At 40.8% G+C, this 71,774-nt stretch overlaps 5 protein-coding genes and 1 pseudogene across 5 annotated transcripts in view; 3 read left to right on the forward strand and 3 right to left on the reverse strand.

Moving 5' to 3' along the window:
- The first annotated feature begins 6,774 nt into the window (after positions 1–6,774).
- Positions 6,775–10,172, forward strand: LOC117630309 (disease resistance protein RPV1-like). Its single transcript, XM_034363049.1, has 4 exons — positions 6,775–7,232; positions 7,351–8,452; positions 8,620–8,904; positions 9,006–10,172. The coding sequence occupies exons 1-4, from the start codon at positions 6,775–6,777 to the stop codon at positions 10,170–10,172; spliced, it is 3,012 nt and encodes a 1,003-aa protein (XP_034218940.1).
- Positions 10,173–11,281: 1,109 nt separating this feature from the next.
- LOC117630310 lies at positions 11,282–15,901 on the forward strand. The gene is made up of 2 exons (XM_034363051.1): positions 11,282–12,213; positions 12,301–15,901. The coding sequence occupies exons 1-2, from the start codon at positions 11,282–11,284 to the stop codon at positions 15,899–15,901; spliced, it is 4,533 nt and encodes a 1,510-aa protein (XP_034218942.1).
- A 34,881-nt stretch (positions 15,902–50,782) lies between these two features.
- On the reverse strand, positions 50,783–52,183 carry LOC117632290. The gene has a single exon (XM_034365728.1). It carries the CDS (start codon positions 52,127–52,129, stop codon positions 51,029–51,031), a length of 1,101 nt encoding a protein of 366 aa, XP_034221619.1. The 5' UTR covers positions 52,130–52,183; the 3' UTR covers positions 50,783–51,028.
- A 271-nt stretch (positions 52,184–52,454) lies between these two features.
- Positions 52,455–56,004, reverse strand: LOC117631425 (4-hydroxy-tetrahydrodipicolinate reductase 2, chloroplastic-like). The gene is made up of 8 exons (XM_034364569.1): positions 55,549–56,004; positions 55,152–55,389; positions 54,907–55,040; positions 54,739–54,813; positions 54,114–54,215; positions 53,175–53,284; positions 52,976–53,063; positions 52,455–52,779 (listed from the first exon to the last, which is right to left on the reverse strand). Exons 1-8 carry the CDS (start codon positions 55,879–55,881, stop codon positions 52,711–52,713), a joined length of 1,149 nt encoding a protein of 382 aa, XP_034220460.1. The 5' UTR covers positions 55,882–56,004; the 3' UTR covers positions 52,455–52,710.
- Positions 56,005–61,688: 5,684 nt separating this feature from the next.
- Positions 61,689–61,943, reverse strand: LOC117630311 (annotated as a pseudogene).
- A 7,464-nt stretch (positions 61,944–69,407) lies between these two features.
- LOC117632982 (F-box/WD-40 repeat-containing protein At5g21040) overlaps positions 69,408–71,774 on the forward strand; it is a 2,527-nt gene continuing 160 nt past the window's right edge. The window contains exons 1-2 of the mRNA XM_034366637.1: positions 69,408–69,618; positions 69,887–71,774. The exon at positions 69,887–71,774 is cut by the window's right edge and continues 160 nt beyond it. Coding sequence (XP_034222528.1) covers positions 70,019–71,722 — 1,704 coding nt within the window. The 5' untranslated portion in view covers positions 69,408–69,618; positions 69,887–70,018 and the 3' untranslated portion in view covers positions 71,723–71,774. The remainder of the gene's footprint in view (positions 69,619–69,886) is intronic.

A 71,774-nucleotide genomic window follows, 5' to 3' on the forward strand; every position in this document is an offset into this window, starting at 1 on the left:
AGGTACTTGAAAACTCTTTCCAAAGCATTCCAATGTTCCTTGCTTGGATTATGTGTATACCTACTTAACCTTCCAACAGCATAAGCAATGTCTGGTCTAGTCTTATTTGCAATATACAACAAAGAACCTATCATCTGGGAGTACTTCAGCTGAGAAAATGGTTCATCTTGATTTTTCTTTAAATGAACATTGGGATCATAAGGTGTTGGTGTGGGCTTACACTCAAAGTAATTGAACTTCTTCAACATCTTCTCAATAGTACTAGATTGACTTAGAGAGATTCCTTGTGTCGTCTTCTCAATTTTCATTCCTAAGATTACATTTGCTTCTCCCATATCTTTCATGTCAAAATTCCTAGATAAGTATGACTTCACATTATTCACAATCTCTAAATTCGTCCCAAAGATCAAAATGTCATCAACATATAGGCACAAGATTACGTGTTCTCCATTATTCTCTTTATAGTAAACGCATTTATCATGACCATTAAACTTAATCTAGAATCACCTTGTCAAATTTCTCATGCCATTGCTTAGGAGCTTGCTTTAAGCCATATAAAGATTTAACCAACTTGCACACCTTGTGTTCTTGGCCCTTAACTATGAATCCTTCGGGTTGCTCCATATAGATCTCTTCATCTAAGTCTCCATTTAGAAACGCTGTCTTCACATCCATTTGATGAATCACTAAATTATGCACAGATGCTAAAGCTATCAAGGTCCTTATGGTGGTAATCCTAGAAACAGGGGAGTAAGTATCAAAATAATCTATCCCTTTCTTTTGTGTAAAACCCTTAGCTACCAATCTCGCTTTGTACTTATCAATACTTCCATCAGGTTTTAACTTTTTCCTAAAAACCCACTTGCACCCTATCGCTTTATTTCCAGCAGGCAAATTCGTTAACATCCACGTGTTATTTTGAATTATAGATTGAAACTCATCATTTATAGCCTCTTTTCAGAATGGTGCATCCACAGACATAACGGCTTCCTTATAAGTTGTGGGATCTCCTTCTACTAGAAAGGTATAGAAATCATCTCCAAAGTTCTTCTCAACTCTCGCTCTTTTGCTTCTTCTAAGTTCTTGAGTTTCTAAATTTTCAATCATAGTTGAGCTAGAAGGCTTTTCACTTATTTGTACTTCCTTAGAAATTACGGAAAAATATCTTCAAAGAATGTAGCATCTCTTGCTTCCATAATTGTGTTGTTTGCAACCTCCTTTACTTCAGAGTTAATCACCAGGAATCTATTGGCACTACTATTTTTCGCATAACCGAGGAAAACTGCGTCTATAGTCTTAGGACCTATTTTCTTTCTCTTTGGATCGGGTATGAGTACCTTAGCTAAACACCCCCACACTTTTAGGATTCTAAGGTTAGGTGATCTTCTTTTCCATAACTCATAAGGAGTTTTCTCATCATCCTTCAATGTTATCCTATTAAGTATGAAACAGTTAACATTGCTTCCCCCCACAAATTTTCAGGTAGTCCACTACTAAGAAGCATAGAGTTTACCATATCCATCAGGGTTCTATTTTTCCTTTCAGCCACTCCATTAGATTGGGGTGAATATGGTGGAGTAACTTCATGTATAATTCCATGTTCTTCACAAAACACTCCAAGCTCATTTGAGGTATACTCTCCCCCTCTGTCAGATCTAAGTCTTTTAATCTTTTTCTCCAATTGGTTTTCTACCTCATTTTTATAAATCTTGAGTTTATTAAACACCTCATCTTTTGTCTTAATAAGATAAATATGACAATACCTAGAGAAGTCATCAATAAAAGTCACAAAGTACTTGTTTCCACCTCTAGTAGGAGACCTATTTGAATCACACACATCACTATGTATGAGCTCTAAGATTTGGGTGTTTCTCTCTACAGGTTTGAAAGAATTTCTAGTTTGTTTGGCTTGAACACACACTTCACATTTATGCTTAAGGTCTATGTTAGACTTAGGGATTAGCTCAAGATCCATTAACGTTTTGATTTTGCTCAATCTTACATGTCCTAACCTTCCATGCCATACATTACAAGATTCAACGTTAAAAACTTGAGGAGAAATTTTATTATCTTCAAAAACTACATTTATTTTGAACAATCCATCACAAACATATCCTTTTCCAATAAAGACATCGTTTCTAGTAATAACAATCCTATTCGACTCCATTACAATTTTGTATCCTTGTTTTACTAAGGACGATCCACTGATAAGGTTTCTTCTCACTGCAAGAACATGTCGCACATCCTTGAGAGTTAGAGTCTTCCCAGATGTCATCTTCAATTCCACTTCTCCTATTCCACGTACTTGTGCGACGGTGTCATTTCCTAGGGTTACACTTCCTCCACTTGAGTTCTGGTAATTTTTGAAATACCGTTTGTCAAAACACACATGTACGTTTGCCCCAGAATCTAACCACCAATCACTATTACTTAAATATGCGACATTAACTAGAGGCTTAAAACTATCCCTTAGATTGGGTTCATCTTGATCATCTTGATCCACCAACACATTCACTTGGGCTTTAGGACCACTTTGTCCTTTGTTCCACTTAGGCTTGGGCTTGTAGGGCTCGGTCTTCTTGTAATGACAGTCTTTGGCCCAATGATTTGTTCTTCCACAAACGAAGCATGGTTGATCCTTATTGCCATTGGAATTGTTATGGGGTCTATTATGCTGACGATTTTGGTTTCGGTTGAATTGATTATGATTGGGTTGGCTATTTCTGTTTGTTCTCTTGAAAAATTTCCTTCCAGATTGGAAACGATTCCTATTGTTTGAAGTTTCCACTAGGTTCACATTTGTCTTTTCTTCCTTAGGCTTGTTACTTGATTTATGTTTCTCTTCAATCCTAAGGGAGTTTAAAACTTGGGTTAAGGTTAAAACTCCTTGTTTGTGCCTAAGCGTTTTTGCAAAGTTTAACCAACTTGGGGGTAATTTATCTATGAGACAAGAGACTTTAAACTCTTCACTAAACTTAGTACCCTTAAGTTCTATTTTCCTTAAAAAATCTTGGTACTCATGAATTTAGTACCCTTAAGTTCTATTTTCCTTAAAAAATCTTGGTACTCATGAATTTGTTCACTTACAGTTTTATTCTCAACCATCATATAGTTATTAAAGTTTGAGATTGTAAAACGATCTATTCCCGCATCTTCTATCCCATATTCAGCTTCTAATTCATCCCACAAAGTTTTTGCATTTTTAGTATCTTGATAAACATCATACAGATCATTAGAGAGAGCACTAAGGATTCTATTATGGCAATGATATTCTAATTCTTCTTTGGTCATCTTCTCCTTAGTTTTAGAAGTGGTTTCAGTAGTTTTATCAGGTGTGGTTTTATCTTCTAGGGCAGAAACTAACCCTAAAACAGTTAACCAATATTTAAGTTGTCTTTGCCACCTCTTAAAATTTGTCCCATTAAATTTTCCTGGTTTAACATTATTGGTTTCTACACTATCCATCTCAATTCCAATAAACAATAATGAAGCAACAAAATCTGAAATTTAAATATAATAGAAATTAAGATTGAATATTAATCAAACAGTTGGTGGACAAACAATAACTTAAAGAAACAAACGGGCCAAATTTATGACAAAATATCTAACTTTAATTTTGTCTTAAAACAACGGTTACAAAATCTGATGCACTTAATTAATTTTTAAATTTGTTTGGGGTTGGTAACCAAAGCGTGTTTTGTTTTAAAACAACGGTTACAAAATCTGATGCACTTAATTAATTTTTAAATTTGTTTGGGGTTGGTAACCAAAGCGTGTGAGCAATCAAAACACAAGCAAACCTGAAACGAGTAACTAAAACTTTCCAACAGTGGTACTTAAGGTTTTGAATAATAACTTTAATAAGTTTTTTAAAAACATAGGTGCAGACCAATTAGCTAACTTTAGGTTAAAGGTTTAATATTGGTAAAAAGGTTTTCTAACTTACTTTAAAGCTATAGTTTTGAAAACTGTATAGACAAGCAATAATAGGAAAACACAGCTAATGAAGACAGAGAGTGTTTACGATTTGGAGAAACTTATAGCAACAACAAATACAGTAAGAATAATTTTAACATACAAAGGCTTTAGATTGTTACTAAAAATTGTGGTTTTTCCCTTTTTATAAAATTCTTATTCAAAACTTTTAGATATAAATAATATACAAAATAAATATTAAACAGTAAAGTAAAATAAAGAGCCAAGTAAACAAATAAATAAAACAAGTTAAGATTAAGAAAGCAAGCCTGGTATAGTGAAAGCACGTCAAAGACGCTGTCCTAAAGCCTTTGTAGCCTCCCTACGTGCAGGTAATGACGGTCTACAAGACTCAAAGATACGACCCCAATACGCAGGCTTAAGATCCGCTATGAGCACGTTCACAGTCGGATAGAAAACTCCAAGCCACAGAACCGTTGCCCAAAAATAATATAGAAAGTATGGAATATGTGAAAGTATGAGAATAGAGAAATCTGATTGTAGTGTATTTGAAATGTGAAGGAGGAGTGGCCTTTTATAGGCATCCAAAACTCGTAACCTCCAAACACATTTAACCATAAAAGTTGGTGGCAATGAATAGAAAATAAAAACTGAAAATTAAACAATTTGTAACTCCTATAATAAATAAAGAAACTAGCCAAAAATTAAAATAGAAAATGAAACGTTTTAAAATTTAAAAACCTTTCAAATAATAACAATTTTTTTGTTTTTTGTTTTTGTTTTTGGTCAGAATGCATCCTTTGAATTATTAATATATATATTTTTTTGAGTTTCTGATAAAAATAATAAAAACATCCTTTGAATTGTTGTTGTTATTGTTTATTTGTTGGGTGACAGGAGTTTTAGTACCTGTGCAAACAGGGTTAAAATCACATAAAATACTTGCAAGAATACAAGGCTATTATAGTATAGATGCTCATGCAAGGTCGTTTTCCTCAAGGACTAATTAGCAATTTAAGTAAAAATAAATTCCAAATGACTACTTAAAATAAAAGGTCAAGAAAGATGATTATGAATTTGGTTGATTCTAAACACAAATATTAAAACAAAAACAAATATGATTGAAGGAAAGAGTTTTGAATATCAATTTATAAAAGCACTAGGGTTTCACCATCACCTAGCAATCCTATGAACTTTTACCAATTACTTATGATTTGCACATGCCACTTTGAAGGTTAGGTTTTCCTAATGTATATTCTACTTGGAACCTCCAACACAGAACGTATATCCAACATGCAACCCGTCCGGACGTTCGGATCAAATCTGAACATGAAAGACTCATTAAGTTTTATGAAAACCCTTTGAAAAACCATGCAACCCTTAAGACGTGGTGTTCATCTTAAGTGAAATTACAATTATTAATCACAAGAAGCTAGCATCAATTTCAGGGAACCTTCCGACCAAAATTGCATCCAATTACTTTTCTAAAGATCCTAATGGTGATCAGGCATTAAGACAATTAGATAGTTTAAAACAGTGATTAACAATTCAAGTAGGCATGCACTCATCATAAGCAATTAAATAAAAATCACATATTCATGCTAAGGTTCAAGGCTTCACCCTAGCAAAAGAAATTTAGTTACGCATACTCATAATTGAAATCCAAGAAAATATCATTAAGAAGAAAAGAACGAAAACACCTGAAAGTTGTGAAAACCCAAAACCCTAGCAATTGCTCTCCACAATGCAAAGTTCAAAAGTGAAAATCAGTCCTTAATTCCTTGTGAGAAAGAGCTTAAATACCCCTTAAAACCTAGCTGCCAATGTACAGCTTTTCCATCCCCACAAGGAAACTAATTAAAATAAAATAAAACTAGGAAATAAAGTCCAAATTGGAATAGGAGAATCTGCCCAAAATCTGCCCAGCCACGTTTTTGCCCCAAATCTCCTCCAAATCTGGCCCAAGATAGCTTGTTTTAAAGATAAAAATGTTCTGAACACTTCTCTAGAAGGCCACGAACCCATCCGAGGTCATCTTGTGCTCCAAAAATGCAATAAAAGCCCAACACGTCACTATTCCAGCACCGCACACTGCTCCTTTATTTTATTGCCAGAAAATAACCGCTTGGAAGAAAACTCTGAAATTTTGATACAATCAAGCTAAGTGACTCAAGAACGTCCTCCAACTGGAATTACTCCAAAATTCCTCAATTTGATTATGTTTTTCTCCAGAGAGAGTCGAAGGTCCTATATTGGAAATATAATTCAAAGTATCAAAATTCAAACAAAATATTAACCAAAATATACTAAGAATGAGGTTAAATATATAATATAAAATATGTCCATCATTGGGTTTTTCTAATGAAAGTTCTGTTGACCCAAAAATAAAAATAAAATGGCGCCGGTCATGCTTGTTTGGTCGAACGTATGAGTGTTTCTTACCAGGAAGTTGTGGGGTAATTTCCTGCAGCGTTTAATATATATATATATATATATATATATATATCGTAATCAAGGCAATTAATCTCTCTGCAACTTGTTTCTTGATCTAGAGGTGATCCCACTGACTTATCCTTGGAGAATTCTCTATCAAAAACACCATAGCGGTACTGTCCCTCTAACTTAATTATTATTAATAATTATCATACATAGTCCTAATCTCTTATACCTCTATTGTATAAAAAGATCATTAAGTTGTATTTTCTCGTATCACGATGTCAACTAATTTGCATGTTCTTTTGAATATATATGTGCTGTGTGGATTTGCAGGCTGTGAATTGTATATAGATAGATCCAGGTGCACATTTGCATATTTTGCCTTGTGAGTTTGCACAGGTTATGGATGAAAAGTATGATGTGTTTCTTAGTTTCAGAGGTGAGGACACCCGCAATACTTTTACCAGCCATCTTCATGCTGCTTTACTTGGGAAGAAAGTTGAGACCTACATAGATTACAGAATCGAGAGAGGAGATAAAATTGCTCCTGCCCTTCTCGAAGCAATCGAGAAATCAAAGCTTTCGGTTATTATTTTCTCAAAAAACTATGCTTCTTCCACTTGGTGTCTGGATGAACTTGTGCATATACTAAAAGGCAAGGAAAGAGATGGGCAGTTTGTTATACCGATTTTTTATGACATCAATCCATCACATGTACGAAAACAGCAGGGTAGTTTTGCAGATGCACTTGCTCAACATGAAGAACGTTTCAAGGACAATATGGACAAGGTTCACAAGTGGAGGCTTGCTTTGAGGAAAGCAGCCAAAATATCAGGGTTTGATGATTCAAACAAAATTGGGTAATTAACTCTCTGTAACTTGTATTAATTCCTATTTGTGACCGTTTGATTCAGTAGATTATCACTTCATGAGTACTTACTAACCATTGGTTGTCCTTCATATAATCATATATTTCAGGCTGGAGTCTGATTTAGTTAAGACAGTGGTGAAAGATATTTTGACCAAATTGAATCGCAAAACATCAAGTGATTTAAAGGGCTTGGTTGGAATTGAAAGCCGCATTGAGGAAATCGAATCGTTATTATGCATTGATTCACAAGATGTTTGCAGTGTTGGTGTTTGGGGCATGGGTGGTATTGGCAAGACCACTCTTGCTGATGCTATATTTCACCAAATCTCTTCTAAATTTGAAGCTTCTTGTTTTCTTGCAAATGTTAGGGTGAAATCAGAAGAAAAAGATGGACTAATTCACTTGCGAAATACACTTGTTCAGAAGATATTAGATGATGAGAATCTAAATATCGACACTCCATCTATAGGATCAGATCTTGTTAGAAAGAGGCTAGGTCGGACAAAGGTCCTCATTGTTCTTGATGATGTGGACGACTCAAGCCAAATAGAACTTTTAGCTGGAGATCATGCTCGCTTTGGCCCTGGAAGTAGAATCATTATAACAACTAGAGATAGGAGCCTTCTTAAGAAAACTGTTGAAGATGATAAGATATACAAGGTTAAGGCATTAACACGTGATGAAGCTCTTCAGCTTTTTCATTTGAATGCTTTCAAAAATAACACTCCTAGAGTAGATTATACAGAGTTGGCCCAAAAGGTGGTAGGTTATGCTGGAGGCATTCCATTAGCTGTTCAAATTTTAGGTTCCTCATTCATTCAATGTGAGAGGAAAGAAGATTGGCGCGATGAATTGATCAATTTGAAAAAATTTCTAAGCAAAAAAATCCAGAAAGTGTTGAGGCTAAATTTTGATGGATTAGAAGAAAATGAGAAGGAGATATTTCTTGATATAGCATGTTTTGATAAAGTGCAGACATTGTATATTGTCAAAAGAATGTTAGATGCTAGTGGTTTCTCTCTAGCGGGGATTAGAGTTCTTAGTGATAAGTCTCTCATATCAGTTTCAGAAAACATGACCATAGAAATGCATGATTTGCTACAAGACATGGGCAAGGAAATTGTTCGCGAACAATGTATTGAAGAGCCCGGAAAACGCAGTAGGTTGTTCATGGCTGAAGATGTCTATCGCGTGTTGAAAAACAATACAGTAAGAGACATAGTCCTTCACTTTCTTAAAAATTAAAAAACATGAACTTTCTATGAAAAGATACCTAGGAGAAACTCTTATGTTATAAATAAGTTAGATGCCTCCAAATGTAACAAAGTTCTTGTTGTTTATTGTTTTGACATTTGTACTTTGCTCTTGATTGTCAGGGAACTGCAACGGTTCAAGCCATATTCATGAACATGTCTGAGATTGGACCGCTACACTCGAATCGTGCAGACTTCAGAAGGATGTATAATCTAAGATTGCTTAATGTTGATAATTCTAGCTTTGGGAATTACTGGGAATTAGATGTTTCTCTTCCAAATTCTCTTCGTTATCTTTGCTGGGTGGGATATCAATTGGAATCTTTGCCATCAGAATTTTCTCCAGAAAATCTTGTTGAGCTTCGAATGTCCTACAGTAATGTTAAACTACTTTGGAATGAAGACCGGGTAGGTCTATAGGTTTATTTTAGTTCTTGTAGAAAATGTGGTGTGGAAAGTTATTCAGGCTAAGTTTTTAATTCTTGTCATTTCTCTCTAATTTGTTACAGAATCCTGGGAATTTAAAAGTGCTTGATCTTAGTTACTCCAGAAATCTTACTGAAGTTCCAGATTTCTCTCAGAGTCATAAACTTGAGTATATAAATCTTGAGGGCTGCACAAGTTTGGTTCAAATTCCTTCTTATTGCCAATATCTTGACAAGCTGACTTATCTTAACCTGGGAGGCTGCTCGAATCTCGAATCGCTTCCAGAGATGCCAGGAAATATTGAATACTTAGATATGAGTAGCACTGCAATAAAGGAAATGCCTTCATCAGTGTGGTCTAATGAAAAAATTTCTTGCTTGGATATTCAATGGTGTAGAGACCTTAAGAATCTACCCAGCAACAGTTGTAAGCTGAAATTATGTAATTTGAGTTTCCAGGGCTGTTCATCTCTTGGCAAGTTTTCGGAGCTTCCCAGCAGTATAATGGAGTTAGAGTTGTCTGAGACAGCAATAAAAGTATTGCCCTCATCAATCGAGAATCTCTCTTGTCTCAAGAAAATTGTACTGCAAAATTGTGGAAGGTTTGTAAGTCTCCCAACGAGCTTTTGTAAGTTGAATTCTCTTGAGAGACTTGATTTCACTGGTTGCTTCAAATTTGAATACTTCCCAGAAATCTTGGAGCCTATGGAACATCTAAACTTTCTTAGTTTATCACAAACAGCGGTTAAAGAGCTACCCTCGTCGATTGACAATCTAATGGGGCTTCAAACATTACAGCTCTATGGGTGCAAAAACCTTAAGTTTGTCCCAAATAGTATCTACAACTTAGACTCTCTTAAAACTCTCATGTTTGGTGGCTGTTTGAAACTTAAAAGTTTGCCTTTTTTCTCAGTTGGTTTGTGCTCTTTGGAAGAACTAAACCTCAGTTACTGTGGTATATTAGAGATCTCTGATTCCCTCATTTGCAAAACCTCGTTACGGGATATAGATCTAAGTGGAACCATGATCAGGAGCTTACCTGCAAGCATACCAAAAGTAGAGGAAGATACTAAAATTGAGAGAGATCGTGATGAGTATGGAGCAAGTGGAAGTGATGATATTTTCGGCACCTTGTGTGTAAGGGAATGGAAGTGGAAGGATAGAAAGAATGACGTGGTGAACTACGTCCTGAGACAATTGAAAAGGAAAAAGGATAGGGCAAAAGAATTTTTTGGCGCCCTTAGAAGGTAGAAGTCTTTTTTCACTTGGATTTATTTGGTTGCTGGGAAAAAAGTATTGAGAGGAATAGAGAACCACAAACTTGAATGTCTTGACTTTATCTTACAAAAGGCTATTTTTTAATTTTTGTCAAGCTTGATCTTCAGTTTAGTTTTATGATAACTTTTGTAATTCAGATTGGTCTCTGTAGTTTTCGAATTTCCGACATTGGCTTGTCTTGCTTCTTTGTAATTCAGTTTGGCTTTGCAAGAAATTTTGTACTTGTTTCTTTTTGTGGTTGATAGGCACTGGTTTTCATTTTGGAATTGAAAGCCAAATTGAGCAAATTGAATCGTTATTGTGTATTAACCAACTAGACGTTTGCATTCTCCTTGATGATGCGAACGATTCATGCCAAAAACTTTCTATCAGCTGGAGATCATTATAAGACGCTATATATAAAGGCCTACCATCAAGACTTACAAGATTGAGGGATTAAATTATGATTTCTTAGTTGACATATTTGTTTACACCATAGTGAACCGAGCAGACCCAGCACCAAAGCGACTAGCACCAAGGCAGCCACGCCTTCTCCCCTGCCGAAGGAAGACACACTTTCGAGGTGCCAGACACCTGCCGAAGCTCCCAGCTGCCAAACCTAATCTCCAGGACACGTGTCGCCACCACGACGACTTGCACAAAGTCCCACATTGGAACTTTGTGCAAAGCTCCCACTTTCACTTCCCTATAAATAGGGAACAGTACCCAGGTAAAACCCAGAGACCATTCTACTACTTTTACTGTTACTCTGCCAGAATTACTACCCGTAACTGACTTAGGCATCGGAGAGCCTTCGGCCGGCACCACACCGGTGTCCGAAGCTTAACGATTGCTTCTACCACTTTGTCTTCTGCAGGTCTCCCACCAACCTATTTCACCAAGGGCCTCAGCCCTCTTCCCTGCTGAAGACTCATCACATCTAATCACTAAGTTGGACTCAATATTGGCCGGGCCATTTTGAGCATCAACAGTTTGGCGCCGTCTGTGGGAAGTCGACACTTGAATCCCCTCTTTCTCTATCAGCCCAGCTGGCTCCTTCACCCCTCAGGCCCCGTCGCCTCTTCTTCACCCCACATTCTGCTATGCCGACCGAGGATAGCCGCGATACCCAGCACCATACCCCCCGCGAGGGTACTTCCCGAAGGAAATCTCCGGGAGATGCCACTCTCCAGGCAGAAGTGGAGCGCCTCCGTGATAGTATGACTAAGATGTCGGAGAAGTACGAGCATCTTCATAGCCGGAATGTTGAGCTAGAGCATGACTTTCGTGCTCTAAAGCGGAACCAAGAGAGGACTCGCACCCAGGATGCCCAACAAGACCTGACCCAGAACGTTGGGCATACTCAGCCGAATCAGCCAGCACATTCCAGCCACAGCTCCCCGGCCCAATCTAGGCTCCGCAAGGGAAAAGACCACCTTCATCCGGAGCAACCCCCGTCCCGACCCCTTTGCGTTCCCCCACCGAAGGACCGGCCTCATGAGCCAGTCAGGATCTACCAAGATTGCCGGGATCGCATCTCGGACCGTCAGCCAAGGCCGATCCCTATCCCTGTCAACCTCGAGGACCCACGGGTGACACACCTGGGCCCATCGCCAGCCCCCGTCCGCGTGCCTAACGGAGAAGGAGTCGGGGACTCAGGTAGTTGGGAATTCTATAATTCAGAGACCTGGCCAACTCACCATGCCGAGACGATGGAAGATTGGGAACATTCCCCAGCCCCTGTCTATCCCACCCCCGGGCCTTTGGCACTTGAAACTCTTCCTCATGCCGACCCGGCTATGAGGCTTCTCTTCGAAAAGGTCCGGCGCCTGGAGAGCGAGCAACATCGCAGCCATCAACCCCTCTGGGCGAAACCACGACCAGGGCCCTTTACTGAGCGTATCCTCCACTACCACCAGGAGAAAGATATCCAGCCACTCCGCATCGCTTTCTACACTGGCACGGAGGATCCTCTCCCCCACATCCACTCCTTCCAGTCTGCCCTTGGGTGCAAAGGCCTTACTGATGAAGGCATGTGCCTCCTCTTCCCTTCCACCCTCAGCGGCGCGGCCCTGAATTGGTTCTATAGGCTCCATCCCCGCACCATCAACTCCTTTGATAGTCTCAAGCAGACGTTCCTGGACCATTTTATGATCCAGACTGATCGCCTATATTCTGCCGACGACTTGTATATGCTTCGGCAAGCTGAAGACGAACCCCTTCGGGAGTATGCAGCTCGGTTCAGCCATGAATACTCCCGCTGCCCAGACACTGACGATCGCGCTGCCTTCGGCGCTTTCAAGAGCGGCCTCCGCGAGTCCAACTTTCGCTACCTGGTTCATAGCAATAGTTGGAACACATATACAGAACTGATGAAGCAGGCGGCGATCCACGCTAAGGCTGAATACTTCAATTCCAAGCGTGGCCCAGCTAACCTGGCGCGAAACACTTTCGCTGATCCTCCACCTGCTTCGGCACCCCCCCCAGCCCCACTTCAGCATTCTACCCCTGCCCCGAATGCCCAAGACAACCAACAACATAAGCGGAAGGATAGCTACCAGCATTCCTTCGGCAATAACAAGCGTGGCAGACATGGCAACCACCACCACTCTAGCGGAGGCAACCCTCCTAAGACCAATGATCGGGCCCCTCTTCCCTTCACACCCAGGCCCAGGTTCGAGGTTTTTACGACCCTCAACACCACCTATGAGAACGTCCTGGTGCGTGAAGCCCCCATCATCCCCAAGCCACCCCCCCGGAGACCATCCAACAAGCCTATGCCAAGCACAGGGGTCTTCTGCCGCTTTCACCAATTCAGCGGCCACGACACCGAGTCTTGTGTTGCGTTGCGCAACATAATTGAAGGGCTCATCAGGGAAGGAAAGCTAGACAACTATGTCCACAACATACCAGCCCCGCCTAACCCTCACCAAAGACAAATCAACATGATCTCCACGATCAGCGGAGGCCCTACCCTGGCTGGCACCTCCAACAACTCCATCAAACACTATGTCCGCTCCACCTATGCGCACCAGGTCTTCAGCACCGAGCAGGGGCGCTTGCCGAAGACCCACAGGTCTGGCTGGGCTCCCATTACCTTCTGCGAGGAGGAGGAGCGTGGTGTTATCCTCCCCCATGACGACCCACTCATTATCCGGGCTGACATTTCCAACTTTGACGTTGGGCGTATCCTGGTGGACACTGGCAGCTCGGTCAGTGTGATGTTTGCCGAGGCCTTCAATGAACTCCAGGTCCCGCCTCACCTACTCGACCGAAGCATCACACCCCTAGTGAGCTTCTCGGGTGATGTGGTCCAGCCCATTGGCAGCATTCATCTCCCTATATCAATTGGGGCCGCACCCCAGCGGACGACGATCACTACCCCCTTCCTTATCGTCGATTGCCCCACAGCCTACAACGTCATCCTTGGCCGCCCGGCCTTGGCCCAAATGAAGGCTTTTATTTCAACACATATGCTGCTGTTGAAGTTTCCCACTCCTAATGGCCCAGGCACGGTGCGCGGCGACCAACTCGGGGCCCGAAGCTGCTACGCTTCAGCAGTCAAATCCACCAATCGCCAACATAAGAGTGAAGCCCTTGCGGTAACCCAGGCTCCCACCCCTCCCCAAGCTGGCACAGAACCACCTGAGGACCCAAGGGAGGAGTCCATCACACCACAGGCCGAACCTATGGAGGACCTGGAACTGGTTACCCTTCATGACGACATCCCGGATCGACAGGTCCGGATCGGTACCTCCATCTCGCCAGAGCTTCGTTCTGACCTGGTCGCCTTCCTCCGCCTCAACTCCGAAGTCTTTGCATGGTCCTACAATGACATGCCTGACATATCACCAGACATCATATCCCATAGGCTTAGCGTCAATCCTGCCGTCCGACCAGTTCGACAGAAGCGTCGAGCTTATGACCCCGAGCGCTATGAGGCCATGAAGGCGGAGGTGGATCGATTGAGTAGTATCCGATTCATCAGGGAGGTTGACTATCCCACATGGCTGGCCAATGTCGTAATGGTTCGTAAACCAAGAAAGGGCTGGCGCATGTGTGTCGATTACACCAACCTCAACCGGGCCTGCCCAAAGGACAGCTTCCTCCTACCCCGCATTGACCAGTTAGTCGACGCCACAGCGGGCCACGCCCTCCTTAGCTTCATGGATGCTTATTCAGGTTACAACCAGATCTTCATGCATCCCGAAGACCAGGCCCACACCTCTTTCATCACGGACCGAGGCCTCTCCTGCTATAAGGTGATGCCCTTTGGCCTCAAGAACGCCGGGGCTACATACCAGCGTCTGGTGAACCACCTTTTCGCCCCATTGATTGGCAATACCATGGAGGTTTATGTCGACGACATGCTAGTCAAGAGTCGCACAGCTGACCAGCACATCCCCAACCTCTCTGCCATGTTCACCATCCTGAAGCAGTACAAAATGAGGCTGAACCCCACCAAATGTGCATTCGGGGTGGCTTCAGGCAAATTTCTTGGCTTCATGATCAGCCAAAGGGGTATTGAGGCCAACCCAGAAAAGATCCAGGCCATCTTAGATATGACAATACCTAAGATGGTCAAGGATATCCAAAGCCTTACAGGGCGTGTTGCTGCCCTGACTAGATTTATCTCCAAGGCCACTGACCGCTGCGCCCCATTCTTCAAGGCCCTTAAGGGCACTAAGCGAAACATCACTTGGACTGCCGAGTGTGAAACGGCTTTCAGCGAGCTCAAGGAGTATATGGGCCGAGCTCCTTTATTGTCAACCCCTGAGCACGGAGACATCCTCGTGATTTATCTCTCCGTCTCAGCTTCGGCTGTTAGCTCTGTGCTCATTCGATCGAAGGACAACGCGGAGCACCCAGTGCATTATGTTAGTAAGGCATTGCAAGATGCAGAAGTTCGATACCCAGACATCGAAAAATTGGCGTTCGCCCTGGTCGTCTCAGCTAGACGCCTCCGACCATATTTCCAAGCTCACACCATCCATGTCTTAACCAACCAACCGCTAAGACAGGTGCTGCAGAAGCCAGAAACCTCCGGGAGACTGGTTAAATGGGCTATTGAACTTGGCGAGTTTGATATTCATTACAAACCCCGCCCGGCTATGAGGGGGCAGGCCGTTGCTGACTTCTTATCGGAATTCACTGAGCCCCAAGCTTCTGCAGCTACCCAGCTCGTAACGGAACCTAATCCCTCTCTGAGCCAGGACCAAACCCCCACCCAAAACACTCTCGACCTAACCCAGCCCCTGTGGACCTTATTCGTGGATGGCTCTTCTAATGCCCAGGAGTGTGGGGCCGGCCTCGTTCTCGTCTCCCCAGACAAGGTTGCCCTCGAGTACGCCCTCCGCTTCAATTTTCAAGCCTCCAACAATGAGGCCGAATATGAAGCACTCTTAGCTGGTCTTCGCCTAGCCAAAGAGATGGACGCCAGGCAAATTCAGATCTTCAGCGACTCACAGCTCGTGGTCCACCAGGTCAACCAAGACTTCACGGCCAAGGATGCCTCTATGACGGCTTACCTCCAGCACGCTCGGCACTTGCTGGCCACCTTCAAAGCCCACTCCATCAAGCAAGTGTCGCGCTCAGAGAATAGCCATGCCGATGCACTAGCCAGGTTGGCATTAGCCTTGGAGCAAGGAATGGGTCGCCACATCCACATCGAGTTTTTGGCCCAGCCCAGCACACAAGCCCCACTCATCTGCACCCACGGATGAAAGGGTAGTCTGAGGCCGTGCCGATACATATCTGTGAAAATCATCACGGAGCCATCCGAGGGATATCTGACCACATCAGCCTCAGTGGGTAACCTCAAGCCCACATAGGCTGGCACACAAAAATCTGTCCGCAGCTGGGCCAATTTTGCTTCTGTAAGCGTATTCCGCCTCGGCAACGGGACACCGACCCGAATGTCCAAACCCTCTGAAACCGAAGCCACGACTATACCCACAGACCCTGATGGTGATGCCTGGTTGCTCGAACCCACCTCTTGCGTTTGAGGCAAGGCTAGAACCCGGTTTGCTATGGCCTCTAACTCTATATAATTTCTCTGCATCTCCCTATATGCAGCTGACCCAGAGTCTTCGGATGGCTCACCCCTCTCACCCCCAGGCCCTATCATCCTACTTTCTATAGTGCCTTCTACCAGACCCTCTGTCTCTGAACTCTCCTCTTCAGAACATATATATTGGCTGGGCTCTTCACTCTCAGTATCATCCCCACCAAAGGCAGGGGGGTCAGGACTTTCTCTATCAGAACTTTCAGACATCTACAATATGCAAAAACAAGAAAAAGAACTAACGCACATGCAGAGAGGATCGAACCACAACAACAGAAATTTGCCAAATCTTTTCATGCCAAGTAAGAATTCAACATGTTCATACATATTCAAAGTGTTCATCATGTTCATGCTCATGTTCAAAGTGTTCTTCCTAAGCCTTCAACATGTTCATGCAAAACAAGACATTTCAATTCAAAAGTTCTAGCGAAATAAGGTCTAACCTTGTTCGTAGCACTACGAAAGGATCGCCGGAAATCACCTCAGCCACAAGCACCACCACAAACTTATCGCCGGAAATCGCCTCTCCTCTCCTTCAAATTCTCACAAATTTTCTCAACTCAACTCAAGTGTGGTGCCTTCACCACCCCAAGTTCCTATTAAATAGCCAACTAAGGGTACCACGCCTCGATTCACAAGCAAACCCTAGCACCCTTTCATCTTCCCCCCTAAATCCCTTGTACCTACACACCATTTGAAATTCAATTTTCAAAATACACAAACAACCAAAAACAAAAATTGAGGGAAATTTAGGGGCCTTGCCGAACGGCAAGGCCCGGGCAAACACAAAATGGATTCCCCCAAAAATTCTAGGCCCAATCCTATCACAAGGCTAGGCCCCTAATATGTTCAAAGCTAGGGCCCAATTTGATAAAGGCACCCAAATCCATTTCACAACATATATCATGGATGGACTTGCCGAACGGCAAGGCCCGGGCATCAAATAAATAAGGGGCTCACCTACCTTGTGTTCGGCCCAAACCACTCCACACCCAGCCCGTGAAGCCCACTCGTCCAGTTCCAAAAACTTGCCGAACCTGCTTTGCCGAAGGACAACGACAGCTGCCGAAGCCGTGCTCACCAAAACTGTCCAGCCCCCTTCGCGAGTAGCCATGCTCACAACTGCCAGCCGTGACCACAGACCTGCAGAACGGCAAGGGCCAGCCACTCGGATGTGCCAAGCAAGCTCGGTGCTGCTACCTTGCCGAAGGCTCTAATCTTGCCAATCACCCTTGCCGAACGGCAAGGGTCTTCAAAATCAAAATCGGGTGCTGCTGCAAAAGGTCTACTTTCATGCCTTGCCGAAGCAATAATTGCCGAAGACTGACGAAAACAAAAACTTCCCAATCACTATAGCCGAACGGCAAGGTCTCAACGAAATCAAATCAAGCTGCCCGCTCCCCTTGCCGAAGCCACAATCTAGCCTTCACTCCACGAATTGCCAAAGCCAACTTCTTCCCAATCACCCTTGCCGAACGGCAAGGGACCAGCCACAATCAAGATATGCTCGCAGCAAGATGGCTCGCAAGAACTACACCCCCAGCAGCTGCCGTTCAGCACACTCCACCCTTGCCGATCGGTAGGGTTCAGCTGCAATTCAAACTCCAAGATTTTCCTACTCCAAGACAAGACCTAGACCCTCGCTCGACACTCCTTGCCTTAGGAACCTCAGCCGTTTCCGAAGGAAAACTAATCCCTTGCTGAAGGCCCCCAAGCCCAAGCTACCACAACCCTAGCTCTCCAATTCCGAACAGCACAGCCTCAAATTCCTCAAGCTGCCCTTGCCGAAGGAATACCTAAGGACCACCAAAGACTTGCCGAAGAACAAACGGATGCCCAAACCGTGACTCCAAGGACTTGCCGAACGGCAAGTTCAAGTCTCCAAGATTTTGTTTACCCTACTCCCAATCCCACACCCTTGCAACATTGCCGAATGACAAACTTGCCGAACGGCACCCCCTAATTTTTATACCCCCTCCTCCCAAAACCCTAGGCCTTGATACTTGCTGAAGCCCATCTCGGGCCCAACTCTAGCCACTTGCCGAAGACCCAATCCAAGAAGGCCGGAGCACAAAAAAAATTTTGGCTAGACCCTTGCCGAACGGCAAGGGCCATGGGGGAATTTTGGAGAGTTCAAAATTTTCAAAACGACCCGGCTCCCTCGAAGGCCTAGCTCCCTAGCTCAAAAAAAAAAAAAAAAAATTGGCTAGACCCTTGCCGAACGGCAGGGGCCATGGAAGAATTGGTTTCTCTCCAAAATTTTCAACCCGGCTCCCTCGAAGGTCTGGCTGTCCTACGGACCCAGCTCCCATCCTACCTGCAACATGCCCAAGTACCCAGGCACCCAGCTACCATGTGTTGACGCAACTCCTAGCTTGCCAACTTGGGGGACTAGGGAGTGCACTACGACTCCCAACGAAGCTGGAATGCTCGGTTACAATTACAAAAACTCACAAGTTCCCAACCCAGAAGTTACTTCTCGACCGCGAACTTGGGGGACTACTGTTTACACCATAGTGAACCGAGCAGACCCAGCACCAAAGCGACTAGCACCAAGGCAGCCACGCCTTCTCCCCTGCCGAAGGAAGACACACTTCCGAGGTGCCAGACACCTGCCGAAGCTCTCAGCTGCCAGACCTAATCTCCAGGACACGTGTCGCCACCATAACGACTTGCACAAAGTCCCACATTGGAACTTTGTGCAAAGTTCCCATTTTCACTTCCCTATAAATAGGGAACAGTACCCAGGTAAAAAGAAGAACTATTCTCCCACTTTTACTGTTACTCTGCCAGAATTACTACCCGTGACTGACTTAGGCATCGGAGAGCCTTTGGCCGGCACCACACCGGTGTCCGAAGCTTAACGACTGCTTATCCCATTTCATCTTCTACAGGTCTCTCACCAACCTATTTCACCAAGGGCCTCAGCCCTCTTCCCTGCTGAAGACTCATCACATCTAATCACTAAGTTGGACTCAATATTGGCTGGGCCATTTTGAGCATCAACAATATTTACAATTTGACGTTACATGTTACCAAGACTTTCAAGCTTATTAATAAAGTTATCACAAGTCAACACAACACAACCAAATGGTTAAGTTCATTTTTCTTTTACTTGCTTTATCATAGAGTTGGTCTATTTATTTTTATGTTTTTGCTTTTAATAGTACAAGCCATAGTCTTAGGGAGGAGGAGGGTTTCTCACACACACTATCACGGTGCTATGAGGGTTCGAACTTGAGACTAATCTACAAGTCAAGGACATTTTCCACTCGGTTAGGTTTCAAAAGAATTTCTTTTGAACAAGGAGAAAGAGACATTCTAACCAAACTTGGTTATGCCATAGTAGCATTACACTCGCATACAACTTAAATGCAAATTGTGAAATTTTTTGGTGGAGAGCTTCCATGGAGCAGTTTGGGAAACATTTAAAAAGGGAAAAAACAATGAGATGCTATAACATTTTAATGAGTGGCATGAATGTTGAGAAGGGACAATAGCCTTCACTAGCTTCTGTATCCGCCGGTGGCACCTAAGGCTGAGCAGGGATTTGGGTTGCGTGAGTCTTAGGATTTTCAATGTCTACTTGGTATTTTTGTTATCTTGTGCAGATGAATTTTAGGATTTTCAATGTCTACCTTGTTGTTTATAATTAAGGAATGCATAGTGGGTACAACTATTGTTGGCTTTCATCCAAAAGAAGTTGAAGTTGAATTAGAAAGTTGACTTTCATTGGCATAGAAGCCTCAAATATCCATGATTTCTGTTCTGATTAGGACTACCAATGTAAAATTCATCTGCACAAGATAACAATAGCATATATTTCTGTCCAAATGCATGATAATTGTAGGCATATATACACCAGTTTACATATAGCTAGTCCAGGCTCATTGTTTTGACTTGCACTAGGTTTGCAGGTTATCAATATGGTTGATGCTTCTTCTGTTAGATTTCTATATATAGTATCCATGATCCTTCACACAACTCGAAATACATAGAAGACATACCTGGCGCCATCTTCCTTGAGTAAATATGATCTCTGAACTCATTCAATCGCAATAGCAACAACTCTAGCAAAAGACACGAATGGCTCAAGACTTCTGTTCTCTCTTAAAAATTGTTTCAGCTCTATCTTTATGATGAGATTAGGGTTAGAAAACGTGTCTGAAGAGAGCAAGGTCTTAAGCTTATATAGGGCTAGGTCAAGTCGTCTCTACTCATCACCAAGGGCCGACTTGACTAACACTCTAAGCCCATCAAGCAACGATTCACACAAAAGGAAATAAATATGACCATTTAATTAGCTTCAAAACTTTCCTTATTTCACGAGGTTTTGGTCCTCAAGGTATAACCTAATTTAAACCCTTATCAAACCTGATATAACTTTGTATTTAGTGTACCGATCTAAATAGGAATATAACATTCTCTCACTAGATCAAGCACTAGAGAACTAAGCTTCTGTATTGCAAAAATTTGATAATCTTTATTGGCCATGAGTTTAAAATAGTTAAGTCATTCCCTTCAAGCTACAATAAAAAGGGATTAGACAAAACGAACTATAGACAAGCCCTGCTATCCTTTTATTAAAAACAGGCCATCTATAATCACATGATGCAATCTCAAAACAAATGAAGCACTTACGAACACGAACTTTAACATGTACTGATCCGTAGTGTGCTTAGTGTTTTTCAGGACATATACCCCTTTACAACTTAGCAGATTGCTTGAGCCATGGTTTTTCCTTCTTTTTTTCTCTTCTGTATCGCGTGTAGAAGCTTTTTTTTTTTTTTTTTTTTTACAGAGAGAAAACTGGCTATGGGTGCCTAGAGATATTCATGCCGGCTGGCGGTGGGGCCTCTCACCATGGTGATTTGAGGGTTTTGGATGAAACTGATGATGGAAAGGAAACGGATTTCCCAACACTTGGATTCGAGAGCATCGCATTGAGTATATCTCGAATCTCTCAATGAAAGCACCAAATGTTTGTGCAAATTTCTCACGGGAGAATATTCATTTGTAGATCCTACACCCTTTGAGCTTCCTTAGTTCCTGCGACAGTCACCATAGCCGCTGGTCTCTCCCATTCTTCTCTCTCCTACACGGCCAAATGCCACCACACACGGCTTCAGCCGCCTTGCTCTCCCCGTGAGAGAAAACTTCGTACCCTTTTTAGCAATTGCTTCTCAAAGATTCAATCGAACTAACTTAGCCTCTAGGGTTTTTCAAAGAATATCTTCCCAAAATGTAGAGATTGAATCAATTAGGGATTTGATTGGGATCAAATTCCTAATTGATGATAATATCCCCAAAATAAGATATTATCCTAACTTGGTGATATTATCTTTTAATTGATGATTTTATTCCCAAATAAAGATAATATCTCATATTTAAGATAATATCCCTATTTTTGGTGTCAATTAATTAGCCAAATAAATGGGCTCAATTAATTGACTTAGGAGATATTCTTCTTATCCATGTGGCACCTTGTGATTGGAAGCCGGAATATTTGCTCCCACATACGATATTCTCATTTATACTTTGCTCTTGATTGTTAGGGAACTGCAACAGTTGAAGGCATATTCTTTAACATGTCTGAGGTGAGAGAGCTACCCTCGAGTCTTAAATCCTTCAAAAAGATGCATAATCTAAGATTGCTAAAGATTTATTATTCTGTCTTTGACTAGAATTACAGCGAATTATACCTTCCTCAAGTCTTCAGTCTCTTCCCAGCACTCTTAGTTATCTTGACTGGCAGGGGTACCCTTTGAAATCTTTGCCCTATTAATTTTCTCCAAAAAATGTTGTTGAGCTTCGAATGGCACAGCCAAGTTGAGCAACTTTGAAAGAAAGGCCAAGTACGTATTGCTTCTAATGTATTACACACTGCGGAAAGTTTTTCAGGCTAACTTTTTAATTCTTGCTTGCTATTTCTCTTTAATTTTTGTTACAGATTAATCTTGGGAACTTAAAAAAGATTAATCTTAGTTTTTCCGAACTTTTGACTGAAGTTCCAGATCTCTCTCATAGTCATAAAATTGAACATATAGATTTTTCTGGCTGTACAAGTTTGGTTCAAATTCCTTCGTATTTTCAACATCTTGACGAGGTTACTGTTAGTTTATGGGAGAAGAGGTTTAAGAAATGGTTGCTTTTAGTATTTAGGACAATAGCTTGATGTGGAATGTAAAACTTTTTCAAAGAGTAACAAGCACTACTACATTTTACGATTTGCGCGACGAAGAAATTTGGTCACGGAAAGTTACTTTTAGTCGAACAAATTTCAGTGCAACAGAAAATTCATTGTGCACAATCTGTCGCGCAATGCGCAAAACTGAGCAACGGCTAACCTTCGTTGCACAAAAGGTTTAGGGACGACACAATAATATTCGTCGCGTGGTTCGTGTCGCAACTATTTGCTCGACGATCTTTTCTTCGTCACGCAATTCTTGTCTTCAACATTTGCGCAATGAAATATTCATCGTCGAGCATATCCTTTTCACGAGACGAATGTATTCGTCGCTCAAGAATAAAATATATGTATTTAAAATGTAGTTTTACGTTTTTTTTTTATTTTGTGAAATGTGAATTTGTGCGACGAAAAACATTTCATCGTGCAAAATTAATATATATATATATATATATGAATTAAATTTAATATTAAATTTTTTTTTTGTTTTGTAAAAAAATAATTTTTGTTTTTTGTTTTTTGGTAATAAAATGAAATTGCAATAAAAAAAATGAATTGAAGCTAAAAAAAATATATAAAATAAAAAAATGTTTAAAATATAATAATGAAAATAAAAAACTAATCAAATAATGTTCCAAAATCTACTTGGTCGTCAAGCATATGCGGCTCGGAGGTCTGGGGGTCCACAGGAGCAGAGGTTTGATGGGCATGCTCAGGGTGGACGGGCTAGGAGGTCGACGCATAAAATTGCGGGACTGGAATGCCGGACTGCGCGAGGGACTGAAGAATCACTGACATCTGACCCTGAAGCTAGGCCACCTTTGCTGTCAAAGCAGTCACCTGACTATTTGACTGCGCTGATGAACAAGGTCTAGGTTCTCTCTGTCGGGCATTCCCCATCCCTCGACAATATGTCCCCGGCCTCCTCCCGAGAGTCTGATCCAAAGTCTCCGTCAAAATCTGAAACCCAGCACCCTGTGGAGGATTCACAGACTCGATCGAAGTATCGAGAGGAAGTTGGGAGGCGGACTCCTGAAGAACCAACTGGCTCATCTCCACCATTGTCGTCTGTTTAACATAACATAAAATATAAATTAAAACATTCATATAATAACCCTGAAATTTGAATGCGTAACATAAGAATTAAAATTAAATAATACTTACATGAAGGGACTCAGCCAACTTATTCCCAGGTCGAACATAAACGTCGATCTCTGGGAATTTGGACACCCACTAAATTGAACAAGAGAAGAAAAATGTTAGTACAAAAAAAATAAATTAATAATAATGACATATTAAAAATTAAATATAAACTATTTTATTATTACCCACCGCCGTGCATCCATCTTATATGAGAAGGGCCTGGAACCTGAATGGTGGAGGGAAATATAAACGTATTAGTTGAAATTGAAATGAAATATAAAAAAATTAAACAAACATCGGTAAGAAATATGTAATAATTTTGAAATTAATATTAAAAAATACCACAAAATCGGGCGCCTGAAAATAAATGCAAAGCCACACCCAACTATCCTCCCACCCCTCAAGGTCCTTCGGGCAGCCTCCTGAAGAGCGACTTGCGGATCATCAAACGCCTCAAAATGGTGGTGCAAGTCGCTCTTCCGCTGCTTGTACCTCTCAGCGAAGAGTCTGTTGACATACGCCAAAGACTCGTCGGCGAGGTTCTCTAAGTTGTAGTTTGTTTGCAATAAATTAATACATACATTAAGTAATAGAAATATATAAAGTTTGAAAGAAAAAGAATTAAAAGGTAGGATACATTCCGACAACTGACCGCGCACCTCCATCTTGATCTCGTGAGGCATGACCTTCGAAGACTTCCATTGCATCGGGCAATGGGTCCGAACGACGTGAACAATGTCGTGGGCCAAGGAGCTATGCAACTTCACCGTCGGTGCAGCCTGATGTCTCTCATCGTATTCGATGTTGATATGACTGTTGGTTACCCAAGTGACCTTCGCCGTCTTCAACTGCCGACACGGTCCTCGGGTGTTCTTCTTGGTTGCAAAGAAATATGACATTAATGTTAAATAAATAACAAATTTAACTATAAAATACCAAAAAAAAGAAAAAAAAGAATTGGAGTTGAAGGAAATCTATACCTGGCTGTGACCCCGACACACCAGTAGCGTCGGTCGATGTGGTGTCGGTGGTGCTGGCGGGCCGGTGACACCGCCTGGCGCTAACAGTCTGCGCCACTTATGAAGCCGATGATGCAGGCGCCTGGGACCCCCCGAAACCAACTAGCAAGTGGCCCATCAGTGCTAGAGCAGTGGCAGCAGATGACGGCTGAGCCGAGGGAGGTGAACTCTGTTCAGTTGTCACCTCCTTAAGACTTCTAATCAGGTTTGACATCTACAAAATTTCATTAATACACACAAATTAATCAAATTTACGAATATATAATTGTAAGCACATACAATTTCATTAAGAATTTGAACTAATTAATGAAAAGCATAGCTTGACTTAGGGTTTGCGAACATATCAAACCTAGAAATAGCACAATAGGCGAAATCGGAGTTCACCTACGCCCTCGTGACAACTAGGGGATTGCACTGGGACCCAATGCCCCCTGCTACAGTATCCCACCACACGCGCCGGCAATGTATGGGTGTCCAAAACAATAACAATCGCCAAAAATTCTAAAAAAATAAGGGCCAAGGTTCCTACCCTAAGTTTAAAACATCAATTGGAGCCACTTTTGTTCTCGGACCTATCCCGAAAAATGGCTGAAATTGGCCACAATTTAAACTCAAAAATCGGCCAAACTTAGCGTTTAAATTCGAGATACCAAAAACAAACAATTAATCAAATCCTATCTAACCATTGGCTAGAGCACGAAAAATAGTCTAGAAACCATACCTCAGGTGCCAGAATTGGTGGTCGGAGGAGAGAGAACAAGGTCGAAGAAGAATCTACGAAAACTGGGCCAATACCAACGGCAGACGCGGTGGTGACAGCAGGGAAGGTGTGGGCTTCGAAGGTGGTGGCGGCTTGGTCCTTTTTTCGGCGGAGTAGCGGGCTGACGACGGAGAGAGAAAAAGGTTAGGGCAAAGGATATGATTGAGGAAGAAGGATCTGGGCAGTCACGTTGTTTTTGAAAATTTATTCAATCTTGCATGACGAACAAAGGCAAGCGTCGAGCAAGATATTTTTAATCGAACTTGCGCGATGGAACCAACCATGAGGCGTCGCGCAAGGTATGTTTTTCGCCAAAATTTTCAATACATTGCGCGGCGAACACACAACAGCGTCGCGCAAGGTTGTGTTTTATAGACTTTGCACGATGAATTGGTTGTTGTTCCGTTGCGCAAGGTTGTGATTCTGCCAAAATTTTGGGATTTAGGGTTTAGCGGGAGAGAGCGAAAGTGAAAGGTCTGACCGATATTGCTCGACGAAAACACAACAGCATCGCAAAAGCTTGTCTTTTATAGACTTTGCGCGACGAAGTGGCTGTTATTCCGTCGTGCAAGGTTGTGATTCTGCCAAAATTTTGGGATTTAGGGTTTAGCAGGATAGAGAGAAAGTGAAAGGTCTGACCGATATTGCACGATGAAAACACAATAGAGTCGCGCAAGGTTGTCTTTTATAGACTTTACGCGACAAATTGGCTGTTGTTTCGTCGTGCAAGTTGTGATTCAGCCAAAATTTTGGGATTTAGGATTTAGCGCGAGAGAGAAAAAGTGAAAGGTGTGACCGATATTGCGCGAAGCATGAACATCCTATTCGTCGCGCAATCCTTGAACCCTAAACCCTAAATCCTAAACCCTGAACCCCTAAACCCTTGACAATTTTAACACTGGCGACGTAGGACGCCCAGTTGTCGCTCAAAGGTATGTTGCATGACGCCGGGTGTCTTGGCGTTGCTCAAAGATCTTTTGCGCGACCAATTGTTGTTTTTGTCGGGCAAAGTTTATTTATTTACGGGAATTGTTTATTCGGTATCTGTGTAAATGTATCTAATTGGTATCTAGTTTCAATGATCCAACCGTCAAACTTGTTTGTTTATACTTCGAGATCATATACGCCAAAAATCTGAAAAAACAAACTTTCAAAGATCAAGTAATGGGACAAAACTTTTCGGCGGTTATAAATGAAAATTCAAGATATAACGGTTATTTTAACTCCGATTTTGATGATTTTTTTACACATACACTCCTTGACCCTATATGAATACAATGAATTAATTCGATCGTCAATTTCAAATATATATATATATATATGTATATTACAATATGTGTGTGTATATATTATATTAAATAAATATATTGGCGCGACGAAAGATTAAGTTGTCGCATGAAATTGCAACATTACGCGACGAAAAAATCTTTTGGTCGCGCAAGGTAGATAGTCACGACGAGTGATTTGTCGTCGCGCAAACTATGCGTGACGAAGCAGATTTCGTCGCACACGTATTTGGCGCCTAATACACATTTATGTCAAACTGTATCTCATTTTAATTTTTTTTAAAATATTTTGTAAAAATAATTTTCAACATTATTATGAAAAGGGTTTGGATATATTTATTTACCAATGTTTTAAAACTAAATTTATTTTCATTTCTCATTTTCTTGTATACCTCAATTTATTTAACAATGTTCCATTTCTCCACATAAATTAGGTTTGCCAAAATCTGTACACTAACATAATAAAATTACAACAAAATTCATTATTCATCATCTAAACTATAATAACTTTCTTTATCGTCACTATCATCACTTTCGGTCTTCCAATCCTCCTCCTCTATAACTACATCATCGTCGTTGTTCGGGCCACTGCAACATCGTATCGCGGATGATCCCCGAGGTCAATTGTATATGAAACGGTTCTTGTATAACATTTGTATCTCGAAGTGTTTCGCATCATTTTCCATTGAAGATTCTAAACGTTGGTCAGCCACGTTGTTGACGTCGTTGTCAGTTGGGGCTATTTCTGGTATAGCATACACATTCCTATGATCCATCTTCTGAACAACTTTCAAACCGCTCCCGGCTTTTGGCTAGATACACAATCTGCGTTGCCATGTCTGCCAAAATGTAAGGGTCGTCATCACACCAAGTTCTGTTAATGTTCACAGATAGTAAGCCATGATTGATTTTAACACTTCCAAGCCTATTTGGGTTGGTATCGAACCATCAACACTTAAACATAATCACTATCGGTCTTTGTAAAGCAATTGCACGACAGTTGTGAGTTTGCCATAGAAATCAATGTCCGTACTTTCGCCTCCACCTGGGACATGGACACCACTGTTTTGCGTACACAAGTTGTCATCTCGTGCAATCCCCAAAAACTTGACTCCGATAACATGGTAACCCGAGAACAATTCAGCGTGAATCGGGCCGAACACCAAGTTATATAACTCATCACTGTAAGTGGGGGAATTCAGTGATTTCAACTTATTCACCTAATACTATACAAAACCATTCGCATGTTAGTTTGACAAAATTAAATACTACAATATATATATTTGTCAAATACAAAACACTTATAACTCACATAATCCAAAAACAATTGTGGAAACAATTCACGGTGTTTCTGGGCATACAAATGTGATGGATGTTCTCGCTTCATCATCTCTTCATGCTCATTTAAGTATGTCATTATCTCATCACAATTGTTCAATACGAACCAATGCGGTACCTCCATGTCATTTCTGGAAAACGACTCTCCTAGTCCAGGATCTCCAAAGGGTCGTGCGCTTTGGGAATAAACAGAAAGTTTTTCATTTCTCAAACCTCCTTCGTTATTGCACTGAGGACGATTGAAAGCCATCTCCACATCTTTTAAATACATTCCACAGAAAGTAAGCGACTCATATTGAACCCAAGCCTCTATAATTGATCCTTCGGGCTTCGCCCTGTTGCGTACACCTTTTTTCAACTCTCCAATCAGCCTGCCAAAAGAAAACGATATGATACAAATTAGCAAGCGTGTCATAATGATGCATACACAAATGATAAGGATTATATACCTTTCTATTGGATACATCCAGCGATAGTTGACAGGATCAGCAAGCAATGCCTCTTCTGGCAAGTGAACCATCATGTGGATCATACTTGTGAAGAAAGTTGAAGGGCATATCATCTCAAACTTGCATAGGACTTGGACAATGTCATGGCGCAACTGATAAATGTCTATCTTTCGTAACGTTTTTGCCGTCAGTTGTGAAAAAAAATATGGACAACAACATGATTGGCTTCATTATATCTTCCGTCAATAAGTGTCGAATACCCATTGGAAGTAGGCATTGCATAAACACATGGTAGTCATGGCTCTTTAGTCCAGCAAATTTACTCCCGTCAACACTTACGCAACATGAAATATTAGAAGCATACCCATCGGGAAACTTTACAGACGATACAAACTTTAGAAACTCTTTTTTGTCATTCGGTTTTATAGAAAAAAATGCAAGATCCCTTCTAGCTTTATCACTGTCCCTATTCATACATAAACCCCTTCGTATGCCCATTCTTTCCCAATCAAGACGAGCTTTGATCGTGTCCTTTGTCTTGCCCTCGATATCTAGAATCGTGCCCACCAATGTGTCAAATACATTTTTCTTAACATGCATCACGTCTAGATTGTGCCTCAATTTTAGGTTCGACCAATATGGGAGCTCAAAAAACATAGGCTTGTGTGTCCAGTTCATATGTGTAGAAGGTCTGGTCCGACTAACTGTTTTTCTGAATGAAGCAAAATCCAAACGGTTAAGCTGTTCCAAGATCTATCACCAGACCATTCTCTAGGTCTGAGGCGACACTTTGTGTTCCCGTCGAACTCTTTATCTTTTTCCCGCCACTCGTGGTCCCATGGCAACTATCTCCGATGACCAAGGCAACAAACCTTTCTAGCGTGCCAACTAGAAGTTACTTCTTCCTTGCATATAGGACATTCCATATAACTCTTTGTGCTCCACTTAGAAACTATTGCATATACGGGAAAATCATTCACAGTCCACATAGTTGCTGCCCGCAAAGTGAACATATTTTCAGCTGATTTATCGTACGTGCGCACACCGTTTGTCCATAAATCCTTCAGCTTATCAACCAGCGGCCTTAAGTAAACATCGATTGACCTGCCAGGATCCTTAGTTATCAAAACAATCATCATCATGTATCCTTTTTCATGTATTTCCAAGGCGGCAAATTATATAGGAATACGAAAATCGGCCAGGTGCTGTGGTGTTGGTTTAGAACCCCATACGAATTGAATCCGTCAGTGGCAAGTCCCAATTTAACATTTCGGGGATCAGCAGCAAACTCGGGGAACGTAAGATCAAACTTTTTCCATGCCTCCCCATCTGCAGGATGCCGTATCACATCGTCGTCTACCCGTTTTTCCTTATGCAATCTCATATCTGTGGCAGTATGCGTCGACATATACAATTGCTGCAACCTAGGTTTCAGGGGCAGATAACGCATGACTTTTTGTGGGATCTTTGTCGTTATATTCTGAGATGTCATTTTAACCTCGACTCATTGCATATAGGGCATATATCCAATGTTTCATGCTCTTTGTAGAATAACATGCAATTATTTTTGTAAGCGTGAATTTTTTCGTAACCCAATCCAAGACCATTCAACACCTTTTGCGCATATTTATGGTCTTTCGCAAACAATTGTCCGTCAGAAGCATTCTCTTGAAAACCCCCAAAAAGTAATCAAAACACAGGTTCGACATATGATACTTTATTTTTCCATGCATTAGCTCCACAATGGTCGTGAGAACGGAAAAGCTCTCACACCCCGAGTATAACTCTTGGTTGGCATTTTTTAATAGTTTTTCGTATTGTTCGAACTCTGCACTGTCTATTGGTGTAGGCACATCATCTTCCTCTTCCTGATTGATGTTGGTCGATTCAAATGGAAAAGCATCGTGTATAATATCCATGACTTCATCATTAGGATCCACAATAGGTTCAACATTATCCACTCTTGTGGCATTTAAAGACGAAGCATGGTCTAATTGCTCCCCGTGAAGGTTCCAAATGCTATATGTCTCAATCCTTCCATTCCTTACTAAATGAAATCCAACATTTTCAATTGTCTCCCACAATGTGTTGTTACACCTCCTACAAGGAAAACGGATTCTAGTTGCACCTGGGTTATGTGTACGTGCAAACTCAACAAAATCCTCGATTCCATCCTAGTATTCGTTTGCGCATCTATTCGGGTTCTATATCCCCCTCATGCTCATAATTCCTGGAACCACAATCACAACAACTTCATACGAAGTCATAATGTCACCTTATGCCTCCGGTAAGGGCCCTATTCCATTCGGGAATGCATAGTTATGTCACGTAATGTACGGCTACATGAGATTAGATTTTGATGTGGATGAATTTCAACAGCATCTCGATATAGTTCTTGAGGTGTACCGTAGGTATAAATACTTACGTACCACCCAAAGAACGTACAGAGATAACATCAAAATCTCCACAATCGAAACCTAATCTTGTAGCCGTACATTATGTGACATAACTATGCGTTCCCAAACTGTCCAAATAATGGGACAATTCAAGAATTAATTGGACCGCAGTCATGCTTTACGCATCCATGCACGAAATCCAACTAATCTCAAACGGGAAACTAAGTGTTACTAAAAATAAAAATAAAAGTACGAAGTTAATTTCAATTAACTTCGTACATCACAACACATTTTGCTACGTCACGCACAATTTAACAACATAATATAAATATAACTTCATACAAAAAATATAAACATAACAAACTAAGTTTAACATAATGTAATTAATTTCACATTTTTAATATATAAAACGAAGAAAATACCTTCTCAATCGTTCTCCACCAATCATTAATTACAAATATCCCTAACTAGAACGAAATTAATAGCTTTAGTATGAATTTACATTAATACTTTTAAACTAAGGACAAAAATACTTACCCAATGAATGTACTGAATTCCCAGCAGAGGCAGAGAGAGGCAGAATGCTTTTGTTTTTGCATTCTGCCTCTGCAATGGCAGAATCTAGATTTGAAGAAGAAGCACTTTGCGGAACGAACCCATATATTCGTCGAGCAAACTACCGTCGTGAAAAAAAAAATTCGGTCGCCAAAACCACTTTTTCATCACAAAAGTCGTCCATTTCGTCGAACAAAATAACTTTTTCGTTCCACAAGCACATGTCGATATCACACTTTTGCGCAACACAAGTTTTGATCCGTCGCACAAACTTTCGTAGCGTAAATTCTAAATGTCGTTGTGCAAAAACAAGCTTCCGTCCCGTAAAAGCAAAACTTCCAACTATCGCGCTAGGTTTTCCATCGTGATGATTTTTGTCTTCGCGCGAGTGTTTGGAGCCAAAAAAAAAACCCTTGTTTTTGTTCCTCCCTTTGTGCGACGAATAAGTTTTTTGTCTCGCTAAGACTTTTTGCGCAATGAAAATTTTGGTCGAGCAGTTTTCGATGGTTTGTGCGACGAATAATTTTTTGTCGCTGTAGTGCATTTTGCGCAATGAATTCTCTTTCGTCGTGCAAATAGTAAAACGTAGTAGTGAAGGTAATTTTATTTTATTTGAATGAATGAGGAAATTAGTTACAAAGTTTTAGAGACTTGAGTTTGATGACTGCATGAATTGGACAACTGTAGTTTTTTAGTTTTTCTTGCTTGAATACGTAAATGGGTTGCTAGCTTATATATATATAAAGGGATGCTAAGACGGCAACTTGGCTTTGGACAAGTCGGTTGCACAGTAACCGACTTTTCCAAAGTCATTTTCAGCCACTAGTTGTACAATAAATCTAGAATTATCTGGACACAATATATTATATAATTAGTAGGATGTTTCTAATGATTTTAACTTGTCAACATCTCTCAATTTTTCTAGATTATTCTATATTAGTCACGATTTTTCTTTACTATTCAAGGTACAAGTGTGCATTACTTTTTAACATTTGTGTTACTCCAAGCATGCTTCGTAGCCGTTCGAATTTTGGACTTGGAAGTGCCTTAGTGAACATGTCTGCAATTTGCTCCTCTGTCTTGCAGTACTTGAGCTCAACTTCTTTATTTTTTGAGACTTTTCGTAAGAAGTGATGCCTGATGGCGATATGCTTTGACCCGCTGTGGAACACTGGATTCTTTGCCATTGCTATAGCAGACTTGTTGTCGCAAAATATTTATAGCTTTTGTTTGGCACTATCCCATATCTTTAAATATTCTTTTGAGCCAAACAGCTTGGCATGCTGAACTTGCTGCTACTACATACTCGACTTCGGTTGATGATTGAGCCACGGTCTCTTATTTCTTTGATGACCATGAAAATATTCTTGATTCAATTGTAAAAGCATAGCCTAATGTGCTTTTCTTGTCATCCACAGATCTAGCCCAATCATTTTCTGTGTAGCCAAATAGTCTTGGATCTATAGTAGGCTTATACCATATGCCATAGCCAATTGTGCCTTGCAAGTATCTTAATATTCTCTTTGCTGCTCCATAGTGTATTTGACTTGGATTTTGCATAAATCGTGATAGTTAGCTCGTAGATAATGTTGGAGCGATTTTCATCCCACGAGAATATTCGCCTAAGATTCCGTCTTCCTCTTCGATTCTCTTTCTCCCTGCAAAACAATACGAAGTAAAGGACCACACTCGGGGGGTATTGGCCAAAGGCCCTCCGATGCCTAAGTTAGATCGAGTGTTTGAAGGAACAATAGCTACCAAAAGGGTACGGAGATGTATGTATGGTGTGAACTGGGTGGCCGGAGCCTTGTGTGTGAGAGAGAGAAAGTGTAATAACCCAAAACAAAATATCTAAAAAAGTAGGATTAATTTATTTTACCAAAAAGATGACTTTGCCCTCGCATTATTTAATAGGGAAAAAGGTAACTTTTTGATCGAGAAGGAATTTGACAATTCCTCTTGCTCCATTGCACAGAGCACGGCGAAACGAGTTCATAAACACGTAGTGGGCCCGAATCGGAGTTGTAACGAAAGAGTTATGGTCAAAAGAGTCTCAATGGTATAGCCGTAAATATTTCGAAGTTGGATCTATAAAAACCCAGTCAGCCTCTCTTTCTCGCGCGAAAACGGCCCCCGCCTTCCAAAGCTTGCTGGCGCCCCCTCAGGGCACCACCGGTCACGGGACCAGTGGCGTTGGATCCGCCGTCGAGTCCCCTACCTTTCTCGACCGATCCCCCGCCCGCCGACGACCTGTGCTGGCCGGAAACTGTGAAAGAACGACGGGAACTTACTGAAACTCACCGAAACTTCAAGGCCTCCGATCTCCCTCCTCCGGCCACCATTGTCGTCGACCCAGGTATGGATCCTGAACCTCTCGAGCTGTTCTATCTGCCTGTTAGGTCGGATTAGATCGATTTGTAGTGTAGCCATCGGATATTTGAGCTTGAAGTTTCAGCCGATTTTCGGCCTCTGTTTTTGGCCACTTCCATTCATTTTTTGGGGTAGGTCCAAGAACAAAAGTGGCTCCAAATATAGTTTTTTACCTAGGGCAGGAGTTTGGAGCCGTGGTTGGAAGTTTTTCCTGTGAGCCAAAATCGCTTTAGATACCCATCGCTGCCGGCGCGTGCTAGGGCACGTGCGTGAGGGTGGTGCAGTGGCACTGTATCTTATTGCGATCCTTATGTTGTCACGAGTGCGTAGGATTTCGCGGATCTCGATTTGGAGTCCGTTTGAGCCCCGAACGGATTTTCCATATTGCTCGATCCCTGGGTGCAGTGTCGTCGAACCGTTGGATCGCACCCAAATTCAGATATGTCGTTCTACATGATTTTAGGATCGTGTAGGATTTGACGGATTGCGAATCGGAGTCCCGGATACTCCGAAATTAAGAACCCTGGGGCTAGGGTTTGGATTTTAAGCGATAACGCGATTTTGGCTAATCCCACCATCCGTTTCAGACCAAATTCGCGGAACATGGTTCTTTCTCTGTGAGGAACCTTTAGAGAATCCCAGATTGACCATCGGAGATCGTGGACCCCACGGGTCCCGGATCGGCCGGTCTGACGGTTTATCGCTTAGTAAAGCTTCGGTCTTTCAAGACCATCTAATTGTCTGAAAAGCTAAGTGGGCATAGGAGTGACTTGAAAATGAGTGCACGCATTTCTAGGAGCCGGGGGCAGGGTGTTTAATTTAATTCTTTTATTGAGCAGTTTAATTAATTTAATCTTTATGGGTAATCAGGCACCAGAGGCCCGACAGAACCACAGGAGGGACCTTCAAGAGGTCCAGCTAGCTCGGACCAACAGTGAGTGGACTTTCTTTCATAAATGATTTTATATAAATGAGTTATATAAATGATTTATATAAATGAGTTTACATAAATGATTTTATATTGATTTTATATAAATAAGTTTTTATAAATAAGTTTATCCGAATAAATTTCATTATTTAATCTTGAATAAGTTTTATTATGTTTCCGAGCATGATTAGTACAGTAATAGTTCTATAATTCTGTGCTGCTTACTTACACATGCTAAAAAGTTATAGAAACAGAGTTTGAGGTTTGAATCAGTTGAGATAGCAGCATAATTTGAGATTACAGTTATTCAGATTTTTCTAAAGTAATTTATTTTAAAACCACCACGTACCCATTTTTATTTGGTGATTACCCTCAGATGGACCGATGTCTACGGACATCCAGTCCGTTTACAGTTCTGTCAGTGCACTTGACATTGCCTCACGAGTTTCGGGGACGCTCGGACCTTGAGTGCCAGGATTTGCGCTCGGCAGACTTGGTGTCCCGAGACCTGCCAGGATTTGCGGCTCGGCTGACTTCGTGTCCCCGAGACCTGCCAGGATTGCGGATCAGGCTGACTATGGTCCCCTGCATCCTGTCAGAGCGGCTCGAGTAGACTTGGTGTCATCGAGACTTGCCGGCGGATCAGGCTGGCCATAGTCCCCTGAATCCTGCCAGTTTGAGGCTCGGATAGACTTTGTGTCGCCGAGACCTGCCAGAGGATTTGACGGATTTTACAGGGGTACAATTAGGTGGTAGTTTAAAAAGGAATTTGAGTACTTTTATACAGCTATTGTTTTCAGTCATTTTATATTAGTTTCCTCAATGTTCGTGCATGTTTTATACCTCCATATAATTGTTCAGTTTCACGAATTTATATATATGTATATATATATATATATATATATTTAGATGAATACCTTATATTAAACACAGCTGAACTTTAGCCTTACTTATCAAGTTATTTTTACCATGGGGGTTATTATGATTGTAAACTGTTTTCAAGAACATTATTTTTTTCCACTCACATTTTCAAACTTGTTTTTCGCCCCCAGGCTGTAGAAGCGCGCAGGCATCCACAAACGGGCCACTCCTAGCTTCCGCACCACCAAGAAGCGTAGGATTTTATTGAAAAAGATCTTGAAATCTTGTAAATTAGTAGAAAATACTCTGATATCTAGTTTTAGTGGGAAATTTGATCTAGCGAATGCTTGGTTGTTTTATTCTGGCTGTTGGTGGAAAATTATTTGCTTGTTTAACAGGTGGAAGATTTTGGGTTTAGACAAAATACAGGGCAGACTCTGCCGAATTTTTGGCAGAAGTCTAAGGGAAATTTTAAAAAGTAATGGTAATTAGGAAGGGTAAAAAGGTCATTGTGCTCGACATTCGCCAGGTGTCGGATACGCACAGGACTTGGTTCGAATTCCAAAGTGAAATTGGGATCAGGTCCTGTCAGAAAGAGTTATGACGGCTAAGGTTTGTGTGATGCAATTTTTGTGGAGTTTCAAACATAAGTTTAGATGTACCTCAACCTTTGGGGTAGCCATGTATTTATAGGAGCCTCGGAGGCTAGGATTCCAAAAGAATAATTCCATAGATGGAAATGAATTATTCTTCCCCAATTTGGAGAGATTGACGTAATTAAGGTAAGAATCGAATAATTGCTAATTAAATCAAATAACTCCCAATTTGGCGAAATAATTCCCAAATTGATTGGCTTAATTATTTGACCTAGAATCCGTAGATATTTGCTTCCACAAATGCCCTCCATCTTCTGCATGGCACGTGGTGGCATGTAGGAGATGTGGATTGATTGTTGGGCTGTCCAACTGTGTTTGGGCTTCCTTCAGTGAGTTGGACTCCTTTTGCAGATTGGGTTCCCAATTGGAGGGGGCTTTTGACTGTTTTTTGAGTTGGGTTCCCAGTATAAATGGGCTTGCGATTCCTTCTTGACCTAGGATGCCCAACCTGTATAAATGCAGGGATTCTCTTCACTCTTCTTCACATCGCAAACTTAACTTCTCTATTTTCTAGCTTGAGAGAGATCTTGGAGAATTTGTACTGCTTGTTGAAGAGAAGAGTTGTTGTACATCCCAAGGTAAGTTGAGCACATGTATTTTTCCTTCGTCTTCTTTTTTTAGAATCGAGGACTAGCTGGGTGGGACCATGCTGGTTGTTTTCGAGACTAGTGGCTAAAAACTGCTGGAGCAACCGAAGACGGTTGAAGCGATCGGAGACGGTTGGAGCGGTTGTGGCCATTGGTGGCTGCTGATCGAGTTTCGGGAAAAAGTTGGTAGTCTGCCCCCTATCCAGGATGTTGAGAAATGGGAGCATAATGGTTTAGACTTTGATGATCTGCCAGCTGGGTAAGATGAGTGTTCTGCCAGACTCCTCTCAAAAAGGAAGGCTGATGTCAAGTCTTCAAGGAATGAAGCTGCGACTTCGCGGGCGAAGGATATGTCTTCGTTGACGAAGAAACCAAGGATCCCTTCTGCTAAGAAGACTGAAGTAGGAGCTGTTCCCCTGTCATCAGCTAGGGTTAAACAGCTCGATGGTGCAGGTAAGAAGATTGGCAGTATGCGCAATATTTGGGATGTTCCACTCAAGATTCTGTAGACAAGCTTGGAGACCGTGATCTGCTCCGGGAAGTGATTCGCTCACGAACTAGTTGACTTACTGAGAGGCAAAGAGATGTTGATTTTCCTCTCCGAGGTTCGATTCATCTGCACCAGTGAAAGGATAGAGATCGAACTAGAAGGTCTGCTCATCCGCCCTATCATCATGATCCAGCTGTTGAGTCACGAGTAGTTAAGCTTGGAGTTGATTCAGCGTTGTTGACTTCTTTGAAAGTGAGGATGGCGGCGGATAAGAAGACGAGAGAGTTATTTGCCAGGGCGAAGGGTTCTTCTACAACATCAGCGGTTGATCTCAAGGTGGACAAGTCCAGCCTTGCACGGGATGCAGGCATGTCTGATATGCTGAAGACAAACTTCCTGTCAAGCCAGTCTAATTACTTCAGCTAGTTAATTATATCTATCAGGCTGGCGATCTTGATACCTTCTAAAAAAATGAGTAGTTGAAAAAGAAAGGGATGCAACACTTCATCTACTCAAAAAAGGAGTAGTTGTTGCTGCTGAAACTATCCGGAACTCATCTATTGTTGCCCCCTCTTCTGCTACTGACTTGGTTAGTCGAAAAGATGCCTACCTCCTTCTTGAGCACATGAATGCGGACATCTCCCTTAGTTATGACAAGCTTCTGACTATATTTGGCGCCAATAACAAATCTGTTGAAAAAATCCAAGTTTGAAGCTATTACAGATGCATACAAGCTGAGCTACTTGGATTGCACAAACGGGTCTGCTCCCTTCTATGCATTGGCGATGAAGACATTGAGATGCACTGCCCTAACTTGCCCTCCGTTCAACATGAGCAAGTCAATACTGTAGACACTAAAAAAGCTGAAGAGCAAGAGGCCCAAGAGGCAATGGTTGAAAGAGGATGGAGCAGAGGAGAACGCAACTGATGAGGATGGAGCAGAGGCAGGTGGAGCTGCGAAGAGCATAGCCGATCATGTGGATGCCGAAAAAGCTGCAGACCAGGGATCTCCTGCTAGCATGTTGGAGTAGATGAAGACTCTTTTATTTCTTTTCAACTTTTGTAGTATGTTTTCTTGTTTAGAAGAATTGGTCTTGTTTGACCATCTTCTTTTTGTTGAACTTGGCCGGTTGGTCACTTTATTATGAAAATTTCAATTATTTTTTCAACTTCAATTTGCATATTTTCTTGTGAACTATTCGAGTAACCGGCTAGTACCTTGATTGTGCATCTTCCTTAGAATTTTTGAACGTTTACACACCACTTACTTGAAGGGTGCTCTTATGATCCTTCTTTAGGATGCCTCTTAATTCTCACCCTACGTCTCTTCGAAGGCGCGGCTTATGGGTGATTGTATGTGAGGTCTGCTCTGCAACTTCTGCCCAGCATTTCCCTGAGGATGCCGCTTATGAGCGATGCTTTGCTTGACCTGCATTGCAGTTTTCACCCTACATCTCCCTAAGGATGTGGCTTATGGGTGATTGTTTGTGTGGTCTACTCTACAACTTTTGCCCTGCATCTCCCTGAGGATGCGGCTTATGGACGTTAGTCCCGGAGGATACTTTATGCCCTACATCTTCTGGAGTACGCGACTTAGGGGCTAAGGCGTGTACATTCTGTTTTTACACCTTGCATCTCCTTAAGGATGTGGCTTATGCGTGATAGTCCCAGAGGGTGCTTTATGCCCTACTTATCTTCTTTGCTTCAGACTTGATCATTGGCAAATTTCCATACACCAAATAGTCGATGATGGGCTCTTACCAGCTGTGGTCTTCATCAATCTACAATGTGTCGATTGGCTCTATTTCTTCGATGCTTGGTCGATCAAGGTGTTCGACTAGGATGGAGCATCTGAACTAGGTATCTAGCGCTGATCCTAGGCTTGGCAATGCATCTGCGTGAGTGTTTTCTGCTCGTAAGACTTTGTCAAGGTACTGGATCATTCTTGGATGTTTTGCCATGTACTCGCCTGAGGCTCGATTCATGATCAACTGGGAGTCTGAGTAGATGGCTAATCTCTTGATCGACATTTCTTTTGCTAGACACAGTCCTCGCTCCCTTGTGATTTAATGCTCCGTCTACGCGCAGCTGCCACATGTTGTTGGGCAAGTTTGGATTGGCATGGGAGGTATTGTCTACTCTTGAATTTTTCTTGTTTTTCATGACTAGCTTCTCTTCTTCAGCTGTTGGAGTAAACTCTACAACGAAATCTATTAAAGCCTAGGCTTTTATAGTAGTCTTCAGCCTGTATATGAGGTCGTATTAACTGAGTTCAATAGCTCATTTCATTAGTCGCTAAGAGGCATCGGGGCTGTGAAGGATCGATCTTAAAGGAAATTCTGTCATGACAATTATCCGGTGAGCTTGATAGTGAGGCCTTAGTTTTCTTGCGAAAACTACAAGCGAAAAAATAAGCTTCTCCATTTTCGAATAGTGAGTCTCTACGTCGAGAAAAGCTTTTGAAGTGTAAAATACCGGATGTTGTGCCCCCAGCTCTTCTTAGATGAGAGCTGAGCTGAGAGCTGAGTCAGACACCGCTAGATAGATGAATAAGTCTTCCCCTGGTATTAGTTTTGAGAGTAGGATAGGTGAAGTGAGATAGGTCTTCACGCTCTGAAAGGCTACTTTGCACTCTTTATCCTACTTGTCCCTTTGCCTCTTCTTCAAAGCATTGAAAGAATGACCTGCATTTGTCAGTAGATTTCGAGAGGAATCGATTGAGAGCTGCTGCTCTATCCGTTAGACTTTGTATCTCCTATATTGTGGCGGGTGACTTCATGTTGAGTATAGCCTCGATTTGATTTGGATATGCCTCAATTCTTCTTTGGGTGACTAAGTATCCCAGAAATTGGCTGGACGAGACTCCAAATGTGCATTTGTTTGGGTTCAACTTCATGTTGTATTTTTGGATTAGGCTGAATGCCTTGACAAGGTTCTTGATGTGATCTGCTCACTGGGGAGATTTGACTAGCTTGTCTTCTACGCAGACCTCCATAGTCTTGCCAATTTGCCCATTGAAAACTTTGGATTTTTACTAGCCTTTGGTAGGTTGCTCTGGCATTCTTCAGTCCAAAAGGCATGATTTTGTAGTAGTATGTAACCTTTTGGATGATGAAAGAGGTTTTTGCCTTGTCGTCTTCATGCATTATGATTTGATTATAGCTGGAGTAGATGTCCATGAAGCTTAGCAGTTGATTATCGGAAGTTGAATCAACGAGCTGATCAATTCTTTGTAGTAGAAAGTTGTCTCTAGGGCATGCCCTGTTGAGGTCGGTGTAGTCGATGTAAACTCTCCACAGGCCCTTATCTTTCTTTGCTACTAAAACAACGTTCGCTAGCCATTCTGCCCAAGAGACATCTTTAATGATGGCAACCTGCATGGAAGCGAAGTTGCATCTCTTCTGCACTATAGGCTTGATGGCTGGGTTGACGTGTAGGAGATGGCAGATGATCTAAGAATCGATGCCTGTTTTGTCGGATGGCAACCATGCGAATACGTCTTTATTGTTTTGGAGGAAGGCTATAAGCTCTGCCTTCTCCTCCTGGCTTAGGCATGATCCTATCCACGCTTTTCTCTCTGGCTTCTCAAGATCAATAGGTACTAGCTCGATGTCCTCTTCAGGCTTCCATCCTTCTTCAGGAGAGACCTCCGGACGGATTCCCTTGACTTGGTCCTGTTTCTTTTATTGCTATTAGGGAGTAGCTATTCCCTTTCCTTTCTGGCCTGCTTGGTTGTCAGGAATAGGATCTTCTTTCTCCTCTGCATGTTCTACTCCCTTCACATCTACCTGATTCACAGGAAGGGACTGTGTTTGCTTCTTCTCTTCAACCTAGAGCTAAGCATTGCTTGATCTCTGTTGATCTGGCTGACATCGCACCCAGGGATTGGGTAGCAAATTTTCTGATGTGTGGCAAAGATGATGGCATTAATCTTGCCAATCCATGATCTACCCAGAATGCCGTTGCCAAGGGAGAGTTCATCAATGATTATAAATGTTTGCAAGCTAATTAGATGTGGGGAGTAGACATCGAGATCTATCTTGCCCACGATAATCATTATTGCGATTTTGAAGCCAGTCAGTGGCTTGGCTGATTTGTTGATCTTTGTCTCCAGACCCATCTGTTGGATGACCACCAATTGTAGGATGTTGGCTGCACTGCCTTCTTCTACGTGGACTCGGTCGACCAGGACCTGAGTGATTTGGATGCTGATGACGAGGGAGTCGTTGTGTAGCAAATCAAGGCTGATTAGATCTTCCTTTTGGAAGCCGATCACGGGATCATCTTCTGCTAGTATGAGGTTGCTTCAGATCTGGGATATCACAATAGCCTGTTTGATCTTCCTCTTCTTTTCTTTGTTGGTCAGCCAGGTCTCCTTAGAGTCGGCCCGGATTGTGTTAATCCTTATGACCTTCTGGGGTGGCTTTTCGGCAATACTGTAGTCCTAAATATGCTGGATGGCCTGTTTTGCAATGAATTTTGTGCAGTGGCCTTCTTTCACCAGTTCTTCGAGGTGCCTTTTCTAGGCAAGGAAATTATCCGGGTCCTCTCTTAGAGGCGGTGGTCTCCTCACCCAAGGTTTGTCTTTCACTTGGGCTAGGATTGGATGTATGGGGATGGAAAACTTAGTGAATGTCTCATCTGCTTGGGAGTCTCTTTGGGACTTGTGCTTGGCACTATTCTTGTTGTTGAATCTGTCGCCTCTCTGACCAGCCTGTGGCTAGTTGGTCAGCTTGCCTGTTAGACTTCTTCATGGCAATTAGATCGTCATCCCAGAGCACATAGCATTCGGTGGTCGTGTAGACCTGTGCTAGAGTCTGGCTGGGATCGATAGTTAGCTAGTGATATAATGTTTCTCATTTCTACTAGGCAGATAATGCAACTTGTTCATTACATCCTACAATGTTTGTAATTTCTGCTTTGAACCTCTTGATGTAATCTCAGAGGGATTTATCGGACTTCTCGTATAGGTTGAATAGGTGGCTAGGGTTCTTCTTTGGTGAAGACGTGAGCCAGCTCCTTGAAGCTGCTAATCAACTAGGAGGGTAGTGTGTGGAACCAACCCGGGGCTACTCCTGGCAAAGTTAGGACAAAGACGTTAAAACACTCAGCCTTGTAGAGAATCATAACACTCATAAAGTGTTTCAGATGGCTTTTGGGATCAAAATCCCCCTTTAAAGTGTGTGAACAAAGACGTTGAGATTCACTTCGGGGGAGCAGCGTGCTATATTTCAGTAGTGAATGTTGTGGAGTTTGCTTGATCCACTTCCCTGGGCAAAGCATCTTCGAAACCTTCTCCGATCTTCAAATATCGAAGCCGGTTGTTCATAAACTTCTCGACATCCTCCGCGCTCATGGCCTACTGGTCGCTTCGATAACCTTCACGATTTGGAAGATGCTGGTTGACTTCCTCGTTGACTTGTAAGAGTCTACCTCCTTGGTGGTTCTGCCTGTGGGGCAGATTAGTAAATTAAGCTTCTGAGGATTCCTCGACGGTTTGTCATCATGAGATGGTTCTTAAGTAGGTTGGTGAGGGTCGGTCGTTGTGTTGGCCACACAATTGTTCATGAATTCAAGCTCCTTATGGGCCCAGCCTAGAATGGATACGTCTTTGGACTGTAGGCCTAACCTCTCGTGCACATTGGTCCGTGGACCTAACCTTGAACAGATTGTTGATGGCTTAAAGTATAGCTTGCAGATGTTTGCGTCTCTTCAGTACGATCTCGTTCCTCGTCAAGGGCTCCAAGGCCGGGGCCTTGATTTAAGTTGTTTTGCCTGAGTAGTTGGCTAATTAGATTGTTTTAGTTATCGATCCTCTATGTGAGTTGATCGACTCCTGAGTTAAGGCCCACTTGACTGCATAGGTAGGGAAGAGAGGTGTGGACCGAGTCCAATAGCATATGGGCTAGGGCTCTATTAGAAGCATAGATGGGTGCATATGTCAGGTTTGGTTGGAAAGGAGGGAGCGAATAGATTTGCTCCCAGACCAGGGAATGGCCCGAGATGGCATTGAGGTGGCCACGAATGGTGGCGCTGCAGGCGGGGGAAGCCACTAGGTCATATGGCTGCAAAAAGGTATCAGCCACAGGGCCTTAAGATGGGACAGCACCAGCCACGTGGCTGTGAGGGAAGTTGCTACCGGTTATGTGAGGTTGCGGAGCAGCAGTAGTGGTTGAGAGGCTTCCGGAGGTGGTTTGATGGCATTGGCAGCCATAGAGGGCTGCTGGAACTCCCTAGGGGGCTGTTGGAATGTGTTGGCAGCCGTGGGAGGCTGCTACCAAACCCTGGCAGCAGTTGTTCCTTGCGGTGGCAACGAGGTTTCGGCCGTTCGGAGTGTGCCGTCGCTGTGATTTTGCTCCTGGAACATTTGCTTCCAACCATGGTCGTTTGGAAGGCTTCAGTGGATTGGAAAATAGGAGGAAAGGATTCCTTGAGCACGCGTTGAGTATAACTCGCGCTCTCAATGTAAGAACCAATTTGTGGGAGCGATTTTCTTCCCAAGAGAATATTCGTCTAAGATTCCTTCTTCCTCTTGGATTCTCTTTCTCCCTACAAAACAATACAGAGTAAAGGACCACACCCGGGGGGTGTTGGCCAAAGGCCCTCCAATGCCTACGTAAGTTTGAGTGTTTATAGGAACACTAGCTAACAAAAGGGTACGGAGATGTATGTATGGTGTGAACTAGGTGGCTAGAGCCTTGTGTGAGAGAGAGAGAAAGAGTTATGGCGGCTAAGGTTTGTGAGATGGAATTTATGTAGAGTTTCATACAGAAGTTTAGACGTACCTCAACCCTTGGTGTAGCCATGTATTTATAGGAGTCTCGGAGGTTAGGGTTTCAGAAGAATAATTACATAGATGGAAAGGAATTATTCTTCCTTAGTTTGGAGGGATTGACGTAATTAGGGATTTGATTTAAATCAAATCCCTAATTAGGGTAAGAATCGAATAATTGCCAATTAAATCAAATAACTCCCAATTAGGCTAAATAATTCCCAAATTGATTGGCTTAATTATTTGCCCTAGGATCCATAGATATTTTCTTCCACAGCGTACATGATGTCGGGTCTTGTTGTTGTTAAGTATAGTAAGCTCCCAAAGAGACTTCTGTAAATTGATTCATCAGCTTTACTTGATCCATCTTCCTTTCTTAATTTCTCATTGGTGATAAGTGGAGTAGCCACAGTCTTGCACCCGTATGTCTTGAACTTTTTCAAAAGATTCTCAGTGTACTTTTTCTGGCAAATGAAGATTCCATCTTCTTCTTGGTTTATTTTAATGTCAAAAAAATAGTGCATCAATCCAAGGTCACTCATCTCAAATGTTTTCATCATATCTTTTTTGAACTCTTGAATTATTTCTTTATTGTTTCTTGTGTAGATGAGGTCATCCACATATAGAGAGATGATCAAGATATCATAGTTACCTTGAGTTTTGATGTAGAGAGTAGGCTCACTTTTGCTCCTCCTGAAGCCTGCGTTGATGAAGTACTTGTCTATGCGGCTGTTCTATGCTCGTGGTGCTTGCTTGAGTCCGTAAAGGCTTTCTTTAGCTTGAGTGCTCTATCTTCTCCTCCTTGTTCTATAAATCCTTGTGATTGCTCCACATATATTTCCTCTTCGAGCTCTCCATTTAGAAATACAAACTTTACATCTAGCTAATAAATTCTCCATTTCATTTATGCTGCTAGTGCTACCAGTGCTCTTATAGTATAAAGTCTTGCAACTGGTGCAAAGGTTTGGTTGTAGTCCATGCCATGCTGCTACGAGTAGCCTTTAGCTACTATCCTCGCCTTATGCTTTTGTATTGATCCATCAGGGTAAAATATGGTCTTATAGACCCATTTAACCCCAATGATCTCTTTGTCTTGCGGGCGATCAACGAGTTCCCATGTTTTGTTTTTCTCAATTATTTTGATTTCTTCTTCCATAGCTTTTCTCCAGATTTCCTCTTTTACTGCAACTTTAAAACACTTTGGTTCTATAGTTATGAAGTTGCAAGTCTCATATATATCTTAGAGTGGTCTAGTACTTGTTGTTATCAAGAGACGGAGTTCTCATAGGTTCACAAACATCTGTGTGGACAAGCTCCAACAAGGCCTTAGCTCTCCAAGCCTTTCCAAATGGAAATGCTTGTCTATGTTGTTTGCCAAGTTGACAATCTTCACAGACATCATGGATCTCTTTTATGTTTGGAAGATCTCTCATTATATTCTTTTGATAAAGAGTTTTTAGTGCATAAAAATTAAAGTGATCAAATCTTCTATGCCATAACCATGAATCTTCTACTTCTGCTTTCATGGCTGTGGCTTTTACAAATTGCCATTGGATAGGAAAATTTCTATTTTCCATCCTTACTTTTGTTATTATGTGATTTTTATTTCTTTTATCCGTAGGGGTCTCTAGAAAAGTGCAGAGAGTATCCATTTTCAATCATTTGTCCAACACTTAATAGATTATGCTCCAGGCTAGGTACTAGTAGAACATCTTTAATATATTTAGTTCCTTTATTAGTTTGGATAGAGATTGTACCTTTTCCTTTTGTCTCCACCAGTGTTCCATTTTCCAGTTTTACTTGGGATTTTACGGATTTGTCTATGTTGGAGAAGATGCTTTCATCTCCAGTCATGTGGTTACTATAGCCACTGTCAATATACCATTTCTTGTTGGTTCCTTCTGGTGTGGCTTTGTTCACCTATTTTATGTTTGTTCCTATGATGGTAGGGCAAAGTTCCCAATTGCCTTGAAAACCATTGACTAGTCAACAAGTCAACTTTCTTTAGTGTGCAAGCGTGCCACTGCTAACAATGAAAAAAATACTAGCAGACTTCTTAAAAATAAATAACTTGGGCCCCAACTTACCAATTTCTAAACAAGCGATTGTGAATTTGGGTGAGGAATATCTCCCAAGTAAATTCTTTTCTTGCCTCAGACTAGTGAGGACTTTCATAATTTTTCACAGTACAAAACTGGTAGTTCTGACCAGAATAAATGATAAGATGGCGTACTGTTTTAGGCAGAACTCCCTTTTACAAAACTCAAGAATGAAAAACCAACTTTAGAAAGACAAAAAGAGGGCTGGACTTCCATTTTTGCCTGGATAAATGCTTCTGATCTGGGCTGGACTGGGTATGCCTGTGCTGGACTAGACTATCAACAACTTCATCTGCTGAGTTTCAGCTGTAAATCGATACCACGTTCGAGTTTGGCAGAGCTTTAAGCTACTTCAAGCCCTGGAAGGCTTTTTGAATTAGCAGAATTGGAACCTCTTCAATCTGGAAGGGGCATAAGCAGCTGGACTTGATGATTACTGAGCTGGAACTGCATTGTAGTACCTGTTCTGCTTGATAAGGGCTCTCCATAAATTTGTTGAGGTTTTCATATTTGTAAAACCTGAACTCTGCTTGATTTGGCTTATGCTGGACCAAATTTGTAACGAGAAAAATCTCGTTTTGAATGACTTATTTATCTAAGTCTAAACTAGAGTTGGAAATTTTGACTTGTAGCTGGCTTCTTTCTTGTGGCAATGAGCTTTTGGTTGCTTTAGTGTTTTAAAGGTTTTTGGGATCAAGTGATCATTTTGAGTCTTTGTTTTTTATTGATTTTTTGGCTCTCATATTTATAGAAAATGCTGGAGTGGGGCTTCTAATTTTTTAATAATGGGCGGCAGATTTTTCAAAAACAAGATCTTTTATTTTAAAATGCAAAGAAAAAGGGAAGTTATCTATTCTGGCAGAGAAGAACCATCAGTAGTCAGTTTTCATGGAGGTCTTTTCATTGCTTTTCTGAAAGAAAAACCAGCTCTTCTTTGTTCTCTGTTTGTGCGTGGTAAGGAGAAAGAACACAATTTGACGTGATGATCAGTTTGCTTTTCTTGTTTTGAACAACTCCGTTGCTTCCCACTTATCCTTTGAGATTTGTAGTTTGCTTATCTCTTAGAAAGATCACCTGCTCTGATGCAGAATTATATACAAAAGGATTCTGATCTTTTAGCTGCAAAGTTCAGAGAAATCTTTCTGCTAATGACCTGCTTTCATTAATTCCAATCAACTCTCCTGTGATAGTTAAAATTGTTGACTTGTCAAAGTCAGGTAGTCACGTGGGTTCTGAGAATAGGCCTTCTAAAAATATCTGCTGACTTGCACTACGGTTTTTTGAGATAAATAGTGAGAATTTAGAAGCTGGGCCCAATCCAATTTTTCTTTAGAAATTTATCAATATGTTTTGGTGATGAATTGCCATTAATTGGCAATTTTATTGACCTATTTTGTGTTTTTTACACCTCTGCCATTTTGTAGAAGACATGGGCCTCTTTTGTTTGGTTTGGGCTGCTTTTCTGGAATCAAGGCCCATTCTTTTTCTGTTTTGTGGGCTTTTTGATTTTGGACTGGGCGTGCAAAATTAGGCCCAAACAGGCTTGATGAGCATAAAACACATGCTCATTCTTCTCACTTTTTTCTGAGTAATTGGCTTGATAGTTCTTGGTCTGGCAGTCTTTTTCTATGTGCCCAAATTTTTTACAATTTCGACATTTGGGTTTGCCAGAATTGATTTCAGGAAGAAGTTCCAGAGCATGACCCTGCCGAGAGACCTGCCCTATGGAGGTGGAAAGCCTCCGAATTATCATTTGGGGGCAAAAGTCTATCGTCCTAACTTCTGCGCAAGGCAGCTTGGCTGCCCATAGCTCATTCCACTCAAATCCTACAGAAGTTGTAATCGGGCCACTTCGTAGAGGGATTCAGATGATCTGGAAGTGCATAAGGATGCCAGATGTTCGGTGAATAAGATAAACAATAGTGCAAATGCCCTTTATCCATCCTTGGAGTCTAATTCATGCAATTCTGCCGAGTTTGACGCTTGGTGGAAAGCCAAATTCCATGGTCTGCCTACCTCGATCACTGCACTCAAAGTACTTTTTGATGGTCGGGATTCCTGGACCGTCTATGCATAGGCAGAGGCCAAGAACTTCATGGTGCAAACCATCAAAGACATCAATGCTCAAGTCATAGCAGGTATATTCTCTATTCAGCCTCTTTTCTTCTGTTCTGTTCGTATCAATCCTACTTTGCCTGTTGTTATGATGTCTAATGATCTGTTCTGTCTGTACCAAATCCTTCTATGACACAGAACATTGAGAGCCAGGCTGTGCATTCTGGAGGAGTGATTGATAAGTTTCCTGAATTCTGTCCTTACTATAGTTTTCTGCTGGACTGCCTTCTAATTTCTTATTTTCTATGTAGTTAATTCCATCATAGCTGCTGGGGACCTAAAGCTTCCCTTTGGGGATGAAGAAGATCAGCATAAGTCCCTGGCATAGCAGCCAGCTGTTGAGCTTAAAGATTGTAAAGAGCTTAAAAATCTTCCAAGCAGCAGTAGTAATATTAAGTCATGGAAATGCTCGACCAAAATAAAATAAAAAAAGTCATGGAAATGCATACTTTATTTTACTCTAAAAAGTTGCTCAACTCTTGCCAACTTTTTGGAGCTTCCCAGGGACTTGAGTTATTTGACTGGGTCAGCAATAGAGGTATTGCGCTCATCAATCGAGCTTCTGGATGGTCTCTGTGACATGAAACTGAAAAATTGCAAAAGGCTTGTGAGTCTCCCAATGGTCATTTGGAAGTTGAAACGTCTTCAACGTCTTGACCTTACTGGTTGCTCTGAATTCAAGAACTTCCCAGAAATCTTTGAGCCTAAGGAACGTATGGGGTCTCTTAGTTTAAAAGGAACAACAGTTAAAGAGCTACCTTTGTCGATTGGTTATTGGCTTCGAGTATTAGAGCTCTCTGGTTGCAAAAACCTTGAGTATGTCCCAAGCAGCATCTACAGTTTAAACTGGCTTGAATGTCTCATGTTTGATGGATGCTTGAAACTTCAAAAATTATTTCCGCCCTTCTCAGGCGGTTTGCTTTCTTTGAAAGAACTAAGCCTCAGTTACTGCAGTATATTAGAAATTCCTGATTTCTTTTTTTGCTTAACCACATTGCAAGAATTAGATCTAAGTGGAACCATGATTGAGAGCATACGCAGAACCATCAAACAATCTTCTGAGCTGTCTATCCTGAACTCAGAGACGTCGAGATTAGTGTGAAGCAAGAAGATGATCCACTTTCTCCACTTGCTGCTGTTGCAATGCAAGCCTTGTGGCTGTGGACGCTTTTGGGGTTTGTTAGGCTTCCTAGAGATGTCCTATATGGTACATACTAAATATGAATGCATGTGAGCTATGCATAGTTTTTTATTGACATATCCTGCTTTGTTTTTATATGATTGGATATCTACCCGGTGATTGATATCCCTTTGCTAAGATGAAGTGGAATTGTAGTATCCTTTGTGGTTACTATGCTTTTGTATTTATAATAACCTTGTATAGTTATCTGTATTTATATCGGCTTTTGTAGCTGACAACTTTGTGTGCCGCAATTATAAATGTAATATTCTATCGTTTTTATCTAAAAATAGATGAAGTGGAATGCATCATCTGAATCATCGTATTCGTATACGCTTTGCCTTCATCATGGGTTTCATGGAAAACATTCAAAAGTTTCATAGCTCGTAGACTAACTATTTCAAGAGTCATAACTACACAAATGTGTGGTTATAATGTAAAAGTTAAATTATGCCAAAAGGACCAGACGTTACTGTTGATAATTCAAACAAAAAACGTAAATTAGCTTGGTATTCTTAAACATGTTAAGAATTAAATTCCAAAACATATAACTCACAGATAGGTACGTAATAATAAACAAAAATAACGAACAAACGATGATTTCAATAAATAACATGAGCATACTCGAAAGTTTCATATATAAACTGCGGCCTTGCAGAGTCTTCATTTCACTACCTTTGTATTTCATATTGAGTACAGTATTTATGAAAATGAAAACTATAAACAATGTTGTAATATTTGTTTTATTTTTGCTTTGCCAACAGTCTTGCGGGTGGCATGGCCAAGAGTGACTGTCCTTATTACCAGCAAGCTAGGGGGACGGCGAAGCATGAACACTCACTGGAAATCTGCAGCAGACAATGATCTTGGCTTGCAAATTCTGGCAGATGGTCAAGAAACTAGTTGGAGTTTCGACCCGAATATTTGGCAAACGACACGCTTTTATTGCAATGTGCAATGGGATAACTCACCATGGTACAATTTTGATGCCTTTATAGATAATAGAGATGCTTGGAGGTGTTTACATCAATGTAAATATGTGATGTCAATCAACATTAATATACGTATTATCATATACTTGCATCGAAATTCCGAAACCGATCAAGGAAAAATGGAATTGCTGAAAATATATAGAGATACAGCAGGAGAGGAGGTAGCGTAGGTAAAGGTTAGAAGATGACTTCAAAAAAAAAAAAAAACGCATCGACAAATCAACAATCATTTCAATATAATTACAAGAATTAGAGTAATTTAGACTATCGCTTATGTAAATAAATAAAAAAGAACACTTCAACAAATATAATTACAAGGAACCCAAAACATGTAAGAATTGATTATAAGACGTCAACAGAAATCATTTTCCCATATTATTCCATCAATCTTGTTGTGTTCCACCAAGTCAGCTCAATATATATGTATGGATAGAAACATTGATGAAGGCCCCACAAGAGAGAATAAAGTATGTACGGTGCATTTGGATGGGGAAATAAACTTGGAATTTGATATTGTCTTAGAATGAAGTTTTAGAAATGAACTCAACTTATAATTTATTGACAATGAGAAAATAAAGAGATTATCAGGAGGAGAATGAGAACCTAGATACTAATAATTCGAGATTTAGGAATCTCAGTTGGATCAAAATCATCGTTAGTGTCCAATGCTTGCTTAGTGAGCCTAAGAAGACTCCCAGTGGCCAAAATAGCTTTGGGATTGATATCATGCATAGATCTGGCATACAAACTCCTACAAGCCTCACTGCCCTTATTAACCAACTCCTTGTTTTGGTTTGGACACAAAAGGCAGTGACCCAAAATCCTGAAAACCGGTTGCATCAATTCCCATGGCAAAGGAATGCTCCCCACCTTTTCTCCATTTCCATCCTCTTCTTTGCTTTCACTCCTACTGCTACAGCTACTACCAGTCATCTCCTTGTACATTTCCCCGTCTTGGCCAGCCCAAACCTTGCAAAACTCGCAAAATTCAATCTTTGACTGCACCGGCATTTCATGTATCTTACTGTAGTACAACTCTAGTGCCACCCCAACAATCCTAGCCCTCCTTGTGGACCTCACTGTACCATAGGGTTCCAAACTTGGAGATATGACAGCCAAATTTAGGCCTGTGGAGTTGTTTTTAGTGGGTGCTTTGCTTTCGTGGTAGAGACTGGGATGAGACAAGTCAGGGACACTGACGGTTATGGAGTGGCCAGAACGTGTTGCGGTTTCGTGGGCGTAGAGGGCTAAGAGGACTGCCTCAAAGCCAGCTAGGGGTACCCGGAGGGCAGCACGGGAGATGTAGATGCCCGCGATGATGGGAAGGAAGCGAAGGACGAGGAGTTGGAGGTCGGGATCGGAGGATTGGAAGGTGTCGTAGAGCCAGCGGCAGAGGTTGTTGTCTCCTGCGCCGGAGTCGGGTTGGCGGAGAAGGGAGGAGATGTGGGAGGCCGTGTGGTGGTCATGGAGGAGGGAGTGGGCGGGGTTGGAGGAGGAGGAGAGGGAAGGAGGGAGAGAGGGGAGAATGGTTGAGAGGGATTGGATTGCTGATTGGCATTTGGAGAGGGATGAGTTATGTGATGAAGCTGAGGCTGAGGCTGAAGTGGTAGTTGTTGGGGTTGGGGTGATGGTGGAGGTGGTGGTGGAATTGATGGTATCTTGATCATCTTCTAGGATGGAGGAAGTGGAGTGGTCGTTGGACATTGCTTGAGAGGCAGAGAGATTAAATGGGGGGCGTTTCAAAGTATGTTAAAACAGATGTGATCTATATGGTCAGAGGAGATAATTGAGGGAGAAGTTTCCTTTTTTGTGTTCTTTTTTGGCCGATAATCGAGGAGGAGGAACAGGGACTAATGTCTGTGTCAACAACATTTATCAACCACCATGTGAGGCAGTTAAGAATTTTGTATATGAGAGAGAGGTTCTGTATACATAACCAGTCGGTTTGGGTTGGGTTCTAACAAATTTCAGAAATTTTATGTCCTAATAAATGCCACACCATCAAGTTTGCGTTTGCTTCTCTACTAAGTTTCTGTTGGCCTTTAATTTCAATTGGGCCTTATAATTTATCAGTAAAGCTTGTTATATTTGTATTTCCTTCGACCAAACTACAAATTTTAATGCTCCAAACACAAGCTGGAAGGAAAATAACAACAGTACATAGATAAGGTTGAAATTGCTAATCCGAAACTTGCATCCCTATCTTACTCAACCAGAATCTAACTGTTGTAAGCTAATAAATATATTAATACAGACAACGTCCTTCCTTCGTACATAGCCAACTATCATCGCATGTTACCCTCTCGCAGGACATCTATCATATTGTATAACCGCTTCTCTGCCTTCGAATGGACCTGCATCGATGCAAGATTTCATATCAGAAAGTGAAGGAGTGCATTGTACTACAAGTACTATAACTAAACAAAAAATGTATGTTAACAGTATTCTTGCCAAATAATCGATATCAGATGGTAATTTGAGAAAGAATTTATCCATTATAAGCACTGTAACAAGTAGTAGAATAAAAGAGAGATGGAAAAGCTTAAACACCTTCTTAGCAAGGAAAATTACAGAATCAATTGTGCCCTCTGCATATATTGATCTACCACAAACATTATGCTGAAACTCAAAAGAAACTCTGCAAAAATGAGGGGGAATTAAGTCAATGGAATAGAAATAAAACTAATTTGAGAGAGAGAGAGAGAGAGAGAGAGAGAGAGAGAGAGAGAGAGGGAATATTCCGTATTACGTTTCATCAGGTGAACTCAGATGATACATATGAAATGCATGACCAGACAAATGCTCCTCTGGAACTCCCACCATCTCTAATTGTTGCTGGGGATCCCGGACCAATTGGACCTGATAAAATTGTCAAAGATTGAAGATAAAAATGAAATGCTGAAGGATTATATAAAACTTTCTAAGTATTTGGTATTTCATGTAAGGGGACTGGCCTGATAATCAATCAAGACAGGTTGTTACTGATAAGATTTACATAAAAATATTTGAAACTTTGTGACTGCTTCCATTGTTGTTTTGAATTTCTATGTCTTAGATTTAATTCCTTGATATCTGGTTGGTTAGCTCGTACAATGGTGCAACTGTTTTGAAATTTGAATTCATGTATCCCATCTTGTACTAATATAAATACATACAGCCACCACTGTTACTAATCTGCTTTCAGTTGGAGATTTGCCTCTTTCTTGGTTTGTGTGATGCAACCTGCCTAAGTGTCATGCCTAAGGCCTCTAGGTGTGATTCCTGGAACCCTACTTCTGTGATTCTAGTAGTTTCTATCCTTTCCTTATAATTTTCTCTCCTCGTTTCATAAAAGCATTGTTCTTTCTCACGACAATCTTACAGCCTTCAAAGATTTAATGTTAAACTAGAATCAATCTTTTCTACACTTATCCCTCTTTGTCCTGCATCAATGCCATTATTTCTTCTCCATCGCACCTATTAAAATGCATGTATCCCAAACACAAGTAGTGAAATGCAGCTATAACATTATCATTCGCAGTATCCTTGCCAGACATAAAGATACTCAAGTTAATGGCCGCATTGAATAGCTTCAGATGAACAAACAGAAAGTGAGGAACGCAGGGGAAAAGGATAAGAAAAACAGATGCTATGGTTAACTATTTCTAATTATCCGAAGGTATAATTAATTATGTATCCTGTAGCATACCTGCTCCATATCAAAGGACACACCCAACTTCTGGAAGCAAGAAATAACAGCCTTTGCAGTTCCAGATGTGTCAACTTTACTTGCTTGATGGGATTCCATAACCTGAAATTTAAAAACATGATTAAGCCGCATCAAGCAACATGAATAAGGCATAGAAAACAAGCACCTTGAAAATTTATAACATTTTTCTGTTTTCAAAGATATTAACAATGAATAAAAGTGTGCAGAGTCGCACGATTAATTTATGCAATTCAAGGGAGGGGAAAAGCACACAGAAAATGAAAATAGAAAAATGAACCGCTAGAAGAATGAACACTAACTGCTGGAGTTCCAATGGACAAAAAGTTCTCCATTGAATAAAAAGATACCGCTAGAAAAACAAAAGGTTTAACTGAGACACGAAAGTAATCCTTTTCTTCATTAAGAGTTCATTTGGAAGGGAAAGAAATGCAGGTTTCGTAGATAGGAAGGATAAGATAAATACTCGTTATGATAAAAAAAGAAAAATATAGCACACCAGATAAATGAATGTCTATATACTGAAATATGAACTTGGTCAAATATTTAGACTATCTCTACTTCTATAGTTTTCATTAGTAACAAATTACAATAAAAAAGTGAATACCTGTAGGGAATACCCAGAGAAAGCTCCAGGGAATTGCTCGGCCATAATTTCCATGGCTGCAAGAAATGCCACAACCTATTCATACCAAACGACTATTAGGATATGGAAGGTAAGCCCCCACAGTAGTAAACAATTTTAGAAACCATTAAAGCACAAAATTCAGAGCACCTGTTTTCCCATTTGTGGGGAAATTACTGCATAGACTAGTGAGTCTTCTACAGTCTTGTACAACCGATCCCTGTCTCCACCGGTTGTTCCCATCACAAATGGCACTCCAACTTTGCAATATAGTTCTGCATTATCTGAACATGATAGAAAAATATCCAAATGAATGAAGACACAAATATGCAATGGAAAATATTTTAAGCAAAAATAAGTCAAAATAGAGTTCCAAACCTGTGTCATTTATTTACCATTTACTGCCGAAGGCACAGTGAAGTCCACCACAATCAAATTGGGATATTTCTCGAGAAGAGATGCAAGGGTTCTTTCTCTTTCAGAAGGACCATGGATCAGAATCTCGTTTGCACCGACTTGGACGGTTTGCCCCGATTCCTCGGCAGAGCCAAATGATGCGGGAACCACACTCAGTCCTGCAGAATCTGCTGCTTGTATAATGGCCTTCCCCATTTTGCCACTACATGAGTTTACCTGTTCGATAAATTGAACACAAATTCATGAATTTCGCAGCAGCAATTACAATAATCCATACATCCCCATTCGAAATTTTCGTTGCCTCATTATAAGAACTCAAATCATGAACGCAGCAAGCAATGTAGCTACTAGAAACAGAAAGATACAACAAAATACCATGATAGGGATGTCAATCTTGTTCTTGGGCAAAGACTTCTCAAGACTTTGATTGGGTATGGCTGAAATTGACATCTGTGGGATCATATTCATAGCCGATGATGATGATGATGAAGCTCTTTGCTTCCAATTGAAACCAGTAGCATCTAATCTACTGGTTCCAGCTCTAGCTAAGACTGCCCGCCTCTGTTGCTGAAAAACGACACAATTGGCTGGCAGTTTGAACATGGACGCCATTGTACAGAGTCTGAAGGCAGAGCTTATTTGGGGTGTAGGGTTTTTGGATAAAAACTCAGAGCGCGTCGCTGCTAGGTGTTTTAGGATGGAACACATGTATTCATCCAATTTAATAAGGTCTCAATTTTTATAAGTTCATCAAATCCTGGTCGAAGAATTACTCCAATTTAATGGAAATAGGGCATGTTTGATAGTGTTTGACAATAAAACAAGAAAAGTATTTTTTCAGGAAGCATTTTGATTTTATATAAAAAATTTGAAGGTACTTTTAGAAAAAGTGTTTGCAAGCATAAGTACTTCATACTAAAGCAATCCCAAACTTTGTCCCCAAAAAAAAAAAAAAAAAAAAAAAAAAAAAAAAAACAATCACAACAAGTGCATAAATCCAATCGAGGCCAAGTCACTACACCAGTCCCAAATAATAGTTGTTTAGGCTGATTTTGTCCGATTTGGTTTTTCCTTTTAGGTTGTTACTTTTGTAGTCATGTTAAGGTCATATCTCTTAATCGTTGGATCAAATTGGTTAAGAGATGTGCTCTCATCTAAGGGCCTTTAGATAAGGCCCTCACTATAAAATCGTTGGATCAAATTGGTTGTAAGGACATTGCTTCACAATACAGTGGTGCAAGCGTTGAAAGGACTCTGCTTGAAACACAGTGGAATAGGTGCTGAAATAGGTGTTTCAATAGATGCTACTTGTTTGGATAGGCTTCCAGCAGCTTCGGAATGAGTTAAAGATGGTGTATTGATGTTGTACAAGCTTGGCATTATATCCATATGCAAGCCAATTTATGCATTATATTTATCACTTCAAATTTTGTATTGTTACTCAGCGTGCGTCACTGCGTACAATCAAATAATAGTCATATGGGTTATTTGAATCATTCCCAGCATTAAAGGCTTTGCATAAGATATTATTTCGAAACAATGCAAAAAGAAAAGAAACAGTCACCTACTATGGCTTTCTGTTTTGGGGCTGAAATTGATTATTTGGCCAATTTTAGTTACTTTTATATTCCCAATAATCAAGGGGGCTGATGTTTAGACTCAAAAAATCTTTAAAAAGCACAATGCACTATCATGCTATAAAAACAGCTTAGCCGATACATACATGCCATGCCCAGCAAGGCTACAATTTGGCACGTGGGGAGGTGGTGGTACGAGTTTACCACGTTCACATGCAAACTTGTAATAATTACAAAAGTTTCACAAGCGCAAGCCCACCTAGTCCACTACACTGTTGTTGAGGTCCAAAAAGCACGATAAGCCCAAAAATATTTAAAGCTCAATATTGCTAAAATATGAAAACTATGAGAGAATATTTGTTTGTAGGAATTTTCTGTGTATTCTTCTCCTTGTAGGAGGTCATATTTATAATACAACGAAACCTGAATGGGCAATTAAATAATAAATTCCTAAATCTATTTGCAGTAGGAAATCAGGAATTAAAGTAAATCAATTACAATTATAATAGAAATTCTTGGTGTGTAAGGAAAGTAAGTCAATATCCACAAGTCACGCCAACACTCCCCCTCACGTTGGTGCATAGATGTCGCCAATGCCCAACTGATCTAGTGAATTGTGGAATGTTTTACTGGAAATCGCCTTTGTCAAAATATCCGCCAATTGATCCTCGGATTTCACAAAAGGAAATTGAAACACTTTAACCTCAAGCTTTTGTTTGATGAAGTGTCCATCCACCTCAACATGTTTAGTACGATCATGCTGAACCGGATTCTATGCAATGGCTATAGCAGCCTTGTTGTCACAAAAGAGATTCATTGTGGATGTAGGTTTATACCCAAGTTCAGTAAGCAACTTTCTTAACCAAAGAAGTTCACAAATCCCTTTAGTCATGCCTTTGAACTCGGCTTCTGCACTGGATAAAGCTACTACATTCTGTTTCTTGCTTCTCCATGTCACCAAATTACCTCCCACGAATGTGAAGTAACCCGATGTGGATTTTCTATCTGTTACATTACCTGCCCAATTTGCATCTGAATAACCATCAATATTTAGATGACCATGCTTTGAGAACATAAGTCCTTTTCCAGGTGCAGACTTCAAATATCTAAGTATCCAAAGAACTGTATTCATATGGTCTTCACTTGGAGAGTGCATAAATTGATTGACAACGCTCACAGCATAAGCAATGTCTGGTCGAGTATGTGACAAATAGATCAATCTTCCCACTAACCTTTGGTATCTTTCTTTGTTAGTTAGAACTTGATCCTGATATTCTCCAAGATGATGATTCTGAACAATAGGAGTGTCCACAGGTTTACAATCTAGCATTCCTGTGTCTGTCAACAAGTCTAAGACATATTTCCTTTGAGAGAGAAATATGCCTTACTGCGATTGAGCCACCTCAATTCCCAAGAAATACTTGAGTCCACCTAAATCCTTCATCTCAAACTCCGTATCCAGATAGTCTTGTAGCTGTGATATTTCCTGTTTATCATTCCAAGTAATAATCATATCATCAACATAGATTATTAATGTTGTTACCTTCCCTTTTCGATGTTTCAAGAACAGAGTATGATCTGAGTTGCACTGTTTGAAACCATTGTTCTTCATTGCCATGGTGAACCGCCCAAACCATGCACGTGGTGACTGTTTCAATCCATACAATGCTTTTCGTAACCTGCAAACTATTCCAGTCTGAGTAGTATTATATCCAGGAGGAATGTCCATGTACACCTCCTCTTTGAGTTCGCCATGTAGAAAAGCATTCTTTACATCAAACTAGTGTAGTGGCCAATCCAAATTAGCTACAAGGGACAATAAGACTCTGACGGTGTTTAACTTTGCAACTAGAGCAAAGGTTTCTTCATAGTCTATACCATAGGTCTGTGTGTACCCTTTTGCCACAAGTCTTGCCTTGTATCGCTCGATAGATCCATCTGCATTGTGTTTTATAGTAAACACTCATCTACATCCAATAGTCTTTTTTCCTCGGGGTATAGTCTCCAATGTCCAAGTCTGATTTTTCTCAAGGGCTTTCATCTCCTCTTTTATAGCTTGGACCCACTTAGGATCTTTCAATGCTTCAGAGACCTTGGTTGGAATATGGATAGCAGACAACTGATGCATAAAAGCCTTGAGTGGTTCAGACAGCTTCTCAGTGGATACATGATTTGCAATTGGATACTTGGATGTCTTGCCAATATCAGGTGAATAACGGTTTGGTGGCTTCCCACGATTTTGCCTGAAAGGTAATTGATATCCAATAGTTTTATCATCTAAATGCACAAGTCTAGTAGGAGTAGTTACCTCAAGGATATTCTCAGGAGATCGGTCTGTTGGTACTGTTGAGTTAGAGGGGGTCTTCATCTTGTTGTTCTGTATTGTCTGTAGGTGTGAGACTCGGATCAGAAATATCTTCGCATGGATCAGGTGGGTCAGGCAATTGATCGCTATGAATGGGCGATTGGCTGCTTTTTGATAGAGAGTAATCTCGTGCTCCAGACTCGGAATGATCAATCATTTCTGTACAAAGGAGAATTTCTTTATTTTCCAAGTTGTTCCAATTCTGCTCTTCACTTCGTATCTCCCCCTGAAGTGTAGAATTGGATGATGGGTCATGGAAGAACAGCTCAGATTCCATAAAGGTCACATCCAAAGTGACATAGGTTCGTTGGGTAGGAGGGTAATAACAGCGGTAGCCTTTCTGATGAGTGGCATAACCCACAAAAACACAACGAAGCGCTCATGGATCAAGTTTGCTACGTTGATTTTTGTGGAGATGAACGAAAGCCACACATCCAAAGATTCGGGGTGTGAATACCAAAACAGAAGGCAGAGGTCTGTGTTGTGCAAGCACCTGTAAGGGAGTTTTAAAGGTCAGTACACCAGAAGGCATGCGGTTGATCAGATGAACTGCAATGACAATAGCATCATCCCAGTGATGGCGAGGAACATGAGCGCCAATCAGAAGTGCTCGGGCGGTTTCAAGAAGATGTCGATTCTTTCGTTCAGCAACACCATTTTGTTGTGGTGTCTGAGGACAAGTCGTTTCATGGATAATTCCATGTTGTTGGAAGTAAGTCTGAAAGTCATGATTGACAAATTCTCCACCATTGTCTGAGCGAAGAATCTGGATTTGAGCATTAAACTGAGTTTTCATCTGTTTGTGGAAGGATTGAAAACGGGAAAACACTTCGTTTTTATTCTTCAGCAAATAAAGCCATGTCATCCGTGTACAATCATCGATGAATGTGACAAACCATCGAACACCAGAAGGAGTAGTGATAGGAGAAGGTCCCCAGACATCAGAGTGAATTAACGTAAATGGAGTAGTACACTTGTTTGTACTCAACGGGTAGGGCACATGGTGACTCTTGGCCAAAATACAAGTATCACATGTGAAGTCAGAGTCCTTGAAACCTGAGAATAAATATGGTATAAGATGCTTCATATAACTAAAAGACGGATGTCCCAATCGACGATGCCACAACCAGATTTGCTTTTGTTTGCTATCAAAGGGATGTGTCACGTTGTTAGCCATGCCGGGACTGAAGTCATCGACATAATATAGCCCCCCTCTCTTAGTACCACGACCAAGAATCTCCTTAGTGTGAATATCCTGAAGCAAACAAAAACTCGGGTAAATGAGTACACAACAATTTAATTGTTCAGTAAGCTGACTAACTGACAACAATTTAGTGGATAAAGATGGAACAAGTAAAGTATTAGACAGTGTGAGAGAGGATGAGAGTGCAACAATGCCAGCCCCTGTCACAGGATAAGTAACACCATTGGCATTTGCAATACAGGTTCGTCGAGGTTGTGTAGTATTCAGAAAATCATCAGGATCAAACGTCATATGATCAGTTGCACCGGAATCAATTATCCAGCTCATGGAATCAATCTTATCGGAAGTATGGAATCCATAACCAGTACCATTACTGGTCATATTGCATTGTCCTCGATCTGTAAGAGTAGCCCACCAATTGGGGTAGCCATGCGATTTAAAACAAGTCTCACAAGTGTGTCCTTTAGATAAGGTCCTCACTATAGAATCGTTGGATCAAATTGATTGTAAGGACATTGCTTCACAATACAGTGGTGCAAGCGTTGGAAGGACTCTGCTTGAAACACAGTGGAATGGGTGCTGGAATAGGTGTTTCAATAGATGCTACTTGTTTGGATAGGCTTCCAGCAGCTTCGAAATGAGTTAAAGATGGTGTATTGATGTTTTACAAGCTTGGCATTATATCCATATGCAAGCCACTTTATGCATTATATTTATCACTTCAAATTTTGTATTGTTACTCAGCGTGCGTCACTGCGTACAATCAAATAATAGTCATATGGGTTATTTGAATCATTCCCAGCATTAAAGGCTTTGCATAAGATATTATTTCGAAACACTGCAAAAAGAAAAGAAACAGTCACCTACTATGGCTTTCTGTTTTGGGGCTGAAATTGATTATTTGGCCAATTTTAGGTACTTTTATATTCCCAATAATCAAGGGGCTGATGTTTAGACTCAAAAAATCTATAAAAAGCACGATGCACTATCATGCTATAAAAACAGCTTTAGTCGATACATACATGTCATGCCCAGCAAGGCTACAATTTGGCACGTGGGGAGGTGGTGGTACGAGTTTACCACGTTCACATGCAAACTTGTAATAATTACAAAACTTTCACAAGCGCAAGCCCACCTAGTCCACTACACTAGGTCCAAAAAGCACGATAAGCCCAAAAATATTTAAAGCTCAATATAACATACGAAATAGGGATAAATCGGTCACGTATTAAATCCAATTATATTTTCGGGAATTAATTCGACAAAATAAATATGTACACAAGCCTTTATACAAATTCTAATAGCATTATGTCATGCCAAAAACCTATTCCTTTAATTTCGATATGTCACTAAGCTCGGTCACAAAAGCCTAAGTCACTATATAGGTGAGCACTTCATAAAAATCCAGGCCACCGTCGCGGTTTCAATCTAGTTTCGTGAAGAAACTGGGGTCGTTGACGATCCAGCTGTAACCACTTTGCTGCAGAAATTCATAAAACTCTGAGGAGCTGATTCGGCCATCGTTGTTTGTGTCCATCGATTGGAAGAAAGACCATGCCAGACGCTGAAGTTCCGGAGAACCATTGGAATAGTAGGCTAAGGCTGCTGCATGTAGTTCTTCCATTTCCATATAGAAGTTAGAACAGTACAGCTATAGCTTATAGGCGCTTTTCTGTTCTTTGGTTTTCTTTTTTGTAATTTTGGATTATATAAGTACTATATTAGTACTGACCGAGTCTTATGTTTAAATAAAATCAAATTGCTGTTGGGTTGGCATTCTAATTAACAGCTTAATATATACTCGATCAATATTGTATACAATAATGCTAGAGTCTTTAAATTTGTTCATCAAATAATGCGTTGCTTTATATGTCAATATCTTTAGATTTGAGAAAACGTAAAATAACGACATCATTTAATGAAAAACAATTTAATATTTTTTTATATTTTTAATACAAGCGATAGTCACATAGAAATAATCTTAAATAATGATTCACTCACTAGTGAGAATAATATTACAGCGGGGGAGAAAAAAAGGGCAAAGACAGAGTCCAAGGAGACTACAGGTTTGGTTCTCGATGGAGTTAATAATTAAAAGCTCTTTCCTGGCTAGTTGGCTAGTCGCATCCCAAGTCGACTTCCTTATTGTATTTAATACAATCGACAACGAAACTTTACCACCATGGAAAGAAAATAGGACAACTCTGAAAGGGCTTTTTTGTAACATCACATAATTGTGCAGTTGATAGCCAAAGCTGAAATAGAAAGAGCCGTCTCTAATGATTGAAATGCTTGGTACCATCTATTCTGAAAAGTCGAAAACATATATAAGCAAAAGCATATAAAGCATATTCAGTGGAAGATTCAAATAAGCACTTTTATCTCAACTCACCCTTTGAATATGAGGCGCAGCTTGATTGACGTAGTAATAATTAGTAATCACTTGAGGATTCTGTTGAGCGACTGCCTACATGAGTCATATCGCAATTCGATTCAGAAAATCAAACCATCTAATAACCCAAAATAAATCAATATCACATCTGATTTGATTAATGTTAAGGATTCTACGTTAAGGATTGGTTAAAGATTTTTAATCTCAACCAACATGATCTAAATTCTAAAAAAGTGTGTCTCACCTTAGAATTAGTAATCGGATACCTAAAAAACCTTAGCAGTTGATCTAATTCCAATTCCGTGCTTCCATTCCAAAATAAATAAACATGTTATGTGATGTTAGAATTAGTAATTCAATTACCATGGCGAGATTTGGCGGAGCATGATGAGGGCCTCTTTTGGAGCGTAGCAAAACGTAGTTATCCAAGAAGTATGAGTGGTGGTGAGTGTAGTTGGCATTACCATAGCAAGCAGCACACAGGTCATACGTTGGATACTGATGAGGATGATAATAATAATTAGCTGCTCCTCCGGCAAAGCACTCAACGCACGTAAAATACAAGCCACAAAGGAGTGCTCGGCAACTTTGGCAGGTGATGTACCTTGTTTTGATGATATAGTAGAACGTAAGTACTTCCTGCAAATCTAGGCCACCGTCGCGATTGCGGTCAAGTTTAGCAAACAAGTTGGGGTCGTTATGGAGGATCCCGCTGTATCCACTTTGTTGGACGAAGTCTTGGAACTCGGCGTAGCTGATTCTGCCATCACCGTCTGTATCCATGGACCGAAAGAAATCATATGCGACACGACGAGTATCTTCGTTGCCACGGTTATAGTATGCATAAGCTGCTGCATGTAGTTCTTCCATTTCCAGATATATAGCTAGTGATACCAAGCAATCCAACTATATTATACAGGAAAAGTGTTATAGCTTGCTATAGCCTGTGCCTATATATATACATATTCAAACTCTCCAATATTAATGAATTTCCAAGTCTCTGTGTGTGTGTGTGTGTTTTTTTGTTGTTGTTGTTGTTGTCGTCGTCTTCGTCTTGGTCAACTCCAAGTCTTCATGTTTGGGATCTTGCGTAAAGTTTGTGCACCTCTACATTTTGAGATAATAGAAAGGTGTGGATGATATGCTCTCATCTCAATGAATGAAAGACTAAGTCAACTCCTTGCAGCAATTTGGTCCCATAACTAGGTCGTCGTCTTTTTCTTATGTTAAATTATATATCATGATTAATTAAAATTTACGTAATATTTTATTTTAAATGTAAACAAAAAACTTAAAGAAAAAAAAAATTAACATATTTAAATCTCATTAATGACAATTATGAATTATTTATAAAAAAATTTATATAAAAAAAACCCCCAATATGAAGTTCTATAATCTCAACATCTTGAACGAGTCATGGAAATCAAAAGTGAACTTTTAGTTTATGCTCCCAAAAGTAGCATCATGACTTCATTTATTGTTTCTTTACAAGAGCATGGCTTCCAAAGGGTGTAATATATAGAGTAACTACGCATATCCAACACTTTCTTTTTGACCTCCACGATCTTATGAACTAGTTTTTGGTTGTGACAGGAACACCGTCACATAGTAATTTGAGTTGATTTGTTATACCACGTGATGATGTTAATTATATAATAATTTTTCTAAAGTGTGTCACAAAATTAAGAGCATTTAACGTTGAAGTATGAAAGTTGTGGTAGTCTTTAAAAGATTTAGAACTTAATTCTTCAGCCATTAATTATCAATTAATTTTGGATTGGATGCTCAAACCAATCCAATATACAAAAAATACTAGCTCAATAAAAAGGATATATATATATATATATATATATTTAATTCGCAAGTAAGTATTTTGTATACAAAGAAAGACCAAGTCTTTCAATTTCCTGGTTTAGAATGAATCAAAATTAAACTGTTTTTAAATCTTAAAAATTTGACAATTTGTGTGGGTTGTTAGAAAAAAACTGAAAAAATATATATTTTTTGTTTTTAATAATTGGGGTATTTTTTAGTTGTTCTTGAGTTTGAGATTTTAAAAATAGGGGCTACCAAACAGATTTTTTTTGTTTTAGACTAAAATTCTGTTTTTGAATTTAAAAAGTTGGATTCAAGTTAAATACCAAACAAGCCCTAAAAGAACAAGACAGTCCGAGTACACGCGGAGAGACCAAACACACATTCCAAGTGTCTACGTTCCCTATCGATCTGGTTAAATAATTGACAGTCACTTTTTTTCAGTTTTGAAAAGCATTCCTTTTTTCAGCCTTTGCTCAATCCCAAATAAACGAAAAGTATTCCTAATTGAAACTATTCCTTTTTTCAGCCTTTGAACATAAGAGAATTCTTTGCTTCGTCACCACTAGATTTCAAATCCACGGAAACCCAAACCAATCTAGCTATCCAAACACAAACAGGGTGCTTTGAGAAGCAGAAGCACATAATTCCCACCTACAGAGCATGTATACTTCGACAGGCAGCCATATTTCTTAAAGAATCCTCCATAAGATTAGTCACCAACGTTTTGAAGGATATGTATTTACCTATTAGCTAATAATTCTCACCTATCACACTCAAATAATAAAATGAAAAAAATATGTATTTAACTATTAACTAATAATAGAATCATTATAAAAAAACTAATAATAAAGATGAAATTAAATATTTCAAGGGATTATGAGAGATTGGGTATTTTATTTAAGCAAATGTAAAATAGAACAAGTAGTACATACATTTGGAAGCAAGTGATGTTAAGAAAAGTTGAAACACCATTTTAAGCATCAGTATATTTAATCATATATGCTAAAGTAGCATCAATGGCATTGGTACACTGATGCCTAATATACTAACAACATCAGTTTTTAGGTTTGTCCTATATAGTGTGGTGTAAAGTAAAATTTGGCGTAGTGATAACACATGCCCAAGCATGCCAAGCACATGCCAAATAACTTCATGTCAAGCTAATACAACATGCCAAATAACTTCATGTCAAGCTAATACATTTTTCTTATGCCAATCACCTACCAAGCTCACATGAACCTAAGTCATGTGGTTTACGAGGCTTGTACGAGGGATTGTGGTGTAGAAGGTTACGGAGGTCCACAAGCCCCACAGAAGCTCTTGGATAATGGAGACTTTGGGCTATCTACTTGGAAGCACCAAAGTCCAAGCCCATTACTTCGAGTTCTCCAATGTGGAAGAACAAATGAGATATTCTTCAAGCACTTCCTTTTACTCATAGGAAATAGTCATTTTTCAATGTCTAGCTATACCTGTTGGAAATAAGAATGTCACAATGCTCCCTATTACCCGCTAGAAACAAGCCAATTCCAACACTTCCTTTTACCCATAGGAAATAGTCATTTTCCAATGCCTAGCTTTACCTGCTGGAAATAAGAATGTCCCAATGCTCCCTTTTACCCATTGGAAATAGACTAGCTCCAACACTTCCTTTTATCTATTGGAAATCAAAGAGAGCCTTAACCTTCTATAAATTGGAAGGCATTGCCTAGGCAAAACCAACTTCTCTTGGATGTTGCAAGCCTCTCAGCAACCACGAGAACTCACCTTTCTTCAGATGCTGCAAGCATTCCAGCAACCGTCACAGTCATTCCTAAGCCATCAACCTTCATCCTTTGGCTGTTGCAAGCATCCCAGCAACCATCGACCAATTCTCTCAGCTACTGCAAGCTCCCAACAGCCATCACAACCATGTCTCCTACTTTCTCATCCTTGAACTTCATCATCTTCTCTATAAAGCTTCACCAAACATAACTCCAAGCCTTTCCTTCCTCCTTATACTCTACCAAGCTATAAACACCATATCCTTCAAGCCTCAAACTTTTACTTCCATTCTCTTCCACTTAAAACTCTTAAATCACCATAGCCATAGTTTCAAACAACAAATTCTCAATACCCAAACTCAAGCATATCAAACACCAAGCCAAGCACAAGCATTCTCATTTGCAAAGCTCATATAATCTCAGTTCAACATCAGCAAATCATCTTCACCCATTTTCAAAACTGTTGGAAATGTCAACACAAAACATGAAGCCACTGGAAGAACAATAGAGTGCTCCCCTAAGACTTGCTTCTCCATCCATATGCTTTGAGTCTAGTTCTCGCTAACTCAGAAAAATAGGCAAAATGCTTGATTCACCACTCTATGGCGGCCCTAAAATGAATAAGCCCGGATAAGCCTTTTGACGAAAAAAAATACCCCAACAACTATCAAGAATTATCTAACACAAAGCCCAAGCCACAACAATACAACATAGCCCAAGCACAAGAAGGCGATAACACGCGATGCAAAACAACTTCCTTTTAGTGTCAAATCTCGCAACAAGCTTAAGTGGGCCCAAGCCACTTAATTACATGCTTGGGGCTTGCTGATCGATTTGTGGTGTGGATGATTACAAGTTTTACAAAGCCCATTAGACGCTCAAAAGATAGAGGTTTTGGGTTGGGCACTAAAACTTGGCCTATTTTCTTGAGTCATTAAATGCGTAAGGAGAGAGAAGAGTTGTCTCATCTATCCCACACCCAACACCTACCCATATCCCACGTGAAGTACCCATACGACAACAAAACAAACTGTACGATAGCAAAACAAGCCATACGGCAGCAAAACAAACTATGGCAATAAAACAAGCTATATGGCAACAAAACAAACTACCATATTTTTCTAGTACCAACTACCCAACACCTAGAATAACTCCTTATCCGATACCTAGAATAACTTCTTGCCCAGCACCTAGAATAACTCATTACCCAACACCTACATAGATTGAAGAAGTCATGTCGTCTCAGCTAGCAGGCAAAACAACCAAAAGGAAACAACCACCCCGAAGTCGGAGGAGCAGGCCAGACCAGCTTGATACTAAAGTGCATGCATGTGAGGAAGTGAGCTCGCAAGGCGTATAAAGGGGCAAGAAGAATCTACTACAGAGGAGACCCAAAAAAACCGGACTTAACTTTTTTTTGTGTGATTATATCCTTCCAAACCTCAAATATCACCATATCACTCATATTTTCATGCAAGTTCTTATGTTCCAACCCAAGCAGCAAAAACCCTAACTCTCTCTCTTGCTAAACTCATGGAAACTTAGCTCCTACATCATAAGCCTTTCAAGCCAATCATAACTTTCTAGTTCTTTCACCACAACCATCACCTTCTTGGTGAGAAGAACCAAAGCATTCCATGAAAATCTACATTTTCTTGGAGTGTTTTGGGGCTTGGTTTCAAACTCAGGCAAAGGGGCATCACAATTAGCTTTTTACGGCAGCCCAGGTCCGCATTACCCCTACACCATGATTTTAGCTTGGCTTGAAAGGATGAGTGTTTGAGATATGGAATTGGGCTTTCTGAGAGAGAGAGAGAGAGAGAGAGAGAGAGAGAGAGAGAGAGAGAGAGAAGAACAAGATGGAATGGATGGTGCTTGGGCTTGATGTTTCCAACAGTTGGAGGAAAGGCTTGCTCTCTCTGCCTGAGTTGAGTCCGCCTTGCTGGATAGCCCATGGCCTCCTTTTATAGGCGTTGGAACTCATCTTTACCCCAAAAATCCTAGATGGTTTCTTCTTAATTGGCCAAGTATTCTCCTTACTTTTCCTTCACTTTCTCCAATATGGGCCTAATAAGTGAAATCTCCTCAAATTAGTTGAATCCATGGCTGTTGAGACAAAATATTTTGGTGCCCCAAAACCTTCCTGTAGCTGGACCTTGTAGAGGCTTCCTTTCCACGTAATGCTCTAGCTTGGCTTTCCTTTCTCTTTTCCTACATAAGCTCATAAGGGTAAAGATGGGTAAATGTGATGGTCAAATAGAAAGGTTGAGGCTTATCTCTTTCATTAGCCTAGATATTTATGTAAACTGGATTTTAAGGGTTTCAGTTTGAATTGGGCAAGACTAGTTCGATCTCAAAGGAAAGGGTGCTGGAATTACTCTCTTACTTACCCATGTGTTGGGCTCAAGAAAGTGGGCTTGAGTTTTGGTTCTCCCAAGCAGCCTAAAACCTCCACATTTTAAACCCTCAATGGGCGTTATGGATCCTCTTACCCATCCATACCATAACCTGCTTAGCAAGCTCCATACATGTATGTGGCTTGGGCCCACTTATGCTTGTCGAGTGGTTTGGCACTAAAGGGAGTCGCTTGGCATGACATGCTGTTTGCATGCTTATGCTTAGGCTACATTGTATTGCAATGACTAGAGGTTATGTTAGATAATGCTTGACGAAGCAGTGGGATAATTGAGCTCGAGCATGTGACATTGTTCAACTTTACAGGTTTGCGTGTGAAATTGATAAACCCGTATCATGACCTCCCCACGTGCTAAATTGTAGTCTCGCTTGGCATAGCGCTAATATCATAGCTTCTTTAGACACTTCGTAGCCATATTTAATGGACCTCTGTGTCCTTTTTATAGCATAATAATGAATTGGGCCTGAAAATATGCATGGATCTTTTTTGAGATCTTTTGGGCCTCGACAGGAGTTTTCTTGAGGTTTTCTTTTGACAAACTAGACCAAAAAAAAAGATTTTAATTTGTCATGACAATATTCCTTGGAGATGCTGTAAAGGCGGGCGAGGATGGAATGAACCGTTGGATCACAATGGTCCGAAACGCGAGTTGCGTAGATATTTGTAGTGTTGTCCTCGTAGGGTTCGTCTTGTTATGAGCCGTTCTCCCAACCGTCGATTCCTTCTCAATAGGACGGTGATCAAACCCTTAATCCCCGCTTTGGACCATAACACCCTATGCCTTTTCTTATTCTCCGTCCCCGAACGAAGTATTGTCTGTGTCTTCCTCCTGGTTCCCTATCCCAAAGCTGCCCTTCTTCTTTCTCTCTGTCTCTCTCTACGTCAAAGTTTCGTCGGTTAATTTGAAAAGGTACTTTTGAAACTCAATATTCATAACCTATATCTCATTTACACTTACTTTTGGCAATATATTTCTTCTTTTGATTTCTGGGTCTTCATTGGATCCAACAGCAACATTCTATCTATCAAATCCATCTTGGGTTTTGTTTTAATCTGCATTAAATACTGCAGGTTCTTCTTTTCTTTGATTTAGGTTTTTTTTTATCTGGCTAGTGCAATTGATCCAATTTGATTTATAAGGTTCATTCTCCAATTTTTAACAGCTTTTTATTTTGCAGGTAATTTTTGGATTTTTGGGTTCTTCTTTAGGTTTCCTAGGGTATAAGATTTTGATCAAATTGTGTCGTTGAAGGTGTTGGGCTTAATAGGGTCTGCATTCCTTACATTCAAGGTTAAGGTCATATCTTTTTATGGAATTTGAATGCCAGGTGAGTACTGAGGTTTCTAAGAATTTGGTAGATTGTGTAAACAATTCGTTTGGACAACAAGGGGAACCAAATCAATTCAATTCCAAGCTGGAAGCTGAAAACCTTGGCATTTCAGAACAAACATCAGATTCATATACTGAAAAGGAAAAAATTGCACTCTCGAAACCTACATTGACCAAGAAACCAAACTCGGACTCTTGTGGTTCAAAACAGTTTTTGTCTAGTGATGTTGTTCTTAATTCTCGTAGGTCAATCACTGACCTTCCACCAGCCTTGTTATCCGAAATTCTGAATTTCCTTGACCCAAAAGAGCTAGGTATGGTTTCATGTGTATCAACGTATCTCTGTAGGCTTGCGTCTGAACACCATGTTTGGAAGGATTTTTATTGTGAGAGATGGGGAAATTTAACAGTTCCAACATCTTTGGGTTCAGGAGTTTCTGATGAGATGTCATGGAAGGAATTTTTTGTGGAAAGGGAGTTTAGGAGTAAGACTTTTATGGGACGTTATAGCATTGATGTTATGTATGGCCATAATGAAGCTGTTCTTACAGTTTTCCTTTTGGCTTCTGCAAAGCTCATATTTACTGCTGGGTATGACCAAACTGTAAAAATGTGGAACATGGAAGAAGGGTTGTTGATTGCATCTTCAAGATCTCTTGGTTGCACTATCCGTGCAGTTGCTGGAGATACAAAACTGTTGGTTGCTGGTGGTACTGATGGCTTTATCCAGTGTTGGCGGGCAGTGGAAGGCTTTCCACACTTGTTTGATATTAAGGGTCCTCAAAACCAAAATACCGAGTTTCGACTATGGGAGCATGAGGGGCCCATAACTTCTCTTGCCTTGGATCTTACCAGGATTTATAGTGGTTCCTGGGACATGACTGTTCGTGTGTGGGATCGTTTGTCACTGAAGTGCGTAAAGGTTTTGAGACATAGTGATTGGGTTTGGGCACTTGTTCCTCATGATCGTACAGTTGCTAGCACATCGGGTTCAGATGTTTGTATTTGGGATACTAGTAGTGGGAGACTGATGACCATTATTCATAGTGCTCATGTTGGTAACACCTACTCTTTGGCACGAAACCACACAGGGGATTTTCTATTTACCGGAGGGGAAGATGGTGCAATACACATGTACGAAATCACTAGTCATGGCCTTCAGACTAATGCATTACTTGTTGCGACTTGGGTTCCTCACTCAGGTTGTGTCTATTCCCTTGCGTTTGAGTTTCCATGGCTTGTTTCTGCTTCTGCTGATGGGAAACTTGCACTAATTGATGTGAGAAAGCTTCTAAGGACTAGAAAGCATGATTCAGGGAAACGTTTTTCATGTGTTAAGCTCGTGGACCGCAGTAGCATGGAACCCCCACAGAGGATGTTACATGGATTTGGGAAGAATCTCATGTCAGTGGGCATTGGTGCTGATCGTATTGTATGTGGAGGCGACGAAGGTGTTGTTAGGATCTGGAACTTCACAGAAGCTTTGGAGATTGAGCGGAGGGTTTGTGCTTTAAAAGCAATACGGTTGGAGAACCGGATGAGGCGGCGTAAGCTTCATTTAGAAAATAGCAGCAAAGGCAGTAGAAATGATCAATGTTCAGTTGCAGCCAAGAAGAATCCAGTAACTGGTGACAGGAGTGGTTGGCACAGTAAACGTGCATTGAGTGGCAAGCTGAAGTCATAGTAGCAGATAGTAGTTACCTTGTATGCTTCTAAACTTTACTACTCGTTTACTC

The sequence above is a fragment of the Prunus dulcis genome, chromosome 6 (genome assembly GCF_902201215.1).
Source record: "Prunus dulcis chromosome 6, ALMONDv2, whole genome shotgun sequence".
NCBI classification, from domain to species: domain Eukaryota; kingdom Viridiplantae; phylum Streptophyta; class Magnoliopsida; order Rosales; family Rosaceae; genus Prunus; species Prunus dulcis.

Bases quoted from the DNA above. Each gene is read 5' to 3' on its own strand.
- LOC117630309 (XM_034363049.1), top strand. From the start codon at position 6,775: ATGGATGAAAAGTATGATGTGTTTCTTAGTTTCAGAGGTGAGGACACC. The intron at 7,233-7,350 runs GTAATTAACTCT...CATATATTTCAG, and splicing joins GATGATTCAAACAAAATTGG to GCTGGAGTCTGATTTAGTTA. The intron at 8,453-8,619 runs GTAAGAGACATA...CTTGATTGTCAG, and splicing joins GCGTGTTGAAAAACAATACA to GGAACTGCAACGGTTCAAGC.
- LOC117630310 (XM_034363051.1), top strand. From the start codon at position 11,282: ATGCCGACCGAGGATAGCCGCGATACCCAGCACCATACCCCCCGCGAG. The intron at 12,214-12,300 runs GTGCCTCCTCTT...CTCCTTTGATAG, and splicing joins GGCCTTACTGATGAAGGCAT to TCTCAAGCAGACGTTCCTGG.
- LOC117631425 (XM_034364569.1), bottom strand. From the start codon at position 55,881: ATGTGTTCCATCCTAAAACACCTAGCAGCGACGCGCTCTGAGTTTTTA. The intron at 55,390-55,548 runs GTATTTTGTTGT...TTTATCGAACAG, and splicing joins AGATTGACATCCCTATCATG to GTAAACTCATGTAGTGGCAA. The intron at 52,780-52,975 runs GTGTTTAAGCTT...GCATCGATGCAG, and splicing joins TAATTTTCCTTGCTAAGAAG to GTCCATTCGAAGGCAGAGAA.
- LOC117632290 (XM_034365728.1), bottom strand. From the start codon at position 52,129: ATGTCCAACGACCACTCCACTTCCTCCATCCTAGAAGATGATCAAGAT.